The following is a 66522-nucleotide window of genomic DNA, read 5'->3' as shown; positions in this document are numbered from 1 at the left end:
TTGTGTTCATAAATGCTATGCAGTCCAAGTTCATATATATGTCAAATTTTTGTTCGTATATATAACTATATATATATATATATATATATATATAGTTGTGTTCATATGGTTCTTGCATTAACAAAAATCATAGAATTTTTTTGTTTTGTAACTCCTAATTAATTAATGATATAGGAGTTACATAATTTTTTTTTTACCTAAATACCCTTTTCAACTTTGTTCACTTATCTTTATAAAATTTTAAATTTAAAAAAATAAGTTTTTATCACAACCGTTTATTGAAAGATTGAATGACCAAGATCGGTTAACAAAATTAACACAAAAACTTTGGTTAAAATTTGAACATATATATATATATATATATATATATATATATATAGGGGCTCATTCAAAGAAGAACTGAGTTGTTTGTGATAACCGTGAGATCCAATCTCAACCACACAAATTAATAATCAATGGTTGAAAATAAAATAAAAAATAATTACTGAAATTCCAAAAATGACTCCCCAATATTTAATGTGAGTATGTAAATATGGGTAAAAGGGTCAATTTTTTTAATTTAATAAGACTATTTTTAGCGTCCTAGAAATCTGTTAATCTTCTAAAATTACATTTCATCAAATCAAAACAAAAAACACAAAAGATCATGTTGGTTGTGCGAGAAGAGGTGGAAAACAATTTATAGACTTTGGTTGAACATGTTGTGTTACATTGTGGTAAAAAAAATTGTGGATTCATGTGCTATCCAAACCACTAAACCCATTGTGAGAATTCTTTGGTAGCAAACCATACAAGACAACCTCCAAAACACTAAAACCATGATGAGAATTCTTTTGTAGCCTACAACCAAGAACTCATAAGTCATAAGGGGCTACAAATTCCAATAGTTACGGGACAAGATGTACAATATCAATAGTGTATTAGGTAACACAAGATGTTGTGTTACATTGTGATAAAAAAAAAGTGTGGTTTCATGTGTTACCCAAAAGATTGTGGTTTAATGTGATAATTTAGGAATGTAAAATCAAAATTAATTGGAAGTTTGAAACGTATGGAATTAATAAATAAATATTTAATCTAAATTTAGTAATTTACTAACATGTCCTTTTTACATTAATTTAAAAAGAATAATTAATATATTAAAATGATTGGTTGAGATTGGATCTCACGGTTACCACAAACAAAATAGTTCTCATTTGATTAGGCTTATATATATATATATATATATATATATATATATATATATATACTTGAGATCATGTGAGACCAAAGATTTTTCATGTGACCCGTAATACCAATTCTAAATCCTTGGATTAGATTTACAATCTGAACATTTATAATCACAAAATTGCCACGAGACTTCTCAATAATTATAAGATTACTCTCGTGCAAATTTAGACCATTAGATCATTAACTTATAAAGTTGATTAATGAACATAAATTGGTCTTATCGGTCTCACGAAAAACGCTTGATCTCATGTGAACCCAACTATATATATATATATATATATATATATATATATATTTTGTATCAATTCACACTTCATCAAAAGTTGGGTACACGCTCTTGCAATCGAGGACCTAGTGAGTTTATAATTTTTTTTAGCTAAACAATATACAACAACATCGACCTAAAACATTTATTTGATAAGGTTTTTAAACATCGTTCACAAAAAATTAGTACTTCATAAATTTAAAACCATTTTATTGATATTAATTTTTGGGGCCGTTTATTAAATCAGTAAAGACTTATCAAATCATTTATTTCAATGGATAAATATAGCAAGAAATTCATCCGATAAGAGCAATGATAAAGACCTAGAGTTTTACATGATAAGTGAGAATGCCGACTTTTATATGGTTAGCACTTGCTGGAAATATTGTTCCATACAATGCCGTTTTGATAGACTAGAATCTTATTTGGTAAGGTAGGTGAGAGTGTTAACTCTTACCGGTAAGCATTTACTGTATAAACATTTAGGTAAACGACCGGTAAACATGACAATTTCAATTAATCATGTGAAAATGGGTCAATTTGAATTATATTTCAATGACAACAGGTAAATTAACAAAAAGATGGGAAAAAGTACAAAAAAACCCAATGTACTTTTATATTTTCAAAATTTCAGTAATTAAGTTCATTGACTTTTGTTTTGAACAAATAAATTCTTGAACTTAATGAAATTGAACAAATAAATTCTTAAACTTATTAAAACCGAAAAATCCAACAAACTTTCATATTTTGAACAATTAAACTTAAACCTTTTTTTGAATGAATAAATCCTAACATTTATAAGATACATAAGTTCTTTATCATCGTATCAATAGATCAATAATATAATAAACTGTAACACCCCAACTCCCATTTGCATAAAACACATATATTCCATATAACATGAAATACAAATATACACACTGGTCTCAAAAGTACACATATTACTACATATGAATGTAGCTATAAACTTTTTGCTCACATAATTACATGACTTGAATAACACAATTCACAAATCATGTACATATTCAGCTTCCCTAAAATCCACAGATGTAAAGTTATAACAAATCTTTTCACATCTTTCCTTTCCCTTTACCTTCTTCTAATGCCCGACTTGTAATGCACATTTTTAAAAACAAAATGAGGGTTAGACCATAAAGTTTAATGAGTAATTCTCTTGATTGTTATTACAGGGTGAAAATCACCAAAACACTTTTTAGAAAACCAAATCTTCGAAACAACAATATGCAAATATCATTTATTGAAATCAAACCTCTTTTGGTCGCATCATATAGATGAGACAACCCCTTTTATCACATCATACACATGAAGTACCAAACCTATTGCATCAAACACATAACACACCAACTTGTCGCATCTCATTGATGCGATAACACATTTTGTCATATCATACACATGCGATAACCCCACTTATCGCATCTCAAGAATGAGATAAACATTTTCCTCGCATCACACTGATACGACAAACACCACTCCTCACATACAACATATTTCGATAAACATATTCCTCGCATCACAAGGATGTGATAACACCATCTTATCTATCATAAAGGTTCGATAAACCATCCTCATTGCACATAGATGTGATAACAGTTCCCATATGATCAAAATCTCATTTTAACGAACAGTTGATTATGCCACTCTTATCCAGTATATGTCTTTCCTAATTATGCCATCCTTATTTCAAATATACACATCTCCTGATTATGCCACCCTTATCCCAATATTCGCCTCTCCTGAGTATGCCACCCTTATCCCAAAATACATATCTTATTATGTCACCTTTATTCCAATCAGCTGATAATAACATATCAAAATCCAAATTTATGCTAACACATAGCAAATAATCATTTCAGAAACACCCAATCCGAAACCATACGGTTTCATAAAAGCATATCAAATGATGTTTGTAAAGTAAAATCTCACTTTGTAATCACAAATAGACGAAAATTTTAAACAACAACGATAATCAAATTAGAATGACGAAAGCTTTCTTCTTCCTTTCTTTCTGTTTCTTTGAACCCAGGAAACCAAAGTAGTTTTTCCAACTTTTCTTAACAAAACCCAAAAATAGAAAGCAAAATATCTCCAACATATACATATTTTATAAGAGGCGAGGAAGCATGTGATAATTTAAAACCAAGTTTCAAAACACACCCCTCAACTTTCATCACTTAATAAAAACAACCCTCAAAATTTTCATCATTTAACCCGGTTTTCACAATATCCTCCTCTCAAAAGAACTCCATCCCGGAATTCAATCATTCAAATGACTGAGAATATTTCATTCTCATCTCAAATTCCAATTTCCATGTAGCTTCTTGCCCCTTATGGAATCACTATTGTACTTTCACCAACCTAATTTCTTTATTTCTCAACACTTTAATCTTCCGATCAGTGACGGATTCTGGGGTTTCAACAAAAATTAACTTGTCATCAATCTGGATTTTGAGTAATGGTACGACCAAATTTTGGTCTCCCAAACACTTTCGCAGATTAGAGAAATGGAAAGTGTTATGAATAGCATGAGGTCCTCTAGCAGTTCCAATTGATATGCTACTTCACCAACTCGTTTACTAATTCTGAATGGGCCAATGTACCTTGGACTCAGTTTACCCCTTTTCCTGAAATGTACAATCCCCTTCCAAGATGAAACTTTCAGCATCACCAGATTTCCCATCTGACATTCGATCGGTTTACGACGTTTATCGACATAACTCTTTTGTCGGTCTTGAGTTGCATTTATTCGTTCCCGAATTCGATATATCTTTTATGTCGTTAACTAAACAATATCTGGACCGGATAACTATTTCTCTCCCATTTCATTCCAACACAAACGGCGTTCGACACTTTCTGCCGTATAGAACTTCATAAGGTGTCGTTTGAATACTGGAATGATAATTGTTGTTATACACAAACTTGATCAATGGTAAATGATTTTCCCATGGACCCCAAAGTCAATAATACATGATCGCAACATATCTTCAAGGGTCTGTATCGTTCGCTCATTTTATCGTTAGTCTGTGGGTGATACACCGTACTCAACCGAATTTGGGATCCCATTACTTTTTGAAAGCTTCCCTAAAATCTTGAGGTAAATCGATTGTCCCTGTCTGAAATAGTTGACAATGGGACACCTTGTCGAGTCACGATTTCATTAATACAAATCTTCACAAGTCTTTTCAATGCATATGCCTCTTTAATTGGTAAAAAGTGCAGAGACTTAGTCAAGCAATCCACAATCACCCAAATAACATCATACCCTTTTGGAGTTCATGGCAATTTCATTATGAAATCCATCATTATATGATCCCACTTCCACATTGGAATTTCTAAATATTGCAAATTCCCATAGGGTCGTTGATGTCCTATCTTCACTTGTAAACATGTCAGACACCGTTCTACATATCGTGAAATATCATTTTTCAGTCCTGGTCACTAATAGAATGGTTCTTGGTGAATTGAATATCGAGACTTGTGACTTTCATTCAATATCATCTCTCGGTTATAGTGGAAATAAGGAACCCAAATTCTACCTTCGAAACATAGAATTCCATGATCATTTTTTACCAAGTTTACTAACATTCCTCCAACCCTTTCTGCTTTTACATTTTCTTCTTTCATGACTTCATTATGACATCTCAAAATCTCATCAAGAATGTTAAGGATCAGATTAGCTCGTAATGCAATGGCTTTGATTGTACCACTATTTTCTTGTCTACTGAGTGCATCAGCTACCACATTTGTCTTTCTAGGGTGATAAATAATCTCGCATTCATAATCATTCACCAATTTTATCCATTGTATTTGCCTCATTTTTAACTCTTTTTGATTGAACAGATGTTGAAGACTTTTGTGATAGCCATAAATCTGACATTAGTTCATGTTGGGTCACCTATTGATTTGGTGGTGACCCATTGATATGTTCCTCTATCCTATCAACAATTAGCGGTTATTGTTTTCTGTTGATCCTCTCTCTTATTGATTTGATGATAATCCTTTTACCTATTACGAAGTATTATGTTTCTATTCTTTCAATTTCAGCGATCGTCACTGAGTCTGTTCAATGATCGTTGAAACATGTATTGTAAATCTTACAACAACAACGATACTTCAAGAAGACAAAACTCACACCAAAGAACCTTCAGTGAAAGTCGAAGACTGAAACTAAAGATTAGTGACTGGCGCGTTCGTGATCTGAAGCGACATTCAGTGATACAAACTGGTCAACATATGTGTGAAGACTGCCTAAGCCTCAACTTTGTACAGTGTATACAGAGGCTCTGACTTATTATTGAAGATTGAGCATACCCAACTTGCTAACCAAGAAATTAAATATCTTCTCATCGAGAGTGTTGGTGAAAATGTGTGCAAGTTGGTGATCTGTACTAAGAAAGAACATTTTGATGTACCTTTATCTAAATGGTCTTTAATGAAATGGTATCGAACATCGATATGTTTTGTCTTAGAGTGCTGTACTGGATTGGCGGTGATGGCTATCGTGCTTTCAGAGTCACATAGGATGGGGATTTTGTCAAACTCAATGTCGTAATCTTTGAGTTGAGTCTTCATCCAAATCACTTGGGAACAGCAGCTTGTTGCGGCTACATACTCAGCTTACGCAGTAGAAGTAGATACGCAGTTCTGCTTCTTGGATGTCCAACTTATTAGTTTGTTACCAAGCAATTGACAGCTCCCAGATGTGCTCTTTCGATCAAGTTTGCATCCTGCGTGATTAGAATCTGTATACGCAATAAGATCGAATCCAAAATGCTTTTTTAGATACCAAAGACCCAAGAATTGAGTCCCTTTTAGGTATCGAAATATTCTTTTAACAGCAGAAAGGTGAGATTTCTTAGGATTTGCTTGATACCTAGCACAGAGACAAGTGGCAAACATTATATCTGGTCGACTAGCCATGAGATACAACAGTGATCAAAACATTCCATGGTAAGTCTTGACATCCACCGGTTTTCTAGATGGATCTGTATCAAGCTTAGTTCCCGTTGCAATTGGTGTTATTATGGTGGAAGAGTTGTGGAGTTGGTACTTCTTAAAAATGTCTGAGACATACTTGGCTTGGTTAATGAAGATACCATCATCCTTTTGTTTGACTTGAAGCCCGAGGAAGAATGTTAATTCTCCCATCATGCTCATTTCAAACTCACTCTTCATTAACGCAGAGACCTTATCACACTGCCTTTGGTTTGTTGAACCAAATATAATATCGTCCACGTATATCTGGACTAGAAGCATCTCACGTTTATGTCTTTTTATGAACAAAGTGGTATCAAATTTACCTTTTTTCGAAACCATTAGACAGAAGAAAAGACGAAAGACGTTCATACTAGGCTCTTGGAGCTTGTTTAATTCCATACAGAGCTTTCTCTAAGAAGTAGACATACTCTGGGTGTATGGAACTTTCAAACTTCCTCCTTTAGCTTGCCATTCAAAAAGGCTGACTTAACGTCCATTTGATAGACTCGAAATCCTTTATGTGCAGAGAAGGCTAGAAATAAGCGTATAGCCTCTAGCCTTGCAATTGGCGCAAAAGTCTCGTCATAGTCTATGCCTTCTTCCTGACAGTAGCCTTCGACAATGAGTCTAGCTTTGTTCCTTATCACTATACCATCCTCATCCTTCTTGTTCATGAAAACCCACTTAATACCAATTGCAATTTTATTCTTTGGTAAAGGAACGAGAGTCCATACCTTGTTTCTTTCGAATTGTTGGAGCTCTTCTTGCATGGCATCGACCTAACTAGGGTCTTGTAAGGCTTCATGAACTTTATTGGGCTCTACCATACTTAGAAAGTTTACAAATAAACATTCATTGGGTGTGGCAACTCTTGTCTTTACTCCACTTGAAGGTTCACCAATAATTTGATGAGCGGGGTGGTCTTTTATCCATTTTGTCATTGGAGCTTGTACAGACGTTGGAGTCGTGGCATCTTGCTCCTCTGGTATGTTTGGCATTTGGCTCATAGTTGGTGATGATGGCTTTGCTTGCTCCCCCTCGAATGATGGTACAGAGGAACCAGGTTCAGAGACAAAGGTAATGTTCTCTAGATCTGAAGGACTTGGCTCTGATCTAGAGCAAGACTCTGGTTGTGGATTGGCTTGATCACCGGAGGAAGTAGAGGTGTTAGAAGGGCCAGAGACGGATGTGCTTGAAGTCTGTGGCTCTCCTTGAACACATGCAAAGACATAGTTGGGTGCACATGCAGAGATGTCTTCATCACAAAAGAAGTCTTCAAAAGGCTTCCCGAGTTCCAATTCCCTTAACTTCGATGGAGAATTGGAATTCATTGGGTTAAGCTTGAGTCCAGAGCTGAAGTACTCTGAAGTCGATTGTTCTTTATCGTCGAACGAGACATTGAAGCTTTCCATGACCGTCTTGGTTCGTAGATTGAAGACTCTGTAGGCCTTGGAGTGTGTGGAGTATCCAAGAAACTTGCCTTCATTAGCCTTCTTGTCGAACTTTCCAAGATGATCACAATCATTTAGCATGAGGCATCTACGACCAAAGACATGTAAAAATTTAATATTAGGCTTTCTTAAGTTGATGAGTTCGTAAGGAGTCTTTATATGCCTCTTAACAATGGTTGCTCTATTTTGGGTAAAGCACGCGGTTGAGATTCCTTCTGCCCAAAAATGGGTTGGAAGACCAGAGTCTGCAAGCATCATTCTTGCAGCTTCAACCAAGGTCCGATTTTTCCTTTCTATAACACCATTCTGTTATGGTGTTCTTGCAGAAAAGAAGTACTAAGAGATTCCCTCTTTGTCAAGGTATGTGTCAATTTTTGCATTTTTGAAATCTGTATCGTTGTCACTTCTCAGCTTTTGAATTCTGCTCTGTAGACGGACTTGAATCTTGGTCATAAGTTTGATCAGGAACTCTGGTACATCTGACTTCTGCCTTACAAACTCGATCCAAGTATATCTTGTAAATTCTTCAATAAGCACTAAGATATACTTCTTGCCAGATAGACTCTGCACAGAGATTGGACCATAGAGGTCCACATGAAGCATATGCAGAGGTCTGACGCGGGACATGTCTGTCTTAGCCTTATAGGATGCTCTTTTGAGTTTTCCCATTTCCCAAGCGGGACATAAATGGTCCTTCTCGAACTTTATAATTGGTAGTCCGTCAACCAACTTGTTTTTCACAACCTTATCTATGTTTGGAAAATTTAAATGAGACAGCTTGTGATGCCAGAGACATGCTTCTTCATATTTACAAGATATGAGACAGAGAAACTCTGAGTTATCTCTAGGTAAGAAGGTTCATAAGGTACAGATTACCCTTACGATTGGGTCTTAGCAACTCTTGACCTGATTCTAACAATATTGATCAAGATTCCTTTTGGAACTTGACGTTGTAGCAAGAATCACATAGTTGACTTATGCTCAAAAGATTATGATTAATCCAAGAAACATAAGCAACTCTTGAGACATAAATCTTACCTTTATGAAGATTTTTGTAGCCTTCGATTTTCCTTGGCATATTATCCTCGAAAATCACCCGTCCTCCAGTTTTGTCTTTGAATGAGGAGAGACTTTTTGTTGCTGGTCATGTGTCTTGAGCATCCGGAGTCAAGGTACCAAATGTCCACATGCGGCTTTTGCAAAACAAATTATTGGGATTTAGGTACCCATTTCATGATGGGTCCTCGATGATTAGGCTTTGGAGTCTCAACTTTTGGTTTGGGGGAAGGGTCTGCCTCAGCACCTGCTTTTCCAGACTTGATGTCTGGCTTTGCTAGATTTGGCCTTAGGAGTCTGCTTCTTTTGGGTCTTTTTAGATTTATTCTTAGATGGCCCAGAAAGAATGCATTTGGGACTAGAAAGGTGATGTTTTAATTGTCACAACAGAGAAAGACATTTGCAAGTAAGAACATAATTTTTATGACAAATCGATTTATTAGATTAAAACATATTATTACAACCGTTCCTAGCATTGTTTGTTCGAAAGAACTCCCTATCTAGTTTCAATTGTTTATTTAAATTGCCATTTGTCTTCTTTGGCCTGTCATTCTCCCCTTTAACTTCTTTGGCCTTCAGAGGCCTCTCTGAAACAAAGGAATTAAATTTAGAGTTAGAAGTAAACTTTCCTTTCTGTTCTGGAGTGAACTTTATTGGCTTTTGAAATCTAGACCTTAGATATCTAGATGCAGATGTGGTAGATTTTGGTTCCTTATTCTTGACTTCTTTCTCAAGCTCAAGAGAAGACTTGGCTTTTAAACACATGTCCACGAAGTCAGGACACATGGGAATCCTTTTCTTCTACTCAATTGTTGGAACAGATTTATTCGAGATCCCACTTTGAAGTTTGTGAACTTCTTGTTCTGGCTTCACTATCTCTTCCTCAATCTGCTTTGCACTCAAGTCCACCTTTGAATCAAAGTTAGAGTCAAGAAAGTCTCTTTGTGGATTTTTAGTGGTGGACGTTTCATTGAGATCATTAGATCTTTGTAGACATGTGTCAACGCCTTCATCCTTCTTTTGCTTCGATGAGGAATTTACATAAATTTCTATGGAATTTCTTTCTGGATCGTTTGATTGAGATACAGAGGGATGATTCAATGTTTCAAACAAATCTTGTCTTACCTTCTCCGTGAACTCATTCATCAACTCTGGATCTAGATTTTTGGAAAGATCATGTTTTGATGTACTCTTGGTTGCTTCTGGTTTAGTTTTGGTTTCATCACCCTTTTGTTTTGAAAGATCGGGATTATGAATGCCAAAGCTAAAAATCTCTTCTGTCTTCTGTATGCTTTTTAGATCAACTGGATGCATACTTTTGGAAGAGTAAGAGATATTTTCAAATTTGAGATTTCGTGCTCTGGCTCCATATTCAACCTTAATTCTTTTGAATGGTGATGTTTTAGGCAGAAGTGGGAAATCGGTTTTTTGCTCTGCCCCTAAACGAAAGACAGACTCAAGAGTTGGTTTCTTCTTCTTCTAGGTGAGGTCTAGGTCTGTATAACCTATTCCCGCTTTATCATGTTGAGAATTTATATTTTCATACACCTGTTGTGTATCTTTATATTTTTTAATCAAGAGCTCTTTTCTTTGTAAGCTTTGGTGTAAGAATTCCCTTTATTTTTTAAAGTAATTTTTCAAGGCTAAGGAATTTAGTCTATCAAGTTCTTTCTCTATTATTTCTTTATCATTCTTCTGTATAGCCTTTTCAAGTTCTGAGCACTCTGTTCTTAAATTGTTTTCTGTGGAGAGTTTGGTTTTTAAAATTTTATCTTTCTCCATAGAAAGCTTCTCTTTTTCTACAGACAAAATCTCTGTTTCACATTCAAAGAAATTCTTTTCCTTTTCCAAAGCTTTTCTTTTTGCTTTTATGTCAGAGAGTTTTTGTTGTAGTTTTTCAAAATCTTGGGTTATGATAGAGATGCTTTGCTCCAGTTCAGAATGGGAATAACCAGAAGTAGAGCATACCTGAGAGTCAGAGCCAAATCCAAACTCTTCTGTGTCATGATCAACAACCATGCCACAGAAGTGGGCTTGGTCCTCTTCATCTGATGTAGAGTCAGAGACCCAGTTTTCTTGTTCGTCCATGAGACTCCTCTAGGGCCGGTTGTACTTATACTTTTTTTTTTTGTAGTATAACTCGTCTTTAACCAGAGGGCCTTTGCACTCCTTTGAGTAGTGGCCCATCCTTCCGCTTCTGAAGCATCGAACTGCATGCTTTTTCTTCTTAGGTTGTTCTTCCTCCTTCTTGATCAATTGAGAAGGAGGGTTCTTTGGCTCAAATCCTTTGTCTTTCCCTCTATCACTTCTACTTCCTCACTTATCGAAAACCCTCTTACCAAACTTCCTTTGAAATTCCTTGGTGATAAGAGCCAAGGATTGTGCGAAGGCAATGATGTCATCATCTTCAGAGCTTGAGGCTCTATCTTCATCATCACTCTCCGTAACTAGAGATTTCTTCCCTCTTCTTCTATCATCTCTCGATCTTCTTTCTCTAGATGGTTGGCTAGATCCAGTCTCTTTTGAGTCAGAGACAAGAGCTAGAGGTCCACCCAGAGCAACCTTGTTCTTCTGCACCTCTTGTTCTTGTGCCTACAAGTTGTTGTAGACGTCATGCAGCAACCACTATTCCAAATCCTGATTTTCTTGAAGAGACATAGACATTTTTCCCCATTCGCTATTCAACCTTCTTGAGTTCTAATCACAATGCACTTTTTGCACTTATTGATTAGCATGTTGAAATGATGATAAGTCTGCTCGAGAAACTCATTAGGGAGGGCCTGGAAGCTGTTGTACTCGTTGATACATTACACATGTCCAATCTTCTTCATCTTTATTCCTCCTTCAAGCTGATTTGCCAACTGAACCCACAAATCTTTGGCGGATTCACAAGTATCCAGAGATTGGAAGATTTCGTTTGGAAGAGCCATTATCAAAAAGCCTTTTGGCCTTTTGATCGACTTCCACTCGTCTTTTATCTTCATCATCCTAATCTCTTCGGAGTTTGGGAACACGTCTCGTAGGTATCTCAACAGTGTCTCCAGCAGGTGGAACCCTAGGAATTAGGGTCATGGAACATAGGGACCATTGAGGATGGATTCATAAAGCTCAATATCGAGGCCTTCATAGAAGTTTATCATCCTTATTTTTCATTGGGGATATTCATCCCGAATGAGTGTTGGAGGTTTTATAAGGGAACCAGCACTGTACATTGAATTCCAAGATTGATTTGACATTTTTCAAAAAAAATTGGAAGGCAATAAACAGGAAGTTGAAAAATTTAAGAAAATCTGAAATGTTGACACTAGCAGTCTCGGAGAATACTTAAAGCAATTGTTTTTAAAGAATTGGATCTGTGATCGGAATAAAACACGTTTTGAAAACAAATAACCAACAAAAGAAGATTATCCTTATTAGATGTAGATCGACTAATCAATTAATTTGATTAACAGGCTCTGATACCAGTTGTAGAAACCCAAATTCTTCTTAAGTATCAATAAACATAGTAAAATCAGAGTGAATGGAAACAAGAACTATGTAGTTGATGATGGTTAATAAAATTATTCAAGAAAACAATAAGAATGAAGAACTATCTTGAACAAGTCAGATGTTTTATTTAGATTTCGAATAAAACAGTAAACTCTCAATCTAATAGTACTCTCACAAGAATTCTTTATAATGGAGAGTAGTCTAATTTGGCAATATTTCAGGTAATTTTAACCTAAGGAGGAAGCCTCCTTTTATACGACCATGCTAAACAGAATCTCCTAAATTCTAGGCCTCAAACTCTGACTTCTTATTCAACGTCCTCCGCCTTCACGTTCCTTGGAAAGTGGAATGACTTGAGTATACGTGGCAGATTCTGTTAGGAGTCTTGGAGATAAGTCTGAACAACTTGTGCGCAAACCATGGGAGTAGGAGACTCAGAGCTCTTGGTCCAGACTGCTTCAAGTACTTAAGATTTTCGACGCTTAATCCTTGATCTTCCTCTGGGTTGAGCACGGACTCTTGTAAATGAGAAGGTTAGCTCTTTGAATAAGAGCTTTATATCTTAGTATCTTCTGCATAAGAGCTCTTGGTCCAGACTGCTTCAATCGAATAAGTCCTAAAAGACTAGAGTAAGAGACTTCTTACTTACACTTTTAAAAGTGGGTTTCTAACACATCCAACAATGATACTCCCCAAGTGATAAAAGAGACTCTGTCCTCATCTGAGCAATCTCAAGTCTCTGCTCCTGTCACTGATCCTCCTCAAGAAAACCAGATTACTTCAAATCTAGAGACTACTCCAACTTTCGAAATGGTAAAAGATCTGTCTCAAAGTTCGTATGTAGACCCAAACGCTGATTAAAGGACGGTTCAACCTCTGCCTCACACGGTCAAATGGACAAAAGATAATTCTATTCAACAGATCATAAGCGATCCAAAATCAATGTGAGAATGCCATCTGCATCTGGGAATGAATGCTTATTCACAACCTTCCTGAGCAAGGTAAAGTCTTTCAAGGTCTCCGAAGCTCTTGAAGACCCAGACTGGATTGTGGCAATGCTGAAGAGCTAAACCAGTTTGAACGCTTAAAGGTCTGGCGACTCGTACCACGTCCTAAGGGAAAGTCACTCATTGGTACCAAATAGGTATTAAAAAACAAGAAAGATGAAGATGGTGTCATCATTCTAAACAAGGCAAGACTGATGGCGAAGGGATACAATCAGCAAGAAGGAGTGGACTACGACGAGACTTTTGCACCGGTAGGGAGGATTGAAGCAATCTGGATGTTCTTGGCATATGCGGCCCACAAGAACTTCACAATATATCAAATGGACATGAAAACCTCCTCCTCGATAGAGTGTTGAAGGAAGAAGTATATGTCTTGCAACCTGAAGGATTCATGAACGCCTCAAATAGGACCACATTTACATCCTTGATAAAGCTCTTACAGTCTAAAACAATCTCCACGTGCATGGTATCACATTCTATCTGATTTTCTTGTCAAAGCCGGTTTTCCAAAGGTAAGATCGACACAACTTTATTCATCAAAAAAGAAGGTAAAGACATAATCTTGATACAGATATATGTCAACGACATAATTTTTGGTTCTACTAATCGAAAAGATTGTAAGAACTTTTCAGACCTCTTGTTGTCACGCTTTGAAATAAGCATGATGGGAGAATTGAACTTCTTCCTTGGACTTCAAATAAAACACTTGTCTAATGGAATTTTTATAAATCAATCTAAATATATTCAAGAAAGTATAAGGAAATTTAATATGGAAATTTGTTCTTCAATGAAAACTCCGATGACACTGGGTTCTAACTACGACTCTGATCCTAACGGAAAAGATGTCGATCCGAAAATCTATAGAGGGATGATAGGATATTTAATGTTTTTAACTGCTAGTAGACCAGATATTATGTTTTCAACATGTTTATGTGCTTGATTCCAATCTAAGCCTAAAGAATCACATTTACTTGTTGTTAAACGTATTTTACGTTATCTTAAAGGTATTGCTGATCTTGGCTTGTGGTACCCTAAGGAAACAGGTTATGAGATGATTGCCTACTCCGACGCTGATCATGCTGGATGCAAAGTTGGACCACAAAAGCACTTCCGGGCACATCCAGTTCTTGGGAGATAAACTGGTGAGCTGGGCTTCTAAGAAGCAGAACTGTGTGTCTACCTCGACGGCTGAAGCTGAGTACGTTGTTGCTGCTCATAGGTCATCTAGATGCACACACAGTTGAACGACTATGGCTTTAATTTCACCAAGGTTCCCATCTACTATGATTCTAAGAGTGCAATTGCAAATGCAACCTGGTCCAGCACACGAAAACCAAGCACATATAAATCAGGTATCATTTTATAAAAGACCATGTAGAACGAGGTTCAATTAAATTGTACTTTGTCAACACTGAGTTTTAGCTTGCGGATTTATTTACCAAAGCTTTGAGTGAGAAGAGGTTCAACTTTCTCGTCTGCAAGCTCGGTATGTTAAATCTTAAAACATGAAGTTTTTCAATAAAAACCATTATTGTCAAAGTCTATTTATGTACAGCCTGTTTTACATAGTATAGGCTTTTAGTTACTAATGTGTGTTGTTGTTTTCAGCCATTTGGAAATATAAGGTACGTAATTTTTAAGGGGGAGTGTGTTTTACTTTAATTTTAAATCTAGTATATGTTTGAGGAAGAGTTGTTTTTAAACTTTTATAACAAACATCTTTTGAGGGGGAGGGTTCCTTTCATTTGAAAATTGCTCTGTGTACTTTTTGAGGGGGATCATACCTAAGTTTTTGTACTTCAACCCAGTTAATGGTTGGACATCCTTTTAAGCTGGAAAATCCTTTTTATGATTTTTTTTAAAAAAATGTGTAAGTGTTGTTTTTATCGCATTAGCTTGATGCATAACTTTGTGTTATCGCATCATCTTGATGCGACAAAAAATGTTCATCGCATTACCTTGATGCGACAAAGAATCTTATCGCATCATCTTGATACGACAAACCATGTTCATCGCATCAGCTTGATGTGACAAAACAAAGTTATCACATTAATAGTATGCGAAAAAAAATTCTTATCGCATCAATGTCTTGCGATAACCTGCCCTTTATCGTATCTATGTGATTCAATAACCTTATCGCATCAAACTTAGGGTATAAATAGTTTTGGCTCAGTTTTGAACAGTACCTTTCCAAACATTCGATTTCAATCTCCAAACACCCAATACAGATGGCTAACAACGACGATAATATGTCCGATGAAGAGAACCCAATGCCTTCCATCCACTATTCGGTACCATCTGTAACCACCACCAACCCCGATGAAGAATTGATCCTCAAAGCTGTTTACCCCAAGATCCAACCAAACAACCATGCCTTAGACTACTCGATGAGGTGTGGTCACCAGATCATCCTCGAGATCCTGAAAGGACATCCCCTAAACACCGCCCTGACCACAACTGCACCCACCCCTATGATCTACCTTCAGCAATTCTGGAAGACCTTAAAGTACCATCCTGAAGCAGAACACCACCATTTCACTTACAACAATGACCATTTTCAGAATTTGCTAACACTAAGGCGGTTGACTTCCAGATAAGAACTCACGACCTAGAAAAGAGGACTTCGATGATTTCGCCTCGGATCATAAAATGTACGTCGATCTACGCATCCTGGGCTACTCAGAAAACATCACTGCAACGGGCCAATTCAAGTGGACGTTCCTACCACCATTATGGTACACGCTCTTCATCATTGTCAACCATTGCATGACTTCCAAGCACATGGGAATGGACAGATGGAGTATCTGTCTTGTGAATGTTCCACGGGATTACTTTCAACATGCACTACGACTACATCATTTTAATCTGGAACAAAATTGATGAGGTGATGCACGACAAGTCCAACAACAAAGCCAGAAAGTTTATGCCATTCCAGAGGTTTCTATAGATGCTCATCAAGAGCCTAATGTGGTCGGACAATGAGATTCCAAGACGCACAAATGAAGAAGGTAGACCAAAGTTTCTCATGCACTTCATGAAGCTACCTGAACACGCATTCGACAAGGTACTTCCTATTTATGTTGATCTCCTGGCTTATGCAGACTAGAGTGCATCATGTGTGCTAGCTTATCGAGAGGACCACGGTTTAATGGTCCAACCAGAACCGACTGGATCTCTCTAAGGACCAATCCCCGAGGTAGGTAGGGATGTAGGTCTAGGTAGTGACCAAGAAGAAGAAAATGAGGAGGGGGGACATAGACGGGGATGCCTCTGGTTCTGCATTAGACTCTTTTGACAGTGAAGATGATTCATCGGATGAAGGAGAGCCAACTGCGATTAAATCCTCATCATCAAAGGATTCTGACTCCTTGGACGAGGACGAAACGCCTAATAGCGCCGAATACCTACCAACTCACATCGGTGCCATGCTTGAGATTACAGAGTCTAGAAAGGAGGAAAAATCAATCCATGATATTGATGTCATGGGTCTTCATCTAATTGTTTCAACATCAGTCGTTGATATAAGGATGGAAGAGGATAAAGTTGAAAATGGCGAGAGACTGAATGATCGAATGGAGCATGAGATACGGACAAAAATTCGTTAGGACAGTTCCCAAACCACTATAAGTCGGGGAACCACATCTACTATCAAGTCGCATCCATTGGGATCCGGTATTGAACAAGTCATAATGGACCCAGCTACACAAATACACACCCCTTCCATCCACTGTAGCACCTCTCAACAGGTGCTAGTTTTATCAGATCATGGGGATGTACCACATCTGCTATACAACTCTCACTCGGAGAGTGTAGATATTAAAATAAGTAGACTACCGCCCCAGTCTACGACATAGTTTGTGTGCACATCGAGTCTAGCGCTTGATACAACTATTAGGACACATACGACTAGAGCATCTGTTGCTCAACCAGCGGTTCTTCGTGAACACGTTGCACCATCCAAAGTGGTATCTTCTACAGATACTTCACGAGGATAAGATGGAAATCCTACCAGTGCCACATCATTGCCAACACTGAATGTAGGTCACACAGTTGACTCAACTATCGTGTCAACAGGAAGGCTTAGTGTCACTGGTGTTACCTTACCCGAAACAACAACGCAAATGTTGGCTGGTGCTCTAGCTGCGTTCAAGCCTCCATGCACAGCCAGGTAGATGAACAAAAGCGACTATTGAAGGGAAAATCGGTCATGAAGCACGTGAGTCCAACTCCACCGCCACGGCTAGGGGTGTTCATGGTCCGGTTTGAGAGGTTTAACCCCTCAGACCACAAACCAAACTGTAATGGCGGTTTATACAATTTTCAAACCGAGTGGTTTGACATCAAATGCCCAAATCGGTCAAACCAAACCACGAAAAGGTGGTCTGGTCTGACCGGTTTGGGAGGTTTGGGCCTTTAATAGACTTTAAATATTAAACTTAAGAAACATATATAATTTAGAATTTTAGATTCAATATTCATTTTAACAAAAAATAATCCTAACAAATAAATATAATAATTAAATAGCTTTTGAGTCCAAAATCCAAGCAATCTAAAGTCCAAACAAATAAATATATAATACATATTATAAAACAAACAAATTAACAAAGTTACAACTCCACTGCGAGTATTGAATAACAAAATCCACGACTTAACAACTTCCAAATTTTTGAGTCTTGAGTTCTTAACAAAATCGATAGATTGATAGAGTTCTTGAGGGATTTCAAAATTTGGAGATCTTCAATGTCAAATGTGTCGATATTTTTAGGCACCGATTCATTTGGATTTGATTATATTAGACGTTAGGGTTTATGTTGGGCTTAGGAATATATTTGGGCCATAGCCCATAAGTTAAAAAAGTTGAGATTGCTAAACTAATATATATATATATATATATCTGTGTGTGTGTGTGTAATTGGCGATCGGTTTGGTCTAAACCGCCCAGAAAAAGTTCTAGACTACAGATCGGAACGAACCACCCGATTTTGCTATTTTTCAAACCAGACCAAACCGCCAGACCCCTTAAACTGCCAAGAAGGGTCCAATTTGACTTGTTTCGGCCGGTTTGAGCGGTCCAACGGTTTTTTTGAACACCCCTAGCCACGGCGACCACCTACTCATGAGCCTAGACAACCAACTGAGTGCTCAACTGAAAAGCTGAAATCTCTCTTATACGCTAGGCTGTTGTCCAAGGTAAATGAGGGAGGACAGGTGGAAGCTGATCTCATCGGCATGCTCAGGGCATACACCCAACTTGAGTATGTCATGAGAGCGGAGTTCCACGTATTTCACGACAAGGTCTAAGGCAGTTTCCAAGATCTTACTATGCAGGTGAATGACATGGCAAACACCATCAGATCATGTTTACAGACCTTCTCTGAGAGGATTCAGATCCTTGAGGACACATGCAAGAGTCAAGCAGGTGGGTCAAAAAGACGACAAGATGACGGGTATGACGACCCCGATTACCATGAGAGGGAGAAAGAACAAAGAACCACCAGCCATGACATCCCCCGACAAATCCAAAGACCAAGTCCCAGTGCAGAACAGTTACAACAACAACAGGGTCAAGGTCATTCTCAGCAATCTGCCGAGGTGGAACCAGAGCTAATGGTTGAAAAGTCAGCAGATACGAATATCAAAGTGCTCAAATGTCTACTATTGTTGCTGAGGTCCCATGCCTAATTATCGACATTGAATCCGACGAAGAAGGGCCTCGGCCTCAGTAAATCAAGGAAGAGATAGACAACTTCTTCACGTTCGTTGATGACGAGATACTCGACAAAGGGGATTTTGATCAATGCCTTAACAGATTCATCTCAAAGAGATCGGTCGATTCCCCAACCTCCAACGAGTCAGAGAACTGCAGGCCCGAGTACTCCAGCTACATCACATGTAGAGAGGTGGGAGAGAACGAGAATCAGAGTTCCATTCTTTGAAGATACAGAGATCAAAGTTTTTGTAAGAAGAATTATGGAATTGGATATGGTTCGAGTTATTCGGATCGCTCACCTCGACATCTTGCAGGTCATCGAGTATATGCACATGTTTAAGGCGAAGGCTCAACTGCTCGAGATGGTCAGTTCAAGGCATAAGATTGTGTGGATTAAGAACATCTACACCGACAGACTCGTGAATGTGTATTTCCCAGTCTTCACTGTAATCAAAACTGACGGCAAGGAATGGAAGTTCACAAAAGTTGACTTCAGGCATTTATCTTTTGAAGACTTCGAGACAATGTACCTGGACATTCGCCAGTGGACTATCAAACCAGAAAACGTGCAGATAGCTCTAGAAGTTATCAAGCGCTTCATGCTCCGTCAGATAATGCTTGGCTATGTATCAGACTTACAGTTGGGCATCGAGAGCAATCAACCAAAGATAAACCTGTTGAAGCCAAAGTAGAGTCAGGAAGACATAGAGTCCTTGCCCTTGTTCCTATTAATAGAGCAGCCTGAGTTTGGTATTGTGTACTCCAACAACATCGGAGAAAAGAATTTCATGCGATTCAACGAGCTACCATCCCACTCTGCAAAGATAATCAAATTGAAGTTGTCAAACAAGCTGGAGCTGGAAAGAAAAGGACTTGACAAGGTCAACCCACATGACAAGAACATGATGTTGAATGCTTTGGACATGATTGACAAGAAGTTGGAGTACCGAAGAATAATGCACAAATTCGAAGTATATTTTGGCCACTATCCGAGAAGAACAAAATTTGTCTGAAGCGACTTTATTACAAAAGGGGGAGAATGTTAGGTTTATATTTTGTTTGTAATAAAGTAGAGTGATCAAATTTGTAAATACCTTCAAGGTATATATAGAGATCCCTAGTTTCTAGAGTAGGTCAACTCATTATTGTATTATCATCTTATTATTGAGAAGCAGTCGCAAAAAGCAAACCCAATATTTTATATTCGATGATTTGAATCAATAGACAAGCCGACTGATTTGCTATTGCATTGTATTAATATTATATCATTGTTTCTTGTAATAACTGATAACCAACACCTTCAAATATAGGATATGCGTAATCTTGTGATTCTCTTTCCAAATCTATGGCCAATTAACCATATTAACTTTGAATTTATGAGTTGATTTGCAATTCAAAACCACATAGAACCATAAAAATAAAATTCAGAGGTACAATTAGTAGAACGAAGTAGGAAGCATGATTAAGGTTTCGAGTTCTAAGCTTTAAATCGAGATGTATCGTGTGAGTACACAACTAGTTAGGTCAAAAGCATGTATTGAGTTCACATTATTGGTTACGTGTATTACCGAATAAAGATGAGAAATACCTAATGTTTCAAAACTAGATTATTCAATATTTTCTTATGATTTTGCAAACACTCCTTCACACCCTAGGAATTTTCATAGAAACAACCGGTCCACTTTTTAAGGTAGAGGATAGGTGTACATCCATTCCAACCCCTAGACCCTACTTCCAAGTGAGAAATAATAGGTGGGTTTGGTTTTGGTGATATAGTTATAGTCGTTTTAACACTTTGGAAAAAATTGCAGGGAGAAGTTGGAAGGATAAGTTTCTATTCATGAGTCATATTGTGTACGAAAAGTAATAAGATTCTGGTCGAATAGAAAATTCTTGTTTCATCACTAATGGTGTTCATAGAAAGATAAGTTGACCAAGTTTTACATATGTAGTTTAGATAGAAGTTGTTTGAAGAGCAGCTAGAGTTGCATAAACTCCACCACTTAGGTTCAGAAGCTCATCATGCCTGCCCTTCTCAGCAATCACACCATTCTTCATAACTGCAATTATATCAGCCCCTTTAATGGTGGATAATTTATGAGCTACCACAATGGTTGTCCTTCCAATCATCACTGTATCTAATGCATCTTGAACTATGTGCTCTGATTCTGCATCCAAGGCACTTGTGGCTTCATCTAGCAAAAGGATTTTCGGGTCTTTCAGTACCGCCCTTGCAATCGCTATACGTTGTTTTTGCCCACCAGACATTTGCTCACCTGAAACCACACGAAATCAAATGAAAAGTAAATCCCATGCAGATGTAGAGTAATGGAGGTGAGATGTATGGAGACCTTAGAGCATCAAAAGTGGAGGGTTTTTGAGAGCTTATTGAAAAGCTTTTCGGCCGTATCACATTTGTGAAAAATTTCACAAAAAAAACCAACTTTTTTCTTGTAACTGCATAAGCTTCCAATAAGTTATTTTGCTTGGCAACCATAAGCTTGTAGGTCCCTCTTTATCAGAAAAACCTCTCATGAAAAAGCATACCATCTTAGAAGCTCTTACCTCTACCCTAAGGGGTGGAAATGTTTTCATGAAGACCCCTAACTTGCAAAGCACATAAATAAAGAACAAGAGGGCAAGCTACCGGTGAGAGTGTGTGCAAACAATGGGTACTGCTTACCTCTTCCCCCGACAGTGGTGTCATAACCATGAGGCAACGCTGATATAAAATTGTGGGAGTTTGATGCTTTTGCGGCTTTGATTATTTCTTCCTCTGTTGCACCTCCTTGCTTTCCGTAAGCTATGTTAGCTCGGATCGTCTCATTGAATAGTATAGGCTCTTGGCTTACTAGACCAAGTTGTTGCCTTAGCCAACTTATTTTAAACTTTTGGATGTCCATGCCATCCAGGTAGATATGGCCCGAGCATGGGTTATAGAATCGTTCAAGTAGACCTATGATTGTCGACTTCCCACTTCCACTCTCTCCAACGAGAGCCACAGTCTACAAGAAACTTTGCAAGATTAGAAAACCAAACAGTTTGAGCCATAAGTGCTTAAGTTTAAGGACTTTAAGGTCATATTTGGCAGCCATAAACTAACTTATAATATAAATAAATTTTTAAGTTTAATGAAAAAACCCCTTTTGGTTAGCCATAAACTAGTCTTTTGAAAAACTACTTCAAGTAGCATTTCAATAAGCTTCACAAGTTTTTTCCACTTCTTTTTCTTCCAATTACACCCCTCATATATTTCCAATTAATTTATGAACATACTCTTTTATAGCATATTTCATTTATCATCTAGGTTATCAGTTAGTTTTCACCAAATGTGACTGGTAATCAGGTAACAACTATTTAGCAGCCAAAAACTAGTTTCTCAGCTACTTTACCACATATAACCCAAGTCCATTCTTTTTTAAAGGAGAACGAGGCCAAGTTTTTTTTATATGCATAAAGAATAGACCAAAAAACAAAAAGAAGACATGTAAGGTCTTTTGATCAATGGGATACCTTTCCAGATGGTATTGTCAAAGACAAATCCTTGAAAACTTGAATATATGGCCTTGTTGGATACTTGAAACTCACATGTTGAAGCTCAACATTACCCATTACCTGATCCAATGTTGTGCCACTTTCAATGCTCGAATCAATCTCGGGCTTACTGTCGAGAATCTCAAAAATGGAGATAATTGATTCCTGAGCTTTGTTCAAATCGGAAAACAGTGTGGCTGATTGAGATAAACCCGATGATAGTGTTGACAAAGAAAAGAAAACCTGCATTTATTTTAAGTCTAGATTAGAATTTGTAATTGTGGAAGTGAGTGAAAATATAATATACTAGATAGGGTATTTGTGGAAACAATTTCTTTACCCTCTGGGGTAGAGACAGAGTATGCGTGTATTCTACCCCCAACCGTTCGTTTGCTTTGGTTTTTAGTGAAAAATATAATAGGACAAATTTGAATTCTGAAGTAATTACCCTGAAAATTTCATTAAAGGTTATTCTTCCATGTTGCTGAAGAATGGATCCAATGTAGAAAAAGATTGAAGTTGAGGAGTAGAGTACGAAAGAACTGAGCCCGAAACCCGCACCATTTACAATCCCGCTTTTAACTGCTTGTTTTATTGGTTGCTCGCATTTCTTTTGGTACAGATTTATCACCTTCTCTTCAGCACCAAAGGAGGAAATGGTTCTAATGTTTCCAACGGCATCACTTGCAACTTGGCTGGCGTCTTCATACATCGCCTTGGCACCGGCACTGATGCTTTTGTAAAACTTGAGCTGAATATATCCTTGCAAGCTAAGCAAAGGCAACAAAACTAGTATTACAAGCGCAAGAATCCAGTTAGCGGTGAAAGCTATCACGAGGCCAGCTGCAATCATGGCTACATTTTGTACAACTAGTGCCAAAGCATCGCCAAGAATACTCCTCATCGTTGACGCATCTGTTGCTAGCCTTGCACCAACTGCACCGCTGTTTTATGCATGGAAAATTTCTTCAATGTCAAAAGAGAGACAAAAGAAACCTAAACAATTAAAAAGTCTAGACAATATGCTCTCGTGCACCCCCACCAGTCCTACAGGCATCATGGGGGAGAAAAATCAGAGTAAGTATGCAGGAAGCGGAGGTTCCCTAGTTTTAAATGAATAGACTTTCTTTATGGATGCTCACCATCCTACTACTGAGGCAGCACATGAGGGATTATATAGGAGAATAACCTTCTGACATATTTCTTTTTAAATGCACGACCGTCTACTCTCTTCAGACCAAAATAAATTTCCACATTTCTTTTTTAGTTTGTTTTAAAATAAGTATCCACTTTCAAAGTAAGTGGTTACTTTCCAATTCTACCTTTCATTTTGAAATGGAGAAATGCATTGCTCCTCGTATTATTAAGGGTATAATTGTCATTTACTTAATTAAAAAGTGTAATAATTACACATTTCTATAACTACATGCAATTTTCATTCTGAACATTTATTTTGGGACGTAAGGAGTAACATATTTAAGAATACCTCTACCTAACACAAGAAAAATGTCTCTTCCTAACACAAGAACACGTTTAAATTTGTTAGAAGGTCATGCAATTATAAAAAAATGTGTCAAAAGGTTATTATGTGAATAACCAACACGCAGGGACATACAACCTAAACAATCGATGTAATAACAGATCTTGTGTACTTAGGATTATTTAGGCCATTGATCTTAAATGAGATTTTAATTAACAACATGACTTTCTGAAAAGTTTTGTGGCATTCAGGTGTATTGAAGTGACATTGTATGGAAGTAGGGGTGTACAAAAAACTGTCAACCCGTGAAACCCGCCCAACCCAACCCAACCCGCTAACAATCCAATTAAACCTAACCCTCCAAACCGCTAACACGTCAATTAGGAGGGTTGAAATTTGGTTGGGCCTAGCACAACTCGCCCAACCCGCCACTAATATATAACTTTTATAAAATTATATATATATATATATGTGTGTGTGTGTGTGTGTATGTGTGTGTGTATATGTTTATTATGTATATATATTGGGAAGGGTTCAAACGAGAACACTTCATTTTACGAGAACGCGAGAACACCTTTATCACATGTGATACTATTATTTCATTACATATGATACACATGTGATACTAAATCAGAGACACGGGTAATTTTTTGCGCAATCTTGGTTGCAGGCCAAGTCGTCCTTACACCACTAAGCCCCCTCACATGTATTATCACATGTGATAAGGGTGTTGTTGATATAATACTATAATTCATCAAGACCATCACATGTGATGTTAAATCATAGACGCGGACAATCTTTGGCGCGGCCTGAGTCGTAGAACATGTCTTCCGCATATCACCAAGTCCCCTCATGCATATTATCACATGTGATAAGGGTGTTCTCGCGTTCTCGTAAAATGGAGGTGTGTTCTCGTTTGAACCTCCACCTATATATATATATATATATATATATTAATAATGTATAAATTTTATATGATTTTTATTGGTATTATGTTTGTATTTCATTTAGCTAAACATATAGATTACCAAAAGAGATTAACGATCAAAGAATGATGATAAATAATCTAAGTAATAAGAGAAAATTATTGAAATCTTTTTTGCAGTAACAACAAATTGATATGTCGGAGAATATGAATGATATTGATAGATATTTGATTGACGAATCCATCAATCTAAATAACCTGTCATTTTATGTTGTAATTTAGTGGGAAAAAATGCTTAGTGTAGCATTTTGCTACAACAACGTTAGATCTTATAGGATGCCTAAGATGTCTAAGTGTCCTAATATGATACTTTATAGGACGAAACAAGAAAAATGTCTTATCTAAAAGAGTTACAATATGTTTATTGGATGATTTTGGACGTCTTAACAAATTCTATGACGTTTTTAAAATAAAGTATCATATTAGCTATTTTATACGACACGACTTGAAAAATGTCATATGAACATAGACGTCCTATAAATACATGAGTTTACGGGACATTTCTCAAAATGTTTCTATAAAATAASTAATACGACATTTTATTTAAAAATCATTCAAAAACACTTATTGAAATGTCCAAAATCGTCCAAAAACGTTCTATAAAGCCTATTATAACCTTTTTAGATAGGACGCTTCATAGTATGGTCTATAAACTTAAGTTTTAAGAAATATTTCTTTAGTCAAATTTATTTAACTACTAACCCGCCAACCCAACCCAACCCAACTCATCTCAACCCGCAAGGGTTGAGTTGGGTTGAAATTTTTCCAAACCGCGGTAATTGGGTTGGGTTGTAAAAATGTTACAAACCGCTCAACCCAACCCACCTACACCCCTATATGCAAGTGGCATGCTAAAATCTGTCATAAGGTCATGGATTTAAAATAAAATTTTGAGAAGGTCATTCAACAGACGGACATGTGGTCGTACCTTGAATGTTCGGGTTTGTCAAACCAACTCATTTCCTGGTGGACAATCTTTCGGAATGACAATGAGCGGATTCTTTGAATCAGTTTACCTCCCGCAACTCCAAAAAAACAGTTCTGCAGCGGCACAAATAACAAGGAACAAAAGCCCAGACCGACGAACATCAGTGCCCAAAAGCTCGAACCTTTACGAAGCTTGTTTGGAGGCTCATAAAAGATCTTTATGGAGGATGACATTATCAACCCATGGATAGGGAAAAGCACACCGTGCGCAACTGCAGCAATAGATCCAAGGAACAAAACAAGCAGTTCAGGCTTGTTTAGATACGCTATCCGTTTGATAGGAATGTTTTTTACTCTCTTAGGTCCAGTCGTCTCCTCCTTACGTTCTCCTATGATTCCTGTTTCTTGCGTATTTATGGAACATATTACATCTCCGAAAGATGTACGATTGGCTGGAGATGTTTTAACTGAAGATCCATCGCATGAACTTTGTTCGATATCTTCTAGTTCTATGTCTACGACAACCTGTTGTTCTTCTTCTGCTTGATGATTTTTGCCCGATTGCATTTGGACAAGCTGAGCATAAGCCCCAGCAGGAACTTTTATCAACTCTTCATGATTACCTGATTAGACATCGCATTGCCGAGGTACTTGTTTTAATTAGTGTGCATGTGCTAATTCGAACATACGAGAACCAATACAACAAAATGGGTCTTCTAAGACGTACATGCATAGTAATAAAGTAGTACTCTATGGGACTATAAGTTTATAGAACCAGCTATCTAAAAGCGTTACAACAAGTTGTTAGGACGAAGTTAAGCCAAACTGAACAAGTTCTGGTAACCTAATAAGAGATTAAAAGGGAATTATACCAAGGGCGTTTCCAATGGGTAACACCAAACAAATGGCTAGAAGGACCATGTTAAGTACTTTTTTAGGACGGTTGGGTGTCTAGAAGGACCATTTTTCTTGTAGTGAACATACACTTAGAAGACAAATAAGGATCGGTAGGTTACCTTTTTCGAGCAGCTTACCAGCATGAACCACAGCTATAAGCTCAGCATTTCGAATGGTAGACAAACGATGTGCGATGACCACAGTCGTCCGAGAGGCCATGACTGTGTCGAGCGCATTTTGTACTAAACGCTCAGATTCAGCATCCAATGCACTTGTTGCTTCATCTAAAAGGAGGATTCTTGGGTTTTTCAGAATAGCTCTTGCTATTGCTATTCTCTGCTTTTGGCCACCAGATAGCTGAGTCCCACGCTCACCCACCATCGTATCAAGCCTCTGGAAGAACACAATTGATGAGATTATTTAACCATTGTACCCGTTATGAAAAGTAACCTAATGATCTCGTAACACTTCATGACATGAATACCCGTTTACAAAAGGGTAATATATTTGACATCCATGTCATAAACTATTACAACATCAACACGATACCAGTCAAAATGAATATAAAAATAAGAAATACCGAACTTTGTTCCATTGAATAGGGAATTTAGAAATTTTGTTATATTGCTCGAGGAAAAAAAATATTCTTTGTTAATTTAAATAGGAACTAAGGCATTTTGATGCATTCTACCCATTGTAAACCCAATAAAACTAGATTTGTTTAAGAATTTACATACTCGAGGTAGTTTGTTGATGAAATCCGAAGCACGGGCAAGGTGGATAGCCGCTTCAATCTCCTCATCGGTAGCATTTTCCTTTCCATACATTATGTTTTCCCTTATGGTAGTTGTAAACAACACAGGTTCCTGACTAACTAATGCCATTTTTGATCTTATCCATTTTAGTTGCATCTTTTTCAAGTTAACACCATCTATAAGCACTTCTCCGGTTTCAGGATCATAGAATCGTTCCAGCAAACTTATGACGGTTGACTTCCCGTTTCCGCTTTGACCTACTAAGGCTGCAGTCATACCACTTGGAATGTGCAGAGAAAAACCCGATAAGATCTGGATATGGGGGCGCGCAGGGTACCTAAAGTAGACATCTTTGAGCTCGATTTCACCTTTTATATCTTCCAGTATGATTCCATCTTCATCGTACGCATAAATTTTTGGTTTACGGTTGATAGTCTCAAACATAGTGTAAGCTGCAGCTCTCCCTTGTGCAAATGCAGATAGACATGGGGAAGTCTGGCCTAGTGAACTAGTACATTTTAAGGTGAGACAGAAATTAGAGAAGAGCCAAGAAATTAAAGATCAATATTTCAAACATCAAAATGTAACGGAGTTTCTTCAATCTTCTGTTTTTACCATTTTGACATGTAACCTACTGATCTTGTAACATTTGATGACATGGATGTCAAACATATTTTGAAACTTTATTACATCGATTGAGAAAAAAAGAATTATTTGTTACACTAAATAGTAAATAGGAACTAAAGTGAAATTTGTTCAAAATAGCATACAAAACTTAAAAGGTCATAATTACTTACAATGCCCCGAACATCATGGCCATTATGATGCTAATAACTTCTCCGCCATTGTAGCCTTTCTCCAAAACCAGTTTGGATCCATACCAAATAGCTAGCCCATGGCTACAAGAGGAAACTAGTAAAGATACAGCGGTTCCTAACCCTGACGCCAACCCTTGATGAGCAGTTGCAGAATAAGCAATTTCTAGCTTATCGTCATACTTTTTTATTGCTTGCTTCTCCCCATTGAAGGATGCAACCTGTAAAATTAATAAACCACAAGAAAGATGATGACAATTCAAGGAAAACGTCGTATCAAATCAAGGGATGCACTTGAAGGTAGCTTCTACCAAAGGGTCATCGGCCCAACGGTATCCAGATTATTAGTAGAGTCTCTCAGGAGGTCAAAGGTTCAAGCCTCATCAACATTGAGGAGTGTGTGTGAGTATTTGCTATATATTCAAAAAAGAAATCTTGATTATTTTCGTGCATGTACTTACAGTTCTAATGGCTCCAACTGTTTGTTCAACCACATTTCCAGCTTGTGCATAGGAGGCTTGTGCACGAACCGCCATTTCCGAGATGATAAAAGACATGCACCCTCCAGCAACAACTAGCACTGGTGCAGAAAAGCATACTACAAGTGCAAGCCGCCATCCTCGAATAAATGATACTAGGAAGCCTCCAACAAACGTTGTAACAAGTTGAATAAACTTTCCTACCTGTTTCATTTTCAAGATGATATATATATATATATATATATATATCATGAATCGGGTTCCATAAGATTTGGGATGAATCGAAAGAAGGGAAGTTTCATACATGAAAAAACACACCTTTTCACCAAGAGCTTCTCTGATGATAATAGGGTCACTAGACATTCTTTCTATGACTTCACCTGTACTAGTTTGGGTATCAAAGAACTCAACATCTTGTCCCAATAGTGCCTTCAAGTACAGTCCTCTTATGCGGATCGATTGTCTTTCTCCCGATATGATCCAACAAGATACCTCTGCACATGAGAACATATCCTTGAAGACTGAAGGTGTTCCAATCAGACATACAACAGAGTCTCCCCAATTATACATATACTCTTTTAGATGAGCAAGGGCATTAAGATGAGTTCAGACGAAAGATCTCGTGAGGATAGGAATTAAGATGAGAAGTGTAAAATGGGATTTGGACCCTTGGATCACTTTTAATCTTAAATCAACCCATGAATTGCGCTTTTGAAGAGAATTGATCGGGTGCTTCCCTTCAGTATTGATCTAGTGGAACTCTTCGATTAAGATTGATCCAAGAGTCTTACCCTTCTCACTATAACTTTCATTTTCACCGGAACCAAACCGATGATTTCAATGTTATAATGTCAATATACAGCTTGGATTAGCTGATTAACTAAAACTTCTTCATGTCCACCAATGGCGGAAACAAAAAACATAATGAAAAACAAGATGAAATGGTGAAAAAAAGGAACCAAATTGCACACCCATATATATATATATATATATATATATAAACGAAGATCATGTGAGAATAGGAGTACAGTGAGAAGCGTAAAAAAGAATCTAGACTCTTGATCACTTTTAATCTCATCCCTACCCACATAAATTATGATTGATTCAATGGTGGAGATCTCTATAGTCATAGGTTCATTTGAGAAGTAGTAAGTATTTGAGAAGTAGAGAAGCGATACTAGCTCTTCATTTGCTTAAGATTTGCGGCTTTAACTGTGAAGCACCGGATAATTTCTCGCATGATATGCAGAAGATAGAGGGGTAGTTTCGTAACTTTTACAAATAGGCGGAAAAACAAACACACATATGAACCCATGCGATTCACATATGAACTATATGTTCTTATGTGAACCCGTGCAATTCACATATGAACTTGTTTGAAAACTATTTGTAAAAGTTATGAAACTAACCCTCTATTTTGCGTTTGACCAGTCAAAGCCACAATCATTGACCGGTCAAAGTTGCAATCATTGACCGATCAAAGCTGCAATTATTGACCAATCTTGACTGTATGAAGGGATAGGATCACTTCTTTACTTTTCAAATGAACCTCTCTCTCTATGTGTATGTGTGTGTGTGTATGTATATATATATATATATATATATATATACTAAATGTGCTTTTATCTGATATTAAACAAAAGTTACAACTTTAAGGGGTTGTTTACTAAATGTTTATCGGATGAGCATAGTAAGGGCCGAGAATCTTATCCGATATGAGCCATGGCAACAACAGAGCTTCTAGCTCAGCAAGTTATGGAGAGGACTCTTACCTGGTTAGCACTTACCTGGTTAGCACTTACCTGGTTAAAGACGATTATAGACAATCCATTTTGATGGGTTGAGATGTTATCCGACAAGGTAGGTGAGAGTTGTTTCTCTTGCTGGTAAATGCTTACTAGGTAAGCATTTGGCCCTTTAATTACCTTTTAGAAAAAGTAAATTACACTTTTGGTCCTTGTGGTTGTCACTCATCATCAAGTCTAGTCTGTACTTTAAACTAATTACATTTTTAATCGTTATGGTTGCCACTTTGTTTCGCTTTTGATCCTTGTGGCTAACAGCGTTAACAAGACCCGTAAACTTCAAAACATTTTGCTATTTTTTCATTTATTTAATTTTATATTCGAAAATTAATTTCATTTCATACGTTCTATAAACTTAATTCAATGGTAGTTATATCAACAATCAATGATGTTTAAAAGATCAATATACAAAATAGATGTTGTGTTCAAGAGGTATTTTTGATACATAAAATGTCTATATAATTAAGATGATTTTCATATAGTATTAAGGAAATTACGTATGCGTATATGTGAATGTGATGATAGTTGATAAAATTGACTTACGAAAAAAAGAGGCAATGCCGATGCCTATAGCCAAATACAAGTAAACGATGCACACCTGAAAAACAGAGAATGTGATGTAAGTTACATATAGTTATTAAAATTGATATAAAAAATTATATATATATATATATATATATATATAAGTTTAATTATTTAAGAAACTCCGATGATAATAGATCTTAACCATTTCCAAGATTATAAGTTTTTTTTAATTTATATATATAAAAAAATTATGGCTAATTTAAATTTATTTTAAAATTTTTATATATTAAAATATTAGTCTATGCCATTAAATCACTAACTCACTTCTTATTTTAAAAAGTTACTTTTTCTTTTTAAATAATAATTCAATTATCTATTTTATTTAAAATATAATAAAAAAAAAACCCGATTTTTTAATGAATTTTAAATAAAAAATAGCTAGCTTGATGAATTTCCTTTGAGAAATCTCTCTAATTTATTTTGGAGAATTGTGAAATAATGGTTATTTTTTTACCTTTTTTCCGAGGAGTGAGGCGTGTTAAACCAAAATTTTATTTCAAAAATTACTAGTGTTTGATACCATGTATTGTGTGTCGAACAAAACTCAATTTAAGAAAAAATGTAAAGTCTCGACTCAAACGGAAGTGCAATGTGTCTGAAAATTCTGGATTTTATTTATAGTTATAACATCTGATCCAATACCGTAAATCACGATTTGGAGAATACTAACATCAGATGAAATCATGTCACTAAGTCAACACTTTCGTTCTATATATAAGTGATATATTAGATACTTAAACTATATTTGTTATTATAAATACTATAATAATCACAACTCTTGTTAAGAAAAAAAAAATGTATCATTTACATTCGTTTTGCATGAAAATTTTACCAATTGGTTGGTTTTGATTTCAACCTTTGTTATAGATTTCAAAGCTTCATTACGCATTTATATATCCATCATATTCTTCCAAACTATTATTTTTCTACCAATATGAGATGATGAAAGTCAACTTTATTTCACATTTGAGGAATAATTTAAACCTCATGTTGTCAAGTCATCATCATTGGTTTCACTTTTATATTTGCACTATAATTTTTACATTTGGTTGGTTTTGATTTCAACCATGGTTATAAATTTCAAAGAGGGTCATCCAAAATAAGACAACTCTATGATGCAAACTCTATGATTTGATACAAAAGCATCCAATACACCTTTCTTATATACTTCTTTTTGTTCAAATCTTTCAACTCTTCATCAATATGGGACAACTAAAACTCAACCATAATTTATCATTTGAGAATATTAATTCCCATCGTGCCACTGCCACCTTAATACCCAAGGTTTTCTTATATATATATATATATATAGATAAATATTTTTATCATTTGGCTGGTTTTGATTCCAACAATGTATATATATATATATATATATAAAGATAAATATTTTTATCATTTGGTTGGTTTTTATTCCAACAATGGTTATAGATTTCAAAGAGGGTAATCCAAGATAAGACAACCCTATAAGAAAAATCCCATGAATTGACACAAAGACACCATCCATTTTTTTATACAGTTCATTTTGTTCAAATCTTTTAACTCTTTATCAATGTGGAACAACCAAAACTCAACCACAATTCATCATTTGAGAACACTCAATTCTCATGGTGTCATCTCAATATCCCAACGTTTTACTTTTGTATATATAATATAAAGATAAAGATATAAAGTTAGTTTGGTTTTGATTTCAATCATGGTTAAAGGTTTCAAAGCATCCATCATGCTTTTATACATCCATCATCTTTTTCTAAATCTTTCCACCAATATGAGATGATGAAAATAAACTTTAATCAAAATTTGAAGAACACTCAAACATCATGTTGTCAAATTATCATTCTTGGTTTCACTTTTAGTTTTAAACTATGATTTTTACCATTTGGTTGGTTTTTATTTCAACAATGATTATATACTTTAAAAAGGGTCATCCAAAATAAGACAATCTTATGAGGAAAACCTCATGATTTGACACAAAGATATCATCCATTTTTTTATATACTTCACTTTATTTAAATCTTTTAACTTTTCACAAATATGGGACAACTAAAACTTAACCACAATTCACCATTTGACAATACTCAATTATCATGTTATCACCTCAATATCCCTAGGTTTTACTTATATATATATAGAGGTTGGTTATTATACAACCCTTGACATTTGTGCAACCAATACAACTCAATCTCAACTGTCCATTTCATTTGATTAATATGTGATTTATAGAAGTTTTGATTGTTTCCTAATATAAAGTATTAATCATAATTAATGAACCATATTCATATTCCATAAATATTCAAATCATAATAAATGAACTCTCATAATTTCCATAAATATCTCAATTTATTAGGTTGCATTAGTTGTAAAAATACGACGGGTTGTATTTGAAACAAACTATATATATATATATATATATATATATAAGATAAAGATTATTTTATAGAAAGTTTATTTAATATTAAATGTATTAAATATTTTAATAATATAATTATCATTAAGATGTTTAAATTAGGAAAAGTATAAAGAATGTATTTTTTTTTTTGTAAATTGACTTTTCTTTTCTATTTTAAAAAATTATAAAGAAATTGTTAGATATCTCAACGCATATTCTAAAAAATAGTATATAACTTGATCATAGTTCAAATTCCATATCGTTAAGGTTTTAAATGGTATGGCATGACGATAAAATCAAGTCTTAAATCTTAGAAGCCATGATGAGGTTATTGTCAGCACAAGAAATAGAGGTTTTAAGTCGTTGCCATAGGTCAATTTATCTTTAGAAACGGTTCATAAATATGACATGTCGTCACAATAACTTGTTGTTGAAACATGTCGTTGATAAATGTGGGTCACTGAAACTCACTTTTCTAGTATGTTTTCCATTAAGCCGATAATGTATATATATACACATTAAAGTTTGTATGTATGTGTATTTTCCACTATGACTCAATAATTTTAATTTATATTAAAAAAGTAACGTATTTCAAAACTTTAAAACTAATCAAAAGATTATAATCCAAGCGGTCGAAGATGGTCAAGACTTTATTTTATTAAAAAATATAATATAATTTCAAAAAAGATTTAAAGCGTATAATTTAATGTAACATGACAAAACAGTAACATCCAGGAGTATTACCTTTGATATGTTATCAGTAACATTTGAGCTGTCGGAAGTTGCCAACGAGTTTATTAGTTGTCCAAATATAACAGTCATAAGAGGTTGCGCCATCCCGAACCCAATGGCACCTAGCGTCCCGATCATCATTAACATCACGTCATATCGATCAGCAAATGAAAAAAGTTTGAAAAAATGAACTTTCTTATTTCCGTCATTCATCCCTTCTAAGGATTTCCCTTGTCGTTTGACGATCATATTTTCTACGTGCTTTTGTTCGTGTGTAGACAAGAAAAAGAGAGCAATACAAAAGGTTTAGAGCATTTCCAATACTTGAGAAATGCAAAAATAAACACTTTTTTATAGAACAATAAAGGGGTGTGTGTGTGTGTGTTTTAATTTTAAAACAATATATTTATGAAAAAACAAAAAAGCGAAGAACAGCTTTTGGTCAAAAAAGAATTACTTTTTCAATTATTTAATCAAATAAAATATTAATTATATAATTAAACAAAATAATCTGTACATATTATATTTTCTATATCCAGTTTTAATTAAAATATCTGACATAAGTATTCAATTTTAACTAAAANAACAAAAAAGCGAAGAACAGCTTTTGGTCAAAAAAGAATTACTTTTTCAATTATTTAATCAAATAAAATATTAATTATATAATTAAACAAAATAAAATATATATATATATATATATATATATATTATATTATAAAACATTTGATAAAAACTTTTAAATATCATTATTTATGCATGAAATATTGTTTATTAATGTATGTTACTTAAAATTTAAGATTACAAGTAAATTGTACGTAAGTACAACTTATTAAAGCTCCATTTTTAAATTCGTATAACTAACTGCAGATTAACATAATCAAATACAAGATAAACATCTCATTTTAAATATAAAATCTAAAATATAATCAGGATAATCATTAAGTTCTAACAGAATCATTATTTTTATAAAAATTATATTGTTAAGTAAAAAATAAATTACTTCGCTATTATACCTAAATTAAATTATGATAAAAAAAATTAATTTAAAAGAAATTGTACAAAAAATATCCATGTATTTTTTCGAATTTTTATGATATTTTCAAATTTATTTTTATTGAAAAGTAAAAACATTGTCTTTCTCAAAACCACATAAATCGTATTAGATCAACAGAGACAAAAGATAAAATGGGAACATTAAAATGAAGATGTATCTCACTGCATTGCGCGAGTACCTTTCTAATATATATATATATATATATATATATATATATATGGGGATAATCAAATGAGAACTAATTAGTTTGTGATAACTGTGAGTTCCAATATCAACCACAAATCAATAGATAAATTAGTAAGTTTATAATTTTGGTAATTTTGAATTAAAATTTTAATGCAACAACATTTTAGTTATTTTAAAACTCTCCTCTCTCCGTCCCCCGTCCTCCGGCCACCGTCCTTCGGTGATACCACAATGGTATCATAATGTATCATATATGTAATTGGGTATCACACTGAGATCGTTTATGTGGTCGACTGCAGATGTAACACAGTGGTATCACAATGTATCTTATATATGTTTGGGTATTACACTGTGTCTTTTGTTTAACAGAGTCAATATTTTTAGGTATCATCGAAGGACGATGGTCGGAGGACGAAGAGAGAAGAGATGAGATAAGAAAGAAAATACCTAAAATGTCCTTGCATTAAAATTTTAATTCAAAATTAACAAAATTATAAATTTCCTAATTTATCTATTGATTTGTGCTTGACATTGGATCTCACGGTTACCACAAACTAGTTAGTTCTTTCTTTAATGGACCCATATATATATATATATATATATATATATATGTGTGTGTGTGTGTGTGTGTGTGTGTGTGAGCGTGTGTCATAATCATATGACAACCTTATTATTGTGAAAACTATAGGATCTAATTATCTGTACTACATTAATAAGCATTTAGACCAAAAGTCTTAAAGCATAAAGTACTATCAATTTATGCAAGATATTCAAAAATGTCTTAAGTACCAACTATTATGCATAATGTACAAATGATTAAAACATACCATTTATTTGGTTAAAGTTTCAGATTTAAGTAAGTCATATTTACATGAAAAAGATATGTTTGGTCTTCCCAAAGTTAATTGACACTTTCTTTGTTTCATATTTGAACCCAAATTCAAATTCAAAATTCTTATTTCTCTTGAAGTAAACTGAAATTTGAAGCGACAATATCAGAAAGAGTTTCAGATCTTCCATGTACCCCATCCCAACCCTTCAATTTTATATTGTGTTTAGAAACTCAACATGTATACAATTATTTTTCCAATCAATCTTGCTAATACACCATATTAACCTTCAACTTTATATATTAGTTGACTTGTAAAATAAACACACAAACTCATGATTCAAGGCTAAACTAATGTTACAGAATTGTGATTCACCCGTGTTGTATCGTGCGGGTACACTACTAGTATCAATTAATGTTTTTTGATCCTACTGTTATAAGAATACCAGAAGGGTACTCGTGCAATGCATCGAGACACATCTTGATTTCAATGTTTAGTTTTATTCATTATTTATGTCGATATAATACGTTTTTATGTGTTTTTGAGAAAACGATATCAGTATCAAATTAATCTTTTTAAAAGTTCTTATGTCTTGGTGTAATTTCCTTAATTAAAATTTTTAATTATAATTTATGTTTGGTTTAATAATATAATATTTTAAAAAGATAATAACTAAATATTTTGTTAAAACTCTATGATTATTCTAATTATATTTTAGATTTTTTATATTTAAAATGAGATGTTTATCCAATATTTGATTATGTTTATCTGCAGTTAGTTACACGAATTTAAATATGAAGCTTTAATAAGTTGTACGTATGCACAATTTACTTGTAATCTTAAATTTTAAGTAATATGCATCAATAAACAGTACTTCGTGCATAAAAAATGGTTTTTAAGAGTTTTTGGCAAATGTTTTATAATATAGTATAGATATTTACTTAGAATCTCTTTCAATCCAATCTCAATTAAAATATTACTTTCTCTTTCATCCACTTATATAATTTTTAACTCCAACCCAATCTAACCTCTTTTTTCATTTAACCGTGATCCAATCCAATCTAAAATATAATTTTATAAAAAACATATATTTTATTTTTTATCATATATAATTATTATTATTTAATTTTAAATATAAAAAATAAATTAAATGGATTATTGTATATTTTAAAACGTAATTATAATTATAAAAGCTTATTATACAATTGAAATTAAATAAAACAAGTCATAAAAGTAAGTATGAAAAATAGATCAACAGTGTGCTCTATCTATAAGGAATTGAAAATTATGAATTTTAGTATATTTTTTAGTCTTTAATCTTTTTGTTAAAGTCACTTTTTAATTAAATAATTTAAAAAAATTAAATCAACTAATAAACAAATGACACATGTCAATTTCGTTTAGTAAAAAATGCTTCAACCCTGGATTGTTGAGTAAGGAGGAGTGATAACCTATTTTTTTTTTTATTTTTTCCTTTTTTTTCTCTAAAACTCTTTTTGTCCCGTTCAGAATTTGATTGTTCAGAATCTGATTTTTCAGATGGACAAATCTGATTATTCAGATTGTCACTAGAAATGGTCTAACATACATACTTAAAATAATAGCCATTGAATAAATAACAAGTAAACTAACAAATCTACAACCCCCACTCTACTTTTTACTCCCCACGGTTTACCAATTTTTTTAAAAATTCCTTAATTACCTTTGACCATATCTTTGAACAAAAAAGATGTTATTTAATTACAATATCTTTTTTTAAATCAAAATCAGATCGGATTTTCGGGATATGGTTGAGGATGAAAACAAACGGTCGAGGCATCAAGGGGGAGGGAATATTTCGTGTAAAGAAACATGAAATGCATGGATGCAATCATGAACGTGTAAAGATTATCGAAAGTGATAAATGATCACAATGCAAATCACATTTCTTGAAATTAACGTGGTAAATAATCACGATATGAATCACACCATTCGACATCAATTTGGTAATGATTACAATGTAAATCATGCATGTCAATATTACAATGGTAATGCTTCACAATGTGAACCATACCTTCCAATTTGTTATTATTGATATCATTTTATTTAAGTTGGTGCAGGGTTGACACTAAATCTCATGGTTCTTAGAAAATATCAATTTTTTCCAGTGATTAGCCACTATACATGCACATATACAGGGATTGGTTTAAATAAATAAAAATTGAATATCATGATAAGGTAAGAATGAAAGGTTAATATGTAACTCATTGAAAAAATACATTTGAAGATGCATATGTAAATACACACACACACACATATATATATATATATATATATATATATATATAATGGTTGTGTAACCTCGCAATGCGGGGTGAGATGTAAAACTTTCTTGTTACAGAGGGCAATGCTATGAAATCAAACTTGGAGAAGAAAATCAATTTATTGCAAGAATTTGTCAATGTTTTCAATTTAATCATCTTGCTCATAAATGTTTTATAGGAATAAATTGTCATTTCGTTCCTCCACAGAGAACTATTTATTCTAAGTCACAAGATATGAATTTTTTTTACTATCTTTCTTTAATTACAAAATCAAGATTAATTTATATCTGTATAATATTTCTATATTTAGATTTATAGCTATTAGATTGCGGTTTAATGTACAAAAAATTTTCATTTCGTTGCATCCATGGTCTTTTTCCGACAACCATATCTAACAAAATATTAGAAGAAAAACGATTTTAGAAGTCAAATTTACATCCAAAAAGTTCCCATTCCTTTGATCCATGATAACGGTTCATTATTAAATGAAAGACTTTTGTCTATGAATTTTTTTTGAGAATTTGTCGTTAAAGAGTTATTCATCACAAAAGTTGGTGGGTAAATTGTTCGTGGTTAATTCAAATCAGTGAGATTCTCTAGATGATCTATTGATATTTTCTCCAAAAAAAAAATCAGATTGTACCAAGCCATTGATATTTTCTGGGTGATCTAGTAATCATTTTCCCAGAGTAATTTTTGTGGGTAAAAGTCATTTGCTTTGTAATTACATAAAATACCCAAGTAAATCAAGACCTTAAATTTTTTTATTAATTAAACATAAAACATACATCAATCCGTAATATCCTATCTATAAATGTAGAGAACATATATACGAAAACAAACAATAATCACAAAAATCAAATAAAAACTTTAAAAACATAAAATATCCAAAAAAACTTGGATACTATTAAAAAGTCATTTCCACTTGGAAAGATGTACCTTTTTTTTTTTGCCCAAATTGACATTGTTAACTTTTTTCCAACCAATTCTTAGTAACATACAAACATATAATACAACATGATACACATTAGAACAATAATTGACTCACATAAAGCTAGACTTAAATCATAGGTTTTGACAATTCCTCTTTTAAGGAGTCCTAAATTCACAATTCTTGCCTTCACATGAGAATCGAAATAGCCAAAAAGAGTCGAACTAAAGCATATGAAAAATGTAAAGAAATAGCACGCAACTATTAAGATCTGATCCATCCCGAACAATGCATATTGCAAATCAACCAAAAATTGATGGTATGGATTGTACATAAAGGATGTATGCAATCTGATTTAGTCAGGAATTCAATAATGAGAAATTAAAGTAGATACAAACCAATGACGATGTTGTTTTGTACCCATCAGACTCAAAAAAAATTAAGCACAAAATTTTGAGAATGGCTAAACATAAGACTCTTGGTAAAAATATGCACTCAGTTTGTATATCCTATATCTTATATGGTCAGACCCGAAAATACTCACTTGACACAGGCAAACACAATTTGATAAGTTAATAGGAAATGACATCACCAAATAATCCCTTATTCCACTAAAGTTCACAACTGTCTATATGATTACCCCTTTTAGCAAACGCAGAAAGTTACCATCAAGTACAAGTATATATTGCAGGAAAAAAGCAAACAAATAATAAGTTACCAAGCCATTCTTGAATCCAAGTTTATTTAATAAACGATAAATGCATATACTGTAACTACCCTCATTTTAACTAGTCTAATTGGGTTAAGATCCAATGAAAATAAATAAAAACAAAGAAGAACAAACGCTATGGTTTCTTGACAATTTTTTTTTTTTCTGAAATTGCTTGGTGATGAGAGCCAATGATTTAGCAAATGCACTCAAATCATCATCGGTGTCTAGGTTTCAGTTTCAGAATTACTGTTCATCACAAATGTTGGACTTATTTCTTGCTGTAAAAGTCTTGTAAAAAGAAACCAAATCCTCAACCAAAGGACTTCTACACAAGAAGTTGATTGAACAAAAGCCAGAACCAAAATGATAACATGTACAGAGCTACTTGTAAGAAGACAAAGACTTGGAGACATAGAGCATCTGGTCCTACTATACAGAGCGTCTACACCATGCATTCAGAGAAAAATCTCATTGAATGGTTAAGATCTATTATCATCGGAGTTTCTTAAATAATTAAACTTATATATATATATATATATTAATTTTTATATCAATTTTGATAACTATATATAACTTAACCATTGCAAATCTTACAGAGTTGGATCAGATGCTCTGAATGGTTAAGATTTTAACCATTCAGAGCATCTGATCCAACTCTGTAAGGTTTGCTCAAGTGTTCAACTAAAGATCTCTCAAGAGCCCTTGCCTATCATAATCTGCCACGTATACAGGAAACAATTATTTCCCCTTTACACGTGGAGATCAACTATTGGAGAAAGTGTTGACTTTCCTTTTTTAGGCTGTAAATAGGAGTTCCTTTCTAGGGTTTTGTATGCTTTTCAGACGATCATTTATCTTTGTACTTGAGAGAGCTTTTAGCATTCTGAGAGATAATTTTCATACACACTACTGTGTTCTTGGTGTAATTCTATATTCTCATATTGTTAATCAATACACATGATGACTATGGTGATTCTTAATAATGTTTGTACTTTCTTGTTCGTATTCATCATCTCTTAGTCTAGAACAATAATTGCTTTATTGCTTTCGCTTACATTACTTCTTAGCACTTAATTACTTCAATTGAGGATTTGGGTTCCTACAACTGGTATCAGAGCCATCTAGTCAATCTATTGATTAGATCGATCTAATTTGTTAAGGATAATTTCTCATTCCATAGAATAATTTCTTCTCAGAATTAATTTTTCATTCTAAATCCCTGTTCTTCAAGTTTACGTGACTAGTTCACTATTCTTGAATTTCTTGTGATTTCTCTTGTTTCTTAGAAGAATTTGTGTATTGGTTTCTATTGTGTACAAGATTTCACAGCCACTTCAATAAATTTCTCATTTCAAGTTTAATTCGATTTGATTTTCTTCGATCCTTGTGTTTCTGCAAAATGACAAATCCAGCGTGGAATGTTGCTTATAGCGCCAGATCTTTAACAAAACCACCTACTTTTCTCCGGGATGAATATCCTCAATGGAAAATTTAGGTGATAAACTTTTATTAGGGTTTAAACAAGGAATTTTATCTCTCTATGAAGAATGGACCATATGTTCCAACGGTTGCCATTACTTTTGTTCCTTTTACTCAGACTACAGCTGAGATCCCTACACGAATAGTCCCTAAGGAACAAGATGAATGACTGATAATGATAAGCTCATAATTAAGGTTGATCAAAAGGCCAAAAGGTTGTTGAACATGGCATCCCCAATGAGATATTTCATTCTCTGGATGCTTGTGAAACGGCCAAAGAAATCTGGGATCAATTAGCAAATCAATTAATAGGTGGAGCCAAGACATGGAAAAACAGAAGAGCACAATGTCTAAACGAATACAATAGTTTTGTGGCATTACCAGAAGAAACTATGGAGCAAACTTATCACAGATTCAATACCGTGATCAACAAGTGTCGAAAATGTGAAGTTATTCGTAAAATAAATACATGCAACTGATCATAAAATAACATACATGTAAAATGTATTGTATCATGTAAGTAAATTGAAACATCATTCATATGTACACATCACCATACAAATCATATAATTCTCAAAATAAATTTGTACATAGGTATGCATCCCATTGTAAGTCTCATGAAGACTCACCTGATTGGGAGTAGATCAACTATTGATAGCTCTTAACTGGAGACATATACATTTCATACCATAATCTCCTATTGACGGCTAAATTTCTTCAAAAGTCAATAATGGTCAACTATGGTCAAACTCGACCTGACCTGAAGTCAAACTCCAAAGCTGAATCTCTTAATGTCTTAAGTATTTCCATTTGATTTAATCATTAAAATACTTGTGGTTCAGTTGAGATAAAAGTCAACCCTTGGTCAACTCAGTCAATCTCGACTACCTTTGGTCAAACTCCAAGTCTAAAACTCGACGACATCCCAAAACATCGAAATACTCATTTAAATCTTATAAATCCATATCCTCCCATTAAAGTGTCTCATTAAGTACTTAACTTATTGTATATAAACCTCAAATAAAATAACTTAATGGACTCCATTATTTTAATGAAAACAAAGACAAGCTACAGCCTAAAACTGATTTTTGACCCCAAAAAAAACATCATCGCCAGGTCCTCACCTGGCAGAGGTCGGCTACGCCTTCAACGACGTCTCAACAGTGGTCAGACGGAAACAAGTCGATTGGCCTCATTTTTGGTCCATTTTTATTGATTCTTTTTTATAAAATGATTTTCCTCAACCATAGAAACAAGAATCAGTGAAACCATCAAGTATTGAGTCCTATATGCTCATTTAAAGTTTGGATTCAAAAACTATCCGAAAATCTTAAAAAGAAATTCGAAATTAGACCTTCAAAACTAAAACCTAAGACATAAGACTACTAAGGTTCGATAGGGGACTTAAAAACAAAGCTAACCATTTAAAGAACTCGAAATTAGGTTGAGTATTTTACTTCCAATCGCCGATGGAGTTTTTAGACTTTCAACTTCAACCTCATTTCTCTCTTAAAACTCAACGAAATCCCGATCTTCTTGAACCAAAAGTGTAGAGAAGATGTTAGCAATTTATATCTGAAATTTTGAGCTTTTTCATTGGCTTGGTGAGCCAATAAGAGGCTTCAAAGATTAGCATCGAAGTCTCTTTCAGAAAATTAGATATGTCCTATTAGAACAGGTCCCTCAAGTATAGGAAGTTGATGGCTGACATAACTCCCTGAATTGTCAAATAATTGTATTTGCCCCCTGACTTCAATACTTTGACGAACTTTACACTTTTCACCTTAATCTGACATTTTCCTTCGTTTTTGATCTGATCGAAAATAACTCTTTTTCATCATTTCTCATTTTCATTAAAGGGCATGATAGGCCCTTTTTCATGTTTTTCTTCACATTTTTCCAATAAAATAAAAAACCACTTTTATTTTAAATTTCTTTTCTTTTCTTTTTCCCTTTCCTTTTCATATTTATTCATTTACCCATTTTTTAGGTGTCACGGTAATTTCTGGTGCTCTTGTGTCTACAATAATGATAATGAAGTCCTATCAAGTATTCTATCAGAAAAGGATGTCATATTCACTACAAATGATATAGCTCGTATTCTTCATCTTCCATCATCTAAATAAAGTATGTTTCTCTAGCCTCAGACAAAGAATCGTAAGACGTTCTTACCATCCTCGAATTCAAGTAAAAGGATCCATCTACCAAAGCAACAAGTACCATACTTCGAAAAAACATGTCAAGTGTTTGGTATTATTTCTACACTCATTTTATCTACTACTTGAGCAGTGAGGTTGACAGTTATGATCAAGTTTCAAGTTATAGAAATCGACTTGCTCATGCTTTAATCTTTATAAAAACATCAGCTTTGGAGATTACTTTTTCAAAGACTTGGTGAAGAAGATAACCACCAAAAGCAAGCAACCAAAAATACCTTACATCTGATTCCTTGCATTGTTAATTGTTGATAAACTAGGAAACAAAATGCCTATTGATATGAAGATGTTTGATTTGATTGCAAACCACATTACCTTCCAAACTATGATATGGAAGTCCTTCCACCAGATCCCAGATCCCCTCAAGTATGATTTCTTTTGCCAATCTCATTATCTCATTTGGAGCGATATTTTTGTGTGATAATCATATAGGCTCCTTCTCCAAACCGAAATTGCATCGCTCGCTGGAAAACGCTCTCGATCAGTTTCCACCTTACCTTCTATTTCTAAAAAACCAACTGAGAGGTCCAAAACAAGGTCTGAAACCTTCAATACCAATCCTAAGTTCAAAGAGATATTGTTCTCTATTTTGGCTATGGATGGTGAGGTCACCTCTATGCTTTTAGAGACTATGGTACCGACTGAACCTTTGGCACTTCCCCAGTCTTTCAATCTTAAAAATCACAACAATAATGAATACTTAAATATTCAACCAAACGATAAGCTTTAAGAAAGTCCTCGTCTACCTAAAGGGTCATAAACAATAATTTGACCAAAGACTCTCAACAGTCTAAGGCTATTAAAGTTGGCCATTTCAGACCTATGGCATCCAAACCCCAAACTACTTCCTCAATGCTCTCACAAAAGGAGATTATTATAGAATCAGGAAAAACCATACAATCTACTACGCTCTCTCAACATGTTGCTAGTAAAGATCAGACTCCTCTCATGTCCATCAAAATCAATAATTTCTTTCGGGCCCCTCCGATTGTGATTTACAAGAACCAATTAGTGTCACTATTCTTTCAAGCACCATTGGAAATACATTTTCTACTAATCCTTTTCTGCATGTCATATATCAATCAGGCAAATTTGTTCATAATTTGGTAGTTCATTTCTCCAATCTGATGATCAAATTACCAACTGTGCATGCCCTATTTTGCCCTCTACTTCATCTAACAGTCCATCAAATATTCACCTGATGCTACTCCAATCCTTGAAAAGTTAATTGGATGATGTTAAGAATGCCCAGGATAAGGCAGGCAATATCATTGGAGAATCTGTTAACCTCCAAGAAGAATTGACGACTAATCTTATTCACTGTTTTTCACTTCCTTGGAAAAACTACACTCAAAGATTAATACTCAATCTCAAATAATGCATTATGTGGTCTAACGTCAACTCCATCCGATTCAATATCAACCTGATCCTATCATAATAATTGGTGAAGATCGAGCTTGATGATTCGACTAGATACACAACATGGTTAGATGCAAAACGCAGTCAAGGTATTAATTCATAAACTTGATGTAGTTCTTAAGGCTACATCAGAAGCTACTTAGAGGGAGATGTCAAATGGTAATGATGCTAGTAGCCTGGATGAAGGGAGGAAATATAAAGCAACTTTTGAGGGGGAACATTTAGTTGGGGGGGAGAAACCAACTGATGAAGCTCATCCTAAGAAAGAAGATCTGACTAGAGATCTTTGAAATCCAAAATCAATGGATAAGTGAAAAACCAAGATGAATCCGAAAGAAGAATTGGCTGATGAAAAATCCAAGAAAGCAACAAAGGAATAAGTACTGAGAAAGTCCAACTAGCTGAGTTGGATTCCCTCATATTGCAACCTCCTAAGGATACAAAGCAAATTATTATTTCTAAAGAAATTTAAGGTTGCATGAAAGATTTAGGAAGCACTTGATCGTTCTCTCCTCTAATGAAAATACCCATCTTTTGTAATTTTCATTATGTCTTTAAATTATCCCTAGATAATTAAATCTTGGATGTTTCAATATTTAACTTTTTACAATTTATCTTTTGTTGCACATGTAATAGTCATCCAAAAAGAAGAAGAAAAGAAAGAAAAAGAAGAAGAAAAGAAAGAAAAAGAAGAATAAGCCTACAAAAACAAGAAGATCGAAAAATAGAAAAGTAAACAAAAAGAATCCCAAAAACAGAAGAAAAAAAAAACAATTCATTGACATTATGAGTCCAAGAGTTTTAAACTTCTATGAGTTTTAGCACCATTTTCTTTCTACATGAATTTGTCTTAACTATCTATTTGTATTATCAACAAATAGGGGGAGATTGTTGGTTTCAACAATTTGATTTGATGATTATACAAATACATCCGATAAGCACTTAAAACGCTTTTTGGATTTATGTCTATAATCCAAAATACAAAATAAGGATCAAATTTTATTAGATGTTGATTTGTATAAGAATGAAATCCGAAAGGCATCAAGATCCAAAAATCATCAAGGATTTGAAATGCCTTAGAGGACCCGTGATACGTACTAAGTATTTAGTACGTAAAGTACCTTTTTATTCTCTTTTATATAGGTTATTTCTATTCATATCTCAAATTTAAGTCATTTTATCCCTTTTCTCTATTTTTATGCTGAAGTAAATGATGAACCTGTTTTTAGTGGATTTTGGTCTAAATTGAGCTTATTTTGGACAGATTGGAGCAAGTCGATGTTGTGGGAATATGGTAACATGACCTGATGGTAGAAGAAGAGATGAATGAGACTTGGAGTTGACCGACAAGACAATGGGAAGACCTTTGAAAGGCTTCTAAAGTGGAACAAATGTTTTATGTTCAGATTAGCTGGAGTTTGTTAAGACTAATTTAGTTACCTTTTAAATATTAGTTTGCTTTAATGTACTTTCTAGTTTCTTTTGAACTAAGTAGGTGTGAAATGTCCATTTTGCCCCCATCTAATCCCTAGTATAAAAAGGGATGTTGGGTTGAGTATTCCACACACCTCACTTCTTACTTCATTGTTCCCTTGCTTTTCTCTCAAGTAGTTTTCCATACTACTTGGAGAATAAGTTTAGTTTCTCAATATTATTAATCTTTTGGTTACATTTCGAGTTTCTTTAATCGCTTTTTTTATATTATCGCATTTTATATTCCGTCGTTAATTTATTTACGCTTACTCGCATTTTATTTATGTCATTTATTTATTATGCTTTCCGCATCTTTTATATTCCGTCATTTATATTCCATCATTTACTTTCCGTATTTATTTTATGTCTTTATTTATCGCACTTATTATTTCTTGTCATTTACTTTTTGTCATGAGTAACTAATTTTATTAGCTCGGGTGTATGACGAAAATGATGAGTTTGTAAATTAAATATAGTCGACCCTTTCATGTAACAACGATGTTTTACTTTTTCATTTCAAGTTTTATAAAACCAATGACACTTTCTGACGAGTTGATCACTTTGAAAGTGTTAAAGTGCCGTGGATTCTAAGCTGAGCCATTGATTGCACGTCAATTTGGATGATATGAGAAGTAGACTTGAGAGAGTTGCTAACAAAGAGATTTGTTGTCTGTATTTTCTAAATTGTTAATTCTCGACGGGTTGATCACTCTGAAGTGTTAAAGTGGAATGGACTCAGAGATGAGCCATTCAGAACACGTTGAATGATATGGGAATCCACTCGAGAGAGTGATTTTTAACAAAGAGATTTGTTTATCCATATATTTTGAAGACACTATTTGTCCCTTTCACTAGTCTGGATACCTCATAGAGATATGGGTTGAAAGGTATAATATCAGTGCATTGGTGAAGTTCGAGAGGAATACCTTCAAAGTAATTGGTAAAAATAATTGTCACTGATTGAATGTTGCAGCAATCTGTCAGCATGGTTTCATGCTGTAGCATTTTGACAGCATTGGTCGACTGGAAATAGTATTTACATCTCACCCAAAAAAGTCATACACCCTAGCTTGCTTTTATTATCTGTTATCTCCTGTTTTTAGTTGTGTTAACTATGTTCAAATCAAAATCTTCGAATTCGCCCTCTGAAATCATTTCCTTAACTTTACTTTCTTTTAAACTTTTACTACGATCCCTGTGGACGACCATTGGTCTAAGCAAAATGTCTTCAACAAATCTAAGAATAGTTGAAGTGAAGTTAGATCGATGCAAAAGTGGAAAGGACTGTCATCAAGCGGATTGAAGACTAGTATTGGATAAGTCAGACAGTTTGACAAATATTGTTTTGGCAAGTCGATATGGGGTGCAACTTAACCTGCAAGTTTGGCTCACTAAATCCCACCGACCCACGTCCTAGTATGGGAACATGCTCTACATGTCAACCAAGTAAGTCATAATTAATTGTTTTAATAGTATCATACTTCTTTTACTATTAATTTTGCATACAAAAGCATGAATTGGGGCAATCGACATCTATATCACATCTTTTCAGATATCCAAAGGCTGAAACGAAGAGTACAAACACAGATTGATCAACAAATCAAATGAAGATGTGTGCTAAAGTTAGCACACAATATTTAATGCATTGGTGGCTATAAAAGGCGACCCTTGTCAATGTTGTAAATCATCTTTTTCTGTTCTTTCAATATCTCCTTGTGAGCTAATTTATCACCAGATTGTTTAGAATTAGATTTTCCATCCTAGTTTCAGCAACAAATCTGCATCAAATTTGTAATTCTTTGTTTTTATAAAGCATACTTAACTAAAAAGTGTAAAATTGTTGTGTTGGTATTCACCCCCTTCTACAGGCATTTTCTATGTTAGTCATTACCTCACCATGACCAACATTATTGGTAGAGGAATTTTTGATAATAAGGATATCTTTGCTTCCTTCATGATCTCTCTTATTCATTTGGGCTTTTCCAAAGCAATGATATATCTCTAGCGAGTCTTTTGATGTATTTCTCTACTCTTCCTTGAACCTTCGAAGAAAATAATAAATACCCCACAATGTTGCCAAAAAGCAAAGCTACACTTTGCCTTTGTATAATTCACTTCATCTTAGGGGCTATTGCATGTGAGGCTACACCAAGTTAAGCACAAGACAATGCGCGATTCTATAGAATCTTGTTCATATCCTTTAAACATTCACTTTGTTCTTGAACAGGTGTTTGCACTACATGTTAATGGGCTTGCATTAGAACATGAGTTTGTTGTGTTAATTTCTAAAGAAACATAAGCCATGTCGCACGTAAACCTACACTAAACCTAGAGATGTTATAGTCTTAGGGCATAATGCTACATCCGATGGCATATGTGTATGCTAGATGGCCATGGTTTTACGTGCCCCTCATTCACTATCTTAATTAATTTCCACAAGCACAAATTCCACTTTTGATTGGCCCAAAAAATTCTTTCACAAAATAATCAACAAATATCTTCTATAACAATGCATTATATCAATCTATATTACATTAAACTCTTCTTGGACATCTTGGGTTGCTTCTTGTTTGCCTCCTTCCATGTTCCCCTATGAGTGCACTTATATGTGTTCATTGTCTTGATTAATAAATTTGAATTCTTGATTCCGATCAACTTCTTCCATGAAACCAAAGAAACATCTAAAAGTCGATACAATCATTTTGTATGACAAATTACTGACACATAATAAATGTTTTCTGTCTTTCAGAAACTCTTCCTTTTCTTTGGGTCTTTCACGTTCTGACGTTCCCCTCTCTCCACTCGACGGTTCTTCATTGTCGTAATGTCTATGTATTGAACCATTGTATCAAGAAAGCTGGGAGCATTTTGAAGCTAAATAAATCATTTTCGTCAATTCTTGATTCAAAAAGGTCCCAATGATTAAAAACCAAATGTAAAAATGTTATTTTTTCGATATCTATCAAAACGAGTTACGATGTAGCATTTTCGTTAATAATTCACAGTTCGATTGCATTTACCGATTTCGAAAGCATTAATCAAACCGGCCGCAATCAAACGCTAACTATGCATCATTTTCAAAATTATTGTCGAAGAAAATGAATATTTGAATAATCCAAATCCAATCCACCTAGGCCACGGCCCACAAAAATGATGCCCACAAATTGAATTTCGTTAGAGCCCCCCATCATCTATTATCTGCAACCTGCCCTGCTACACTTCTAGTGTCACTATTATTTGAATTTCTCTGCTTCAAACCCCCCCCCCCCAAAACCACACACACACACACACACACACACACACAGAGGGAAGAAGAAGACTACAGGTAAACCAGAGGAGCGGGTAATGAAGGCCCTACTGACGATTTAGAGAGACGAAGAAGAGACGACGACAACAATAACCAACAACCCCCCTTGTTTCCTCCACATTTCTGTTTTAATCGACCAATCAATCATGCCGTCAGGTCCTAAAAGGCGAAAAGCTGCCAAGAAGAAGCAGGTCAAAGAATCCAACAACTCCAATTCTTCATCGACAACACACTCTCATCATGGTTCTCTCTCTTTATCTTCTTCCTTTTTTTGGGCCAATTCACGTCATACCCATTTGTCCTTCCATCTTTATATCGTTTTCTCAGTTATATGCCTTGTGCATTTGGGACAGTTTCTCTTAAGTTTGATATAGTAAATTAGTAATTGAAGAGTAGTCTTTACACATCTGTTTGTCGGCTATTTGTTTGTATATATACTGGTGTATGCTGATTTCATTTGAAACCCACAGTATACAAAGGGATTACCTCTTATTGATCTCTGATTTTAAGCTTTATGCACTTTTGAATTGTTCCACAAGCACACCCCACCGATTCCTTTTTACTTTTTTGAATTGGGTATTTGAATTTTTTAGCGGGTTTGCAGTTCAATTTACCTAGTTTGTCCCTTTTGGAGTAGAAATCTAAAACCAATAGATCCTTAGATCAATTTCTGTGAGTGTTGTTTATATATCAATTTATTGACTTTAAATAGCTTTCTTTGAATGGATCAAACTATGATAGGAGAGAGTGATGGTGGGGAACTTTGCTCTCCAGCTGCACAAGATCAGCATAACCATCAAGTTCCATTTACCGAGGGAGAGGTGGTAGCGGTGGAGAAGAATGAAGCAGGTTTGTATCAGAACCAATCTGTAACAGTTGAGAGCACTGAAAAGGCTGGAAAGGAGGAAGAGGGTAGTACTGAGATTGATAAAGGGTCAAAGTTGAGCAAATCACAAAATAGCAGCTCCAGTTCCATCAGTAGCAGTGTAGATGATGAGTCTCATGTATCTGAAAAGAAAGTAGTGGAACTTGAGTCCGCCCCAGTTGCGGAATCAGTTCATTCTATTGAATCATTTCCCAAAAAGATCGCTCACGAAGTTAAAGATTCGGGTGTGGAGACTTCCTCTGTTCTTCATCCAGTTAAGCCTGTTGATTCTCTGTTAGAAGCAGAATCTCATGCAAATGATTGTACACAGATTGAGAAGTTGGTTCCTAAGAGTTTATTTTCGGAACAGATGTTAGTTGTTAATGGGAGTGCTTTAAAGGATAATTGTTCGACTTCTTCTGAAGTAGGTGAGTCGGCTGTGGTAGAAAATGGGACAGCAAAATCGCCTTCACCGGAGGAGAATGCATCTTTAGAAGCAAGAGATGATGATGTAGCAGTTTCTACCCATCCAATGGGTTCCATTTCTGAACCTGAGACATCGCAATACTCTGATAAACAGGTAGGCCCTTTCAGTTTCTTTATATTCTGCATTCCTGCTTGTGATATATAAAACTATTCTTTTTAGTCGATTAAATACAAAGGCCATGTTTGGCGACCATAAGCTAGCTTATTTTTTGAGCTTATTAAAAACCCCATTTGGTTAGCTATAAGCTAGCTGTGATTCAATAAGCTTTGTGGGGCTTTTCCACTTTTTTCCAATTATGCCCCTTATATTTTTCCAATTAATTTTCCACGTGTTTTTTATAGGTCATTTTACATTGTCGTATAACTTACTATCTAGTTTTACTGAATATGTTTAGTTTATCAAATAGCTTATCCTTTTACTTTGATTGAGCTGGTCAAATGTTTGCTTTAATATTCTTTCAATTAGTAATTTTAAGATGATTCATTGAACATGCTGACTACATAAGTTTCATATTTCTAAAACCATCTGCAGCCTCTCGTAGCTTCAGCTCCACGAGCAGCGCAAACGACTTCCTGGAAGGGTTGCTGTGGAATACTTGAGTTGTTTTCAAGCTCTGATAGGTAATTTCTCTCTCTATTATTAAGAGTAAAATTGTCATTTATTTAATTAAAAAGTGTAATAGTTACTCATCCTAAAACTGTCTAATTTTCATTGTGGACATTTATTTTGGGACGGAGGGAGTATAAAACAGTCGGAACAACCCATTTTTCATCATTGTTTTGGGCCATACAATTAGTTACTAAGCGGATCCAATTGAGCAAGAATTTGTCCCAAGTGGATGTAAACAACTAAGAGATGGCCCAAGTGGCCGTGATCTTCACTTCCCCTGCCATCTTCCAGATAAATTTACTTATAAGTTTTCCGTTTTCTAAGAGATGATGGAACTTTTCTACAAACAGTTTTTGTTCATAATCTGTTTTTGATTTGTAAATTTGAAATTGTAAACTGCATTATGATTTGAAATGGCACATTAAGAGCATGAGATTGTAAAAAACTATATGAATATCATGAAATCTTATGAGTCTCTGTCTCCCCTCCCTCCACTGTAATAAAAGAAAATTTTGCTACAGCACTAAGAAGTCTAATTAGATATGTACAAAAGTGACTGGCTCTAAATTTAGTAAATTTTCTTGTCGAAGCTTATAAATTGGGATTGGGAGTTCATATTGTGTAACGTAGAATGGAAGAATTTTTTGGTCCTATATATAGGCTAGCTAAAATTGCTCCTTTAGCTACGGTTCATCATAGACTCAGTATACGTGTTGAACTAAAATAGGTTCCTCAACTTTTTGAAGGGTATGGTGAAATTTATACTCCATATGTCTTTCCTTATAAACAGAATGTACCATTTACCAACTAAATGAAACTTGGTCCACCATGGTAACTCAACTGTCTCGAGGATTGGGGACATATTTCTCCTTCATGTACTTTCCCTTGCATATAAACACGAGGTATGATTCCCAACTAAAATGAACACTGACCCACCAAGGTTCCTAAACTTCAAAGGGATCGCCCCGGGGAGGGGGGGGGGGGGGGGGGAGTCTTTCTTCTTATCCTTGCCTTGCATTTTGCAAAAATATTCTTCTCTGAGTCAAACCAATGACCTTCAGGCTCACCACTAATGAACCAAACCAAATGAGCCCAATATAGCCCACTCGGCAGTGGGGTTTGGGAGGGTGAGATCCCTACTCCAGATTGTAGAGCAGTTGTCTCCATGAAAACCCAAGGCTTGCAAAAAGTGTGTGCAAAAAGAAAGGTCGCCCAAAAAGGCATAACAAAGTTTCTGAAATAGTAGTTTCCGGAATCATATGAATATTTTGTAAGCTAATTTTCGCTTGGACTACTTTACCTGCTTACATATTAAACCTTATGGTGCTAATATCTCAAGCATGAAATATATAGAGAAATGTGACCTATTCGTCACACATTACTAACCTTGCTCAAACCATTCACCCCATGTAGTTTCACAATAATGTGAATATTTATCTAAGCTATCAATTTTTCTACATTTAGCTACTTACATTTATTGAGCATTATGGTGCTAATATCTCACCAATGAAATATATAGAGACTTTACTCTTGCCAAGGGGATCATTTTTTGATTGAATTTGATGAAGGTGTATGCTAGTTCATTAAGTAGCATTCCATCCTTGTTTCAAAAAGTAACATGCTTTTGATCCTTGGTATTGGGACCATAACATATACTAATCGGTTTACTTCTTTTGTGAGGTAACTAGTGGAAACTTCAATCCTTCATTCAGTTTTGGCGATATGGAAGGTGATGTCATTGAGAATTTTGGATGTCTAGGCACCTTCGGTGCATGTTAATGTGGTTGTTGTCAAGGCTTTGAAATTTGAATGGCAAATGACATGATGTCAAGGTTTAGGGATAGACACTTAAATTATCAAGTTAAGTGACAGGGAAATGTGAAGGAGGTGCATCCGTGCATGTGTGTGTGATCGAAAGAAAACCATGCCTAGGGTGATTTTATGTGGGAGATATTATGGCCGTTAGGGTGCATTTGGTATGTGGGCGGGACTGGACTGGATTGGACTAGTCTAGTTTTCTGTCTAGTGTTTGGTACAACTATGAGGGTGCGTATGGTATGTAGGACAGAACTAAAACTTCTTGTCTTACAATTGGCTTGACATTAGGACGAGACTAAGGGGCGTTTACCCAAACACTTACTTGGTAAGTGCTTACCAGTAAGAATCCACACTCTAGCTTACATTATCGGGTAAGATTCTAATTCATCAAAACAACATTGTATGCTACAATTTTCACGGTAAGTGGTAAACAGGTCTCTCCCACACATACCAAGTAAGACTCTCTTGCCACCGCTCTTACCGGGTGAGATTCCTTTTTTTGGAAAGTATTACTCCTGGTAAATATTAAAAACAAAAGAATACAAAAGTCAAGGCAAACGCCAAAACTAAGCAACAAAGCAAAAAAACTTGGTAACCATTGTCCTTGTCATGATCATCTGTAAGGTAATGACCTGATAAGGGTAAGTGTTCGGTATATGGACCCAAAGTAGGACAAAAATGCATCTTTTCCCCACCAAAAATCAGGGAGACAGGATAGGCTTGGTGAATTACTAAAACTACCCATGTCAAATTAAAACCCTAAAACCTTCTACAAAAATAGGGAGATGGGATAAGATTGGTAAAGGACGCATATTGTAGGATCGGCCGTAGAACTCGTCTCGTGCCTAATCCAAACTTAACGAACACACAGACCATTAATAGAGTTAAAGTATAGATGGTTGCACAATATACAGCGCACAAAACTAATCCCAACTAAATGAATGCAAACATGAATTGTCCTAACCTAAATACAAACCAACATAAGCCAAAATGCACACATAGCAAAAAAGTAATGTGATAAACAACTTCCTGCCACTATTTAATAGCTGAAAACTCTACCCAAAACTGCCCAAAATAGCTGGAGAACAGCTGCAAACCCTTTGAAAGGTAGAATTTAGTTAATTTCTGTGTCGATACAGCCTTGAAGGAGGAGCAAAGAAAGTTGTTGGCTGTCCATAATGGGCCTGAAAAAGACCCAAAAGAATCCAAGAGCAGGGCCAAAAGGCAAGAGTGATTTAAACAGACCAGAATAACATGGTAAACAACCAAAATTCGATTGTATGTGAAAAATGGTATTTGCAGTTGAACATGGTTGGATACTATGGAGTTGGATGCCATGGATTGAGTGTGAAAATTTGTCTTTGCAGTTAAAAATGGAGTGTAAATCCATGATACTGAACTTGTCATTTTAAGTATAGGAATGAAAGCAAAGTTGGTTCCACTTTGGTTTCCCAAAATGACAAGGTTTACTTTTTGTTCCTTATAGATAGTTGTTGAATGTTGATCATCACTCACTATGGTTTGTTTTCTTGAATGCAGAAACTGATCATGTGATGGTGCTAAGGAGTTGGGAGTCGAACTACAAAACCCGAGTCCTTTATATATCTGTTGTCCCTATTTTATGGAGATACCGCTATGTTAATTTTGCAATGAAGGTAAGTTCTCAAACCTAGATAGAAACCGTCATATAAAAGCGCATGTTAAATAGCTATCGGTGTGAAATTTGGTAACAGTATCTTGTTGTTGTTGTTGTTGCTGTTATACTACTTTTATCACACCCTACCATTCTTGACGATGTCATCCTTATAACTGCATAAAATAACCGGTCCTTAAGACCTGGGTTTGGTCTCAAATGTTTAACGGTGGAACCTTGGTTCGGTTAGGCAGTCCCTCCTGAAATCTGGAACTGGACCATTTACTGGTATCTGTTTCCAAAATGAATCCATACATGATGCTAAAATCATACCTTATCTAAATGATACATTGGGTGTGTATGATATTGCATCATTCAGAATACTACTAGCCTGACCTATATCGTTCGCCATCCAAGTTACCCAATAACCGAACTGAATTAGGTTCGACGGTTTAAAGTATCTGGTTTTTACACCAAATCACTCTCCATTTTGGTGTTGGTCAAATAATATAATACCAAATTTAGTGTTATACCACCAATTTGATGTTAAAACTTTTTTTAGTTACAATATGGTTCCATGTCTTGTATGATTCTAAGTTTATTTGAATTAAAATGATATTTTGGTTATAGTATTTGTTAATATTATAGGGTTGGGTTTACGTGACACCAAAGGTTTTTCGTGAGACCCGTAAGACCAATTTATGTTCATTGATCAATTTTATAAGCTAATGATCTAATGGTCTAAAGTTACACGGTGACAATTTTGTAATTATTGAGAAGTCTCGTGGCGTTTATGAATGTTCAGATTTGACGATTGTAGATTCAATCCAATGGTTGAAAATTGGTCTTACGGGTCTCATTAAAAACCATTGGTCTCACATGATCCCAAGTCTATTATTATATTTTATATTAAGGTATATCATATGTTCAATTTTATTTTTGTTTTTCAAGCTTGTTCACAAAGTTATGTATTTTTAGAAAAGAGAAAAGTCTAAAAAAACCCAATGGACTTTAATGTTTGAAATGATTAAGTTCGTTGACAAACTTTTGGAACAAATAAGTTCTTGGACATTTCAAAACCTATTAAATAACTTCTTGAACTTTTTAAAATCTGTTAGATATATCTTTATGACCTACAAAACTAGTTAATGTGGTAAAAAAACGATAAAAGTCTGAGAAAAAAACCAATGGACTTTATATTTTGAACGATTAAGTATCTAATTTTTTTTAACCAAAAAAGTACTTACATCTATAAAATGAAACAAATATATCAAAAAGTATTTGCATTTTATAAAAAAATACTTATATTTAAAAAAGATTATTAATAAAATTTATTTTAATTAAAAATAAAAAATATTATGTCATTGATTTTCTAAATTAAAAAAAAATAAAACAAGATTTAGAAAGGATTATTGATTAAATTTATTTTAATTAAAAATAAAATTTATTTTATATATAATTTCTCAAATTCAAAAAATTAAAAAAAGATTTAAAAAGGATTACTGATTAAATTTATTATAATTAAAAATAAAATATATTCCATTAGTGATTTTTCAAATTAAAAAAATAGAAAATAATTTGATTAAATTACTGATGGATACGATAAAATTTAACTAAATACGTAATTAATTAAAATTCGTCATTAGTGTTTATCGGTATATATGCATGAATAACTTATATCTAATTGATGGCTAACTTGAACACGGTTATGTGCTTTAACACAGTAACATGTTAATACGTGTGAAAGATCGTGATTGAATCTTCTTGGTCATATTTGTCACGCCTCGATTTTTTTATTTCGTTCGATTGTCGTGACGTCATTCTTAATAACTTACGTCATGAACAAAATACAAACTTAAAAATTCAAACATACATAATGTGTTAAACATAATTGGTTACATAATTGCGGAAACGTAAAATACTTTAATGTAATCAATGCTAATTAAATATCTAATCAAACATGATTCAAAACATAGTTTCGTCTTTCTTCAATCAACTCTACTGACAGTTAATACCTAAGATATATACATGTATAGTATAAGTTAAAAGCTTAGTGAATATAATATGGTTTCATGATCACATGCACACATAAACAGTGTTTTAGTGTATTTTAGTTATTATCTTGCAAGTGAGGTCTCGGCTCGTCATTTTTCTTTATTTATGTGGCGTATTCTATGGACGAGAACTCCAAGACCTTGGAATTGCAAGCCCTATTTTCATGTCCAACTCACCCCGTACGGTGGACGAATTTTGCCGAATCATACTAGTTACATATAATTTATTTGCAATACTAACTTATTAATGCAAATCTCATCATGACGTGCAACATACATCTCATGCAAGTGACAACATAAATCACATATGCATCATCGTCATTTTTCACATTATACACATACTTGAATATCATATTGATAATATCAAGTCATCATAATCTTTTAACATCATATTTCATATCATGCGTATACTTAAATACCATGTACATCAATACAATCAAGTTATCATCATATGCATATAACCACATTATGCAAATATCATGGATGATATACTTTGTAATAATCATGTATATATCCCATAAAAATCGCATAATGTACTCACCTTGAATCGTTAACGTTTGATAGGTCGTTCTCTCAAAAACCGCAACCTAGATGATAATTTATATCATTCCTAAGTATATTAAATAATCGTAATTAAATTGATTACTATTTTATAACAATCTTAACACGACTTTTCTTAACATTTTTTTATTGATCAACTCCCGATACCTCATATCTCATGTTTCGCTCAAATATTTTCTTGAAATATTTATTAATAATGTGACGTCGTTATAATATTAATTGTTGATCGTACAATTTTATAAAAATGTGCAATACATTTCACATTTTCTTGAACAATAAGTATTTTACCAAAATAACTAAACCAAATAGTTTGCAAGGTAAATGATGTTTTATGGCCAAAACGTCTCGTTTGAGATTTGTAAGTGAATAATGGTGACAACATGTCACACAGATATAAATAATGGTCATTCCATAACTTTAAAGTTCAACATAATTAAAACTCGAAATAATGTTTAGAATATCAATTTTCCAAGTCTAGGGCATTTCGGCAATCTTAAGAAGTCGAATACCAAAGGTATATCTTTAATCAATTCCCTAATTTAGAACATTCTTGGAACATATCATAAGTCGAAGATTAAAATTGTGCTTAAAAGTCCAATCCCAAATCGTATGGGCATTTTGGTAATCTTATTAAGCAATACTTAAAGTATTGTTAAAATACCGATTCCCTAATTGTGAGGTCATTTTGGTAATTTCATAGGGATAACAATCAAAATAAAGCATAGATACCAATTCCCAAGATATAGGGTCATTTCGGTAATTTATAAGGCAAATACGTAAAGTATCGCTAAAATACCGATTTCCAGGTTGTAGGGTCATTTTGGTAATTTCATAAGGATTATATTCAAAATAAAACTTAGATACCAATTCCATGACATAGGGTCATTTCAGTAATTTATAAAGCAAATACGTAAAGTATCGCTAAAATACCGATTTCCAAGTTGTAGGGTCATTTTGGTAATTTCATAAGGATTATATTCAAAATAACACTTAGATAACAAATCCCAAGACATAGGGTCATTTCGGTAATTTTATAAAGATTATATTCAAAATAAAACTTAGATATCAATCCTAAGACATAAGGTCATTTCGGTAAGTTATAAAGCAAATACGTAAAATATCGCTAAAATACCGATTTCCAAGTTGTAGGACCATTTTTGGTAATTTCATAGGGATTATATTTAAAATAATACTTAGATACCAAATCCCAAGACATAGGGTCATTTCGGTAATTTTATAAAGATTATAATCAAAATAAAACTTAGATACCAGTCCTAAGACATAGGGTCATTTCGGTAATTTATAAAACAAATACGTAAAGTATCGTTAAAATACTGATTTCCAAGTTATAGGGTCATTTTGGTAATTTTATAGGGATTATATTTAAAATAACACTTAGATACCAAATCCCAAGACATAGGGTCATTTCGGTAATTTTATAAAGATTATATTCAAAATAAAACTTAGATACCAATCCCAAGACATAGGGTCATTTCAGTAATTTATAAAGTAAATACGTAAAATATCGCTAAAATACCGATTTCCAAATTGTAGGTTCATTTTGGTAATTTCATAGGGATTATATTCAAAATAACACTTAGATACCAAATCCCAAGATACAGGGTCATTTCGGTAATTTATAAAGTAAATACGTAAAATATTGCTAAAATACCGATTTCCTAGTTATAGATTTTGGTAACTAAACGAGATAAATCATCGAAATTTGATCAAAGTTTGCATTTTACAAAATACAAATAAACTTGATGAAAGTCTCATAAAGTTATTATGGAGAAAATTAATTTTTGGAAATTCAGGAGGTTAAATGCTAATTTCTCTAACTTAAATGCTTAGTGCATAAAGGTAACAAAACTCATGGTTAACTCATTGGTCAACGCATTGTTGCCTCCAAATTGAGGTCGCGGGTTCAAATCCCGTCCTCATTGCCGTTAACCCTATTCTTTTTATAGATGTGGATCAGGTTCGTCTGACCTGTCTCCCGACCTGATCGCACGAGCAGCCATGGCTGCACGATTTTTAGAATTTTAAATTCGAAAATGGTTCATTTCTTGATATTCTTTCTTTTTACACAAAAACCTTGGTAAATAACATATATTTTCGTCAAGAAATAAGTTCCATTTTCTCATTTAAACTTTTGTTTTTATAACTAAAACTCAACGACATAAAATCGAACCATCTAAAACCAAATATGAGATATGAGGTTACTGGGGTTTAATAGAGTACTTAAAAATGAAGCCATAGACATAAAAACCATGAGATTTGGTTAAGAATCTCACCTAAAATCGGTGAAAAACCGAGATTTTCAACTCGAACTTCAAACTCAGATTTCTCTCTCAATATTTACTTATTTTCTAAACTATTTGAACCAAAACGATCCTAAGCCAGTGCTCTACATTTATATGCAAGAGTTTTGGCTTATTAGTTGATGAAATCTGACCAAATCGCGAGTTTTTGGCTGAGGGGTCGTTTTCTCCAAACAGACATGTACTGTTCCTCATCTTTGAAAAAGATAGCATTCGCCCCCTGAACTTTCTGACATTTACCACCGGCCCCCTGCTCTCACTATTTTAATAAGACTTTCACTTTTTATCCCTAAATCAACATTTTATTTCAATTTTGGTCATTTCTAATTTTAAGATTTCGATAATTATCTCCTTCAATTAATCACATAAATATTTTAATACTTCAAATAAATTTAATAAAAAATATATTTAAAGACTCATATAATATTATTTTTATATATTTAAAATTTTGGGTTTTGCAACTTTCCCCCTCTTGAAATAAAATTTTGTCCTCGGAATTTCAACCTAGCTAAACAACTGGGGCTACTTAGATCTCATCTTGGTTTCTGGTTCCCAAGTTGTTTCGGGGCCTTTGTGAAACTTCCAATGTACTAACACCAACGGAATCTCCTTGTTTCATAATGTTTTAATCTTTCGATCCAATATGCGTTCCAGCTCTTCAATGAAGCTTAACTTCTCGTTTATGCTTACCTCATCGAGTGAGACCACAACATCCTCTTTGGCTAAACATTTCTTTAGATTCGACACATGGAATGTATTATGAATCCCTTGAAGCTCGTCAGGTAATTCTAGTCGGTAAGCCCCTTCCCCCACTTGTCTCATAATTCGAAATGGTCTTATGTAACATGATCTTAATTTTTCTTTCTTTCCAAACCTAAGTAAGCCCTTCCAAGGTGATACCTTCAACATTACTCTATCATCTTCTTGAAATTCAATTGGTTTCCTTCTGTTATCAGTATAGCTCTTTTGCCAATCCTGAGCAACCTTTAATCGTTCTCTAATTTGGACTACTTTATCAGACATTTGTTGGATTAACTCCGGTCCAACTAATTGCTTTTCCCCAACTTCTTCCCAACAGATTGGTGTTCTATACTTCCTTCCATATAACACCTTGAATGGTGCTGCTTGGATGCTACTATGGTAATTGTTGTTGTAGGCAAATTCTATCAAGGGTAAGTGGTTATCCCAATTTCCACCTAGGTCGATAACACATGCCTTTAACATATCTTCGAGGGTTTGAATGGTTCAATCGCTTTGTCCGTCTATCTGTGGGTGGTAAGTCATACTAAGCTTGATCCTCGACCTTAACCCCCCTGAAAAGCCTTCCAGAAGTTGGAAGTGAATTGACTATCCCTATCGGAGATGATGGACAACGGTACTCCATGACGAGAGACAATCTCGTCAATATACAACTTGGAAAGTCTATCCAAAGTGTATGTTTCCTTTATTTGCAAAAAGTGAGCGGATTTCGTTAATGGATCCACTATTATCCAAATTGCATCATGGTTTCGTAAGGTCTTAGGCAGCTTTGTCACGAAGTCCATAGTGATGTGATCCCATTTCTAAAATGGAATCTCTATAGATTGCAACTATCCATATGGTCATTGATGTTCTATTTTGACCTTCAGGCAAGTTAGACATTGTTTCACATAGTTGGCAATGGCTTTCTTTATTCCTGGCCACTAATATAAGGCTCTTAAATCTTTGTACATTTTGTTTGTTTCGGGTGAATTGAGTATCTTGACTTCTGAGCCTCATCTAAAATCATGTCCCTACACGGTCCAACCTTCGGGACCCATATTCTACCTTGAAATCGCTTCAACCCTTGGGTATCATCTACTAGGAATTGTGTTTGACCCATAATCCTCTCTGTCTTTTGATTCTCCCCTATTAAATCGTCCCTTTGGGCCTCTAATAACTTTTCAATCAAACTTGTGGTGGCTCTTAAACTCATAGCCTTTATCTGGATGAGTGCTATGTGATCCTTGCGACTCAAGGCATCAGCTACCACGTTGGCTTTTCCTGGGTGGTAGCGAATCTCATAGCCGTAATCTTTTAGTAGATCCATTCATCTTCTTTATCTCATATTTAACTCTTTTTGATCAAACAAGTATTTTAGGCTTTTATGATATGAGAAGATCACAAACCGAGTTCCATACAAGTAGTGTCACCATATTTTCAATGCGAACACCACCGCCGCTAGCTCTAGGTCATGCGTTGGGTAGCGTTTTTCATGATTTTTTAATTGTCGTGATGCATAAGCAGTCACTTTTTCTCGTTGCATAAGTACACATATTAAAACTTGTTGAGATGCATCATTATATACTATGAAATCCTCTGAGCCTTCAGGTAATGATAAAATTGGAGTGCTACAGAGCATTTTCCCTAAGATTTGAAAAGCATCTTCTTGTGTTGGCCCCCATACATACTTGCTTGACTTTTTCGTGAAAGATGTTAGAGGAAGGGCTATTCTTGAGAAATCCTTTATGAATTTCCGATAATAACCGGCCAATCCTAGGAAACTCCTTATCTCCATTGCTGATCGTGGAGTTTCCCATTTCATTACTGCTTCTACCTTGCTTGGGTCCACCATGATACCCTTTTGGTTGATCATGTGCCCGAGAAATTGTACTTCACGAATCCTAAACTCGCACTTGGAGAATTTAGCATACAACTTATCTTTTCTTAGTAACTCCATTACTGTATGTGGGTGACGCTCATGCTCTTATTTGTTTCTCGAGTACATGAGAATGTCATCAATGAAGACGATGATGAATTTGTTTGTTGATCCCAGATCTCTCAATAACACTAATAATCGAGTTAGAAATAACCAAATTATAGTGTTTTAATGAATAAAGTGATGAACACTCAAGAATAAATTATGAACATCAACGAACAATCTTGAGTGTCAAAGGTTTCACTTTATTAATAGGAAAAACGTAAAAGCGACATTTAATACAATAGGCCTAATCACCTATTTATACTAGTAAGCTAATTAGAAGATAACTATCTAGTGAGACTATTTAGCTAATCTTCTATTAATAGATAATGCTTATCTAAACTATTGATAAGCTATAATATTAAGATAAACTTGAAATCCAGCTGTCGACTTGTCATCTCCAGCTGTCTTTCATGGGATGATGAATCAACCTTATCTTCATATCTTCATCGTATGTCTCTGGTTGAATTGCTGAAGAAAACTCTAAGTGTTGTTGACCAGAGGGGTGATGAAGTTGCTCTTTCCATCGCATCTCTGGTTGTTCATCGACCCTCTGGTTGTTCTCCAGACTTAGTCAATTCTGCCTTGATGTCTTCATCGGTCTTCTGGTTCTTCATCACTTATTGTTTTTCATTACTTTTACACTTTATGGATTATGGGATCTAACAATCTCCCCCTAAGTAATGAAATAACATAAACTAATCTTTGAACATAATTGAAGAACAGAGACTAATCTAAAGAAAAACATCAAGTTCCAAATTTCCATTGGATGATGAATTCTTACAATACTGGAAACAAAAGACATCATTTTAAGGCAAAAATTTACAACTCATCATGATCTACCTTGAGATATATCCCAGAAGCGCAGAAGTAGTCTTCAATAGCCGATGACTGTTGATATCTCATGAATGAGTTGATTCCCATATTCTCTTGGCACATGAGATCTATCAAGTCTTTCTATGATGACCTTCTGAAACCACTCAAGTGTATCGGTTGAATACTTGAAGGCTTCAGTCAATCTGAAGAATTTCTTTACCCCGAACTCATTCTTGAAGACAAGTCCAAGCTCGGGTTGAGTTAAGACTGAGGCATATCTTTTCTCCTGCAGGCCAGGGAAGTCTTCATTTGGTGGAGCGCAGGAGAGTCTTTCGATGCCTAAGCGAAGAGCAATGTCAAAATCACTCTTGGCTTGATGCTTTACTAGGGTCTCCATTGTCTTCACAACCGCTCTGTTCGCCATCCCAAATTTGATGCAATGATTTTGTCGCTGAGCCATGTATGCATAAAGTTCGATCAAGTCACAGGGATTGAGGTTGATCAGGTCATTATCATTGAACACGCTGATTTGACCATGTGCTCTTTCCACTGTGTACTTGATGTATCTTATGGCTCTGTTGGCGAAGGTCCTCACTTTTAGGTCCATAACCCTCCTTATCCCATCGTTTGAGAAGACAGCCTGTGGTGCTTGGGTGGTCTGTCTAATAAACCTATGGTGTAGGAGGTCCATGGATTTTGGCGATAGAACCGGAGGATTGAGGGTCAAACTTTCATTGTGGTCGTGATACAAGTATTGATGGATATTTTCCATCATTATGGGTTCCCTGAGTGGCAGCTCTGGACGTCTCCGCAGCGACTCCATGTTCTGGATTATTTCATCCACTAGGCTCTGCAGAGGTTGCCTTGACGAAGAGGGAATGTCCGCTTGCACCATGGTTGGTTCGATTAGGCTTTTAGTTTGGGTGATGGGTTGTGTATTGGTTGGGGTTTTTGTTTGGGTAGTGGGTTGTGTTTCGGTTGGCAATGGGATGGTTTCTTAGGTTGGCTCTGGTTGGGGTGGTGAGGGTTCATCGGGTTTTGTTTGTGGTTGAGTTTGAGGTGAAGGTTCAGGTTCATTGAGTAGGTTGGTGAAAGGTGTTTCACGAGGAGTTGGTGATGGGGTTAATGGTAGGTTTGATGTGGGTAATGAAGTAAAAGGTTGGTTTGTTTCTGTTGGTGGGGTGGTTGAAATGTCATTGGTTGAGGAACTCAACACGATGGGTTCTTGGGTAGTAGCGAGGGGAACATGTACATTTTGTACATCTTTAGAGGGCTGAGCCTCTGGTTCCCTCGTTTGGGTTCCTTCGGTTATGGGTGGAGGTTGTTCTTGTGTTTGTGTTGGTGGTGATGGTGCAGCGGATTCCATTTGCTGGGCAGCCGTGGCCTGATTCTCCCCCTCATGAGGTCCAAGACCTTGATCATCGGGGCCTTGGTCCTCATGGCGTGGCCTTTTTTGTGGGCGGCTGCTGGAGCACGAAGCTCTGCTCCTCTTCTTCTTTTTCTCCTTCCTAAAGGACGCAAGATACGCCTTCAGGGATGCTTGTCTTCGGCTCTCCTCCATCGTGTGAAGGAGAGAGGTGGTGCGCCTTTGTTCATCAGCAAGGTTCTGGGAGAGAACCTTGGTCGGTTGAATAGCGCGATGGACGAATTTTGCACTTATCTCATTGAAGGATGAGACAAGTGCCTTGGACAGAGCCCTTAGATCGGCTCTGGTAGCGAACTTCGTGCTTGATGAGGCAGCTTGTGGAGGCACGGAGGTGGTGGTGGTTGTAGATGGAGGAATGGGAAGGTTGGTGATGAGATTTCTCACCTCTGCAGTAAATGAGGAGAAGGCTGCATTGAGGGTGGGCCTGCAGAGGGAGGTGGGGGTGGAGTAGGCTGGGGGATGTGGGCTAGTATTGTGGCGGGTAGTTGGGTGAGGGTGGTTTGTATGGTGGTCATTTGGTGGGTAAGAGAGGCAAGGGTTTCATCGATTGATGAAGTGGTTTGAGGTGAGGCTAGGTGAGGAATTTGGGAAATGATGGTGGTTGGTAGGGTGTTAAGGTTTTGAAGGATGGTGTTTAGCTGGGTGGTTATGTAGGTAAGGTTCTCATCGGCATCAGTTGCCTGGGCCGTGAGAGTGGCGATGAAGTGGATGAGGATTTGG

At 35.0% G+C, this 66522-nt stretch overlaps 2 protein-coding genes across 2 annotated transcripts; one reads left to right on the top strand and one right to left on the bottom strand.

The window, feature by feature from the left end:
• Positions 1 to 21156: 21156 nt before the first annotated feature.
• LOC112519946 (ABC transporter B family member 9-like) lies at positions 21157 to 34781 on the bottom strand. Its single transcript, XM_025128263.1, has 13 exons — positions 34596 to 34781; positions 31424 to 31478; positions 29394 to 29569; positions 29058 to 29279; positions 28579 to 28817; positions 27764 to 28289; positions 27146 to 27419; positions 26576 to 26752; positions 26131 to 26518; positions 23186 to 23681; positions 22717 to 22980; positions 21887 to 22208; positions 21157 to 21479 (listed from the first exon to the last, which is right to left on the bottom strand). Exons 1-13 carry the CDS (start codon positions 34728 to 34730, stop codon positions 21157 to 21159), a joined length of 3597 nt encoding a protein of 1198 aa, XP_024984031.1. The 5' UTR covers positions 34731 to 34781.
• A 15664-nt stretch (positions 34782 to 50445) lies between these two features.
• Positions 50446 to 56064, top strand: LOC112519383. Its single transcript, XM_025127462.1, has 4 exons — positions 50446 to 50736; positions 51235 to 51938; positions 52377 to 52465; positions 55812 to 56064. Exons 1-4 carry the CDS (start codon positions 50640 to 50642, stop codon positions 55816 to 55818), a joined length of 897 nt encoding a protein of 298 aa, XP_024983230.1. The 5' UTR covers positions 50446 to 50639; the 3' UTR covers positions 55819 to 56064.
• Positions 56065 to 66522: the final 10458 nt, after the last annotated feature.

This window comes from Cynara cardunculus, assembly GCF_001531365.2.
Source record: "Cynara cardunculus var. scolymus isolate 2C chromosome LG 10, CcrdV1, whole genome shotgun sequence".
Taxonomy (NCBI): domain Eukaryota; kingdom Viridiplantae; phylum Streptophyta; class Magnoliopsida; order Asterales; family Asteraceae; genus Cynara; species Cynara cardunculus.
The sequence above is the reverse complement of the archived record's forward strand: the minus strand, read 5'-3'. Positions and strand labels throughout refer to the sequence as shown.

Coding starts and splice junctions, on each gene's coding strand:
- LOC112519946 (XM_025128263.1), bottom strand. CDS start 34,730: ATGTTAATGATGATCGGGACGCTAGGTGCCATTGGGTTCGGGATGGCG. Junction 28,290..28,578: donor GCCATGATGTTCGGGGCATT/GTAAGTAATTAT, acceptor AAAATGTACTAG/TTCACTAGGCCAGACTTCCC. Junction 27,420..27,763: donor TCATCAACAAACTACCTCGA/GTATGTAAATTC, acceptor GTGTTCTTCCAG/AGGCTTGATACGATGGTGGG.
- LOC112519383 (XM_025127462.1), top strand. CDS start 50,640: ATGCCGTCAGGTCCTAAAAGGCGAAAAGCTGCCAAGAAGAAGCAGGTC. Junction 50,737..51,234: donor GACAACACACTCTCATCATG/GTTCTCTCTCTT, acceptor AAACTATGATAG/GAGAGAGTGATGGTGGGGAA. Junction 51,939..52,376: donor CGCAATACTCTGATAAACAG/GTAGGCCCTTTC, acceptor AACCATCTGCAG/CCTCTCGTAGCTTCAGCTCC.